Consider the following 71,831-nt stretch of genomic DNA (forward strand, 5'->3'; position numbering starts at 1 on the left):
TAGTTCTATCTAGTTGTTTATACTGTCTTGTTGTACGAGCATTATGTTCTATCTAAATATGATGTTGTAGTTCGGATAACAGAGTACTAAAATAGAGTAGGCATATGTCTCATACATAAGTACATAGTCATTTGTCTCATACATAGAATAGACATAAGTCTCATACATAAGTAGATGGTCATGTCTCTACTGATAGATGGAAGCGTCAGTGACGACGTCTGGCCTGGCGGGGAGGCGGATCTGGAAGCGGTGACCATCCCAACCTGTTAGGTGGCCTAATGTTACGAGGAGGAATTTCAGACTCTCCCTGGTCATGCTGTGTATCCTGTGTGGGGCCTGGTGGAGGAGTCGAATACATGTTCATCCACTGGGTGTGCTGCGACATCTGAGCACGTATGTTCTCCTTGGGATGTTGATCACTCCCCCACGTATCATGTGATGCTGACATAGACGCATGATATCCGTAGGCTCCTGCACGATGGAACGTTTAGTCATGAAGAATGAGGTCGCCTCAATTAATATTGAAAACAATAAAAATGAAGACACTTACCTGCTGGTTGTGAAGGCTGCTCTGGCTCAAACACGAAGCTCGACGAGGGACCATGCTGCTGTGGCTGTGGAGAAAACACGAAGCTCGACGAGGGACCGTGCTGCCGTGGCTGTGGAGAAAACACGAAGCTCGACGTGGGACCATAGTGCTGTGGTTGCTGCCACGTTGAACTGCCAGGTTGGTCAGGACGGGGTGGCCTAGTTGTCGGCTGATGTGCTAGACGTGGACGTGGTTGATGTTGGTGCATGGAGTGACGCGGCTGCTGCTGGTGGTGCTGAACAACGTCGGTTCTCCGGGTGCACGTGATAGCCTCGTACACAGTCCGTATCTTGTTCTGAATTCGTTCCAAGAAGGGCTGTAGCACTGGACGGTGCTGAAAAAGAGGTCCAGAAGACAGTGATCGTCCCAAGGTGGTCACGTCCTGGTAGAGTTCGTGTATCAAGGTAGCCTGCAAATTTCCATGACGATTAATAATGTATGTCTCTTGCACGTCAAAGTATGTGACAACATTACTTAAAGAAAATATATCTTACCGCGTACTGCCTAGAGCCCGAAGTGTCATAGCTCGGGTACATATCCGACGGAGTAGGATCCGGTATCTCCTCTGGGTGGGAGTTCTCAACGATGCGTAATCGTGTTCCGGTCATGTAGCTGTTGGGGAACGTAGCAGAAATTCAAAATTTTCTACGCATCACCAAGATCAATCTATGGAGTAATCTAGCAACGAGGGAAGGAGAGTGCATCTACATACCATTGTAGATCGCTAAGCGGAAGCGTTCAAGTGAACGGGGTTGATGGAGTCGTACTTGTCGTGATCCAAATCACCGATGATCCTAGTGCCGAACGGACGGCACCTCTGTGTTCAACACACGCACAGCCCGGTGACGTCTCCTACGCCTTGATCCAGCAAGGGGAGAAGGAGAGGTTGGGGAAGACTCCATCCAGCAGCAGCACGATGGCGTGGTGGTGGTGGAGGAGCGCGGGACTCCAGCAGGGCTTCGCCAAGCACTACGAGAGACGAGGAGGGAGAGGGGTAGGGCTGTGCCAACAGGGAGATTGAATCGCGTGTTTTGGGCAGCCCCAAACCTCAAGTATATATAGGGGGAGGGGAGGGGCTGCGCCCCCACCTAGGGTTCCCTCCCTAGGGGTGGCAGCAGCCCCCAGATCCCATCTGGGTGGCGGCCACAAGGGGGAGAGGGGGAGGCGCACCTGGGGTGGGCCTTAGGGCCCATCTGCCCTAGGGTTTGCCCCCTTCCCCTCTTGGAGGCGCCTTGGGCCTTGGTGGGAGGCGCCCCAGCCCAACTCGGGGCTGGTCCCTTCCCACTATTGGCCCATGTAGGCCTCCGGGGCTGGTGGCCCCACCTGGTGGACCCCCGGACCCCTTCGGTGGTCCCGGTACACTACTAGTGATGCCCGGAACAATTTCGGTGGCCAAAACCATACTTCCTATATATCAATCTTTACCTCCGGACCATTCCGGAACTCCTCGTGATGTCCGGGATCTCATCCGGGACTCCGAACAACATTCGGTAACCGCATACATACTTCCCTATAACCCTAGCGTCATCGAACCTTAAGTGTGCAGACCCTACGGGTTCGGGAGTCATGCAGACATGACCGAGACAACTCTCCGGTCAATAACCAACAGCGGGATCTGGATACCCATGTTGGCTCCCACATGCTCCACGATGATCTCATCGGATGAACCACGATGTCAAGGACTTAATCAACCCCGTATACAATTCCCTTTGTCTAGCAGTATGATACTTGCCCGAGATTCGATCGTCTGTATCCTGATACCTTGTTCAATCTCGTTACCGTCAAGTATCTTTACTTGTTCCGTAACACATCATCCCGTGATCAACTTCTTGATCACATTGTGCACATTATGATGATGTCCTACCGAGTGGGCCCAGAGATACCTCTCCATTTACACGGAGTGACAAATCCCAGTCTCGATTCGTACCAACCCAACAGACACTTTCGGAGATACCTGTAGTGTACCTTTATAGCCACCCAGTTACGTTGTGACGTTTGGCACACCCAAAGCACTCCTACGGTATCCGGGAGTTGCACAATCTCATGGTCTAAGGAAATGACACTTGACATTAGAAAAGCTTTAGCATACGAACTACACGATCTTTGTGCTAGGCTTAGGATTGGGTCTTGTCCATCACATCATTCTCCTAATGATGTGATCCCGTTATCAACGACATCCAATGTCCATGGTCAGGAAACCGTAACCATCTATTAATCAACGAGCTAGTCAACTAGAGGCTTACTAGGGACATGTTGTTGTCTATGTATCCACACATGTATCTGAGTTTCGTATCAATACAATTCTAGCATGGATAAGAAATGATTATCATGAACAAGGAAATATAATAATAACCAATTTATTATTGCCTCTAGGGCATATTTCCAACAGTCTCCCACTTGCACTAGAGTCAATAATCTAGTTCACATCGCCATGTGATTAACACTCACAGGTCACATCGCCATGTGACCAACATCCAAGAGTCTACTAGACTCAATGATCTAGTTCACATCACTATGTGATAAACACTCAAAGAGTTCTGGGTTTGATCATGTTATGCTTGTGAGAGAGGTTGTAGTCAACGGGTCTTGCCATATTCAGATCCCTATGTATTTCGCAAAACTTTATATCGTAGATGCTGCTACCACGTTCCACTTGGAGCTATTCCAAATTGTTGCTCCATTATACGTATCCGGTATCTCTACTCAGAGCTATCTGGATAGGTGTTAAGCTTGCATCGACGTAACTCTTTACGTCGAACTCTTTATCACCTCCATAGCCGAGAAACATTTCCTTATTCCTCTAAGGATAATTTTGACCGCTATCTGGTGGTCCAGTCCTAGATCACCTTTGTACCCTCTTGCCAGACATGTGGCAAGGCACACATCAGGTGCGGTACTCAGCATGGCATACCGTATAGAGCCTATGACAAGAGCATAGGGGACGACCTTCGTCCTTGCTCTTTCTTCTGCCGTGGTCAATCTTTGAGTCTTACTCAACTTCACACCTTACAACTCAGGTAAGAACCCCTTCTTTGACTGATCTATTTTGAACTCCTTCAAAAACATGTCAAGGTGTGCGTTCTTTGAAAGTATCATCAGGCGTCTTGATCTATCTCTATAGATCTTGATGCCAAATATGTAAGCAGCTTTATCCAGGTCTTCCTTTGAAAATCACTCTTCAAACAAACGTTTATGCTTTCCAGAAATTCTACATTATTTCGGATCAACAATATGTCATCCACATATACTTATCAGAAATGTTGTAGTGCTCCCACTCACTTTCTTGTAAATACAAGTTTCTAACAAACATTGTATAAACCTAAAAGCTTTAATCACTCCATCAAAGCATATATTCCGATTCCGAGATGCTCGCTCTAGTTCATAGAAGGATTGTTGGAGCCAGCATACCTTTTAGCATCCTTAGGATTGACAAAACCTTTTATTATATCACATACAATTTCTCTTACAAAAACTGATAAGAAAACTTGTTTTGACATCCATCTGTAAGATTTCATAATCGAAAAATACAGCTAATGCTAACATGATTCCGACGGACTTAAGCATCGCTACGGGTGAGAAATTCTCATCGTAGTCAACTCCTTGAACTTATGAAAAGATTCGTTCCCATAAGTCGAGCTTCATAGACGGTAACATTACCGCCCATGTCCGTATTCTTCTTAAAGATTCATTTATCTCAATGGTTTGCCGATCATCGGGCAAGTCCACCAAAGTCCATACTTTGTTTTTATACATGGATCCTATCTCGGATTTCATGGCTTCTAACCATCTGTCGGAATACGGGCCCACCATCGCTTCTCCATAGCTCGTAGGTTCATTGTTGTTTAACAACATGATATCTAAGACAGGATTACCGTACCACTAAGGAGTAGTACATATCCTTGTCGACCTCCGAGGTTCGATAGCAACTTCATCCGAAGCTTCATGATCACTATCATTAACTTCCTCTTCAACAGACGTAGGCGCCACAGAAAACATTTTTCTGTGTTGCATCACTCTCTGGTTGAAGTAAAGGTTCGACAACCTCATCAAGTTCTATCTTCCTCCCACTCAATTCTTTCGAGAGAAACTCCTTCTCGAGAAAGGACCCGTTCTTAGCGACAAACAATTTGCCCTCGGATCTAAGATAGAAGGTATACCCTACTTTCACCTTTGGGTATCCTATGAAGATGTGTTTGTCCGCTTTGGGTTCGAGCTTCTCCGGCTGAAGCCTTAAGCATCGCAGCCCCAAACATTAAGAAACGACAACTTTGGTTTCTTACCAAACCAATGTTCATACGACGTTGTCTCAACGGACTTAGATGGTGTCCTATCTAAAGTGAATGCAGCTGTCTCTAACGCATAACCTCAAAATGAAAACGGTAGATTGATAAGAGACATCATAGATCGCACCATATCTCATAGTGTTCGATTACGACGTCTGGACACACCATTACCTTGTGGTGTTCTAGGTGGCTTCAACTGTGAAACAATTCCACAATGTCTTATTGCCAAACTCATAACTCAGAAAATCCCCTTTTGATCAGATCGTAGGAACATGATCTTATTGTTATGATGATTCTTAACTTCACTCTGAAATCGCTTGAACTTTTCAAACATTTCAGACTTGTGCTTCATTAAGTAGATATACCTATATCTACCCAAATCGTCAGTGAAGATGAGAAAATAGTGATATCCACCGCACGCTTCAATTCTCATTGGATCACACGTATCAGCATGCATGATTTCCAACAAGTCACTTGCCCGTTTCATTGTACCTGAAAACGGGGTCTTAGTCATCCTGCCCATGAGGCATGGCTCTCATGTGTCAAGTGATTCAAAATCAAGTGACTCCAAACATCCATCGATATGGAGTTTCTCATGCATCTTACGCCAATATGACCTAAGCGGCAGTGCCACAAGAAAGTGGTACTATCATTATTAACTCTACATCTTTTGGCGTGAACATGTGTATCACCATGACCGAGATTCAATGAACCATTCACATAGGGTGCATGACCATGAAAGTTATCATTCATGTAAACAGAATAACCATTATTCTCTAACTTAAATGAATGACCGTATTGCAATGAACATGATCTAATCATATTCATGCTCAACGTAGACACCTGATAACATTTATCTAGGTTCAATACTAATCCCGAAGGCAGATGGAGCGTGCGATGGTGATCTCATCAACTTTGGAAACACTTCCAACACACTCGTCACCTCGCCCTCGGCCAGTCTCCATTTAGTCCATAGCTTTTGCTTCAAGTCACCAATAATAGCAACTGAACCGGTATCCAATACCCAGGTGCTACCAGGAGTACTAGTGAGGTACACATTAATAACACGTATAAATTTTGTTGAAGTTGTCAGCCTTCTTATCTACCATGTATTTGGGGTAATTCCGCTACCAGTGATCGTTCCCTTTACAATAGAAGCACTTAGTCTCGGGTTTGGGTTCAACATTGGGTTCCTTCACTGGAGCTGCAACTGGTTTGCCATCCATGAAGTTTCCCTTCTAGCCCATGCCCTTCTTGAAACCAGTGGTCTTGTTAAACCATCAACACTTGATGCTCCTTCTTGATTTCTACCTTTTGCGGTCTTAAGCACCGCGAACAGCTCTGGGATTAACTCCATCCCTTGCATGTCATAGTTCATCACGAAGATCTAGTAGCTTAGTGATAGTGTCTAGAGAACTCTACCAATCACTATCTTATCTGGAAGTTTAACTCCCACTTGATTTAAGTGATTGTAGCACCCAGACATTCTGAGGACATGCTCACTAGCTGAGCTATTCTCCTCCATCTTGTTGGCAAAAGAACTTGTCAGAGGTCTCACACCTCTCAACACGGGCATGAGCCTGAAATACCAATTTCAGCTCTTGGAACATATGTTCTATGGTGTTCAAAACATCATTGGAATCCCGATTCTAAGCCATAAAGTATGGTGCACTAAACTATCATGTAGTCATCAGGATGTGTTTGTCAAGTGTTCACAACATCCACAGACGACGTTGTAGGGGTTTGCACATCGAGCGGTGCATCAAAGACGTAAGCCTTCTGTGTAGCAGTGAGGACACTCCTCGGACTACGGACCTAGTCCGCATCATTGCTTACAATATCTTTCAACTTAATCTTTCTCTAGGAACGTATTGAAACAGGGAGCTACAACGTGAGCTATTTATCTACAACATATTTGCAAAGACAATTTAGACTATGTTCATGATAATTGAGTTCATCTAATCAAATTATTTAATGAACTCCCACTCAGATATACATCCCTCTAGTCATCTAAGTGAAACATGATCCGAATCGACTAGGCCATGTCCGATCATCACGTGAGACGGACTAGTCATCATCGGTGAACATCTACATGTTGATCGTATCTTCTATACGACTCATGCTCGACCTTTCGGTATTCCGTGTTCCGAGGCCATGTCTGTACATGCTAGGCTCGTCAAGTCAACCTAAGTGTATTGCGTGTGTAAATCTGGCTTACACCCATTGTATTCGAACGTTAGAATCTATCACACCCGATCATCATGTGGTGCTTCGAAACGATGAACCTTCGCAACGGTGCACAGTTAGGGGGAACACTTTTCTTGAAATTTTAGTGAGGGATCATCTTATTTAAGCTACCGTCGTTCTAAGCAAATAAGATGTAAAACATGATAAACATCACATGCAATCAAATAGTGACATGATATGGCCAATATCATTTTGCTCCTCTTGATCTCCATCTTCGGGGCTCCATGATCATCGTTGTCACCAGCATGACACCATGATCTCCATCATCATGATCTCCATCATCGTGTCTTCTTGAAGTTGTCTCGTCATCTATTACTTCTACTACTATGGCTAACGCTTTAGCAATAAAGTAAAGTAATTACATGACGTTTATGTTGACATGCAGGTCATAAATAAATTAAGACAACTCCTATGGCTCCTGCCGGTTGTCATACTCATCAACATGCAAGTCGTGATTCCTATTACAAGAACATGACCAATCTCATACATCACATATATCATTCATCACATCCTTTTGGCCATATCACATCACAAGGCATATGCTGCAAAAACAAGTTAGACGTCCTCTAATTGTTGTTGCAAGTTTTTACGTGGCTGCTATAGGTTTCTAGCAAGAACGTTTCTTACCTACGCGAAAACCACAACGTGATATGCCAATTTCTATTTACCCTTCATAAGGACCCTTTTCATCGAATCCGATCCGAGTAAAGTGGGAGAGACAGACACCCGCTAGCCACCTTATGCAACTAGTGCATGTCAGTCGGTGGAACCAGTCTCACGTAAGAGTATGTGTAAGGTCGGTCCGGGCCGCTTCATCCCACGATGCCGCCGAATCAAGATAAGACTAGTAACGGAAAGCAAATTAACAAAATCGACGCCCACAACAACTTGTGTTCTACTCGTGCATAGAAACTACGTATAGACCTAGCTCATGATGCCACTGTTGGGGAACGTAGCAGAAATTCAAAATTTTCTACGCATCACCAAGATCAATCTATGGAGTAATCTAGCAACGAGGGAAGGAGAGTGCATCTACATACCCTTGTAGATCGCTAAGCGGAAGCGTTCAAGTGAACGGGGTTGATGGAGTCGTACTCGTCGTGATCCAAATCACCGATGATCCTAGTGCCGAACGGACGGCACCTCCGTGTTCAACACACGTACAGCCCGGTGACGTCTCCTACGCCTTGATCCAGCAAGGGGAGAAGGAGAGGTTGGGGAAGACTCCATCCAGCAGCAGCACGATGGCGTGGTGGTGGTGGAGGAGCGCGGGACTCCGGCAGGGCTTCGCCAAGCACTACGAGAGACGAGGAGGGAGAGGGGTAGGGCTGTGCCAACAGGGAGATTGAATCACGTGTTTTGGGCAGCCCCAAACCTCAAGTATATATAGGGGGAGGGGAGGGGCTGCGCCCCCACCTAGGGTTCCCTCCCTAGGGGTGGCGGCAGCCCCCAGAACCCATCTGGGTGGCGGCCACAAGGGGGAGAGGGGGAGGCGCACCTGGGGTGGGCCTTAGGGCCCATCTGCCCTAGGGTTTGCCCCCTTCCCCTCTTGGAGGCGCCTTGGGCCTTGGTGGGAGGCGCCCCAGCCCACCTCGGGGCTGGTCCCTTCCTACTATTGGCCCATGTAGGCCTCCGGGGCTGGTGGCCCCACCTGGTGGACCCCCGGACCCCTCCGGTGGTCCCGGTACACTACTAGTGATGCCCGGAACAATTTCGGTGGCCAAAACCATACTTTCTATATATCAATCTTTACCTCCGGACCATTCCGGAACTCCTCATGGCGTCCGGGATCTCATCCGGGACTCCGAACAACATTCGGTAACCGCATACATACTTTCCCTATAACCCTAGCGTCATCGAACCTTAAGTGTGCAGACCCTACGGGTTCGGGAGTCATGCAGACATGACCGAGACAACTCTCCGGTCAATAACCAACAGCGGGATCTAGATACCCATGTTGGCTCCCACATGCTCCACGATGATCTCATCGGATGAACCACGATGTCAAGGACTTAATCAATCCCGTATACAATTCCCTTTGTCTAGCGGTACGATACTTGCCCGAGATTCGATCGTCGGTATCCTGATACCTTGTTCAATCTCGTTACCGGCAAGTCTCTTTACTCGTTCCGTAACACATCATCCCGTGATCAACTCCTTGATCACATTGTGCACATTATGATGATGTCCTACCGAGTGGGCCCAGAGATACCTCTCCGTTTACACGGAGTGACAAATCGCAGTGTCGATTCGTGCCAACCCAACAGACACTTTCGGAGATACCTGTAGTGTACCTTTATAGCCACCCAGTTACGTTGTGACGTTTGGCACACCCAAAGCACTCCTATGGTATCCGGGAGTTGCACAATCTCATGGTCTAAGGAAATGGCACTTGACATTAGAAAAGCTTTAGCATACGAACTACACGATCTTTGTGCTAGACTTAGGATTGGGTCTTGTCCATCACATCATTCTCCTAATGATGTGATCCCGTTATCAACGACATCCAATGTCCATGGTCAGGAAACCGTAACCATCTATTGATCAACGAGCTAGTCAACTAGAGGCTTACTAGGGACATGTTGTTGTCTATGTATCCACACATGTATCTGAGTTTCCTATCAATACAATTCTAGAATGGATAATAAATGATTATCATGAACAAGGAAATATAATAATAACCAATTTATTATTGCCTCTAGGGCATATTTCCAACAGTAGCGCCGCAAATAGAGATTGAATTCATTGATATCAAAATTGTGATTCTCATGTCATAGATGTGTGTTTGTTGTCTCCCATTCTATAACATACGACTCTAGTCTAATTAGCCAGTCAGCGGTTGTCCTGGTCATGCCCTTCCTTGTCGTCCTAAAATTGTGGTGTGTGTTCAACAATTACCTAAAGCTTCGAATGGAGTACTATGAAAGATAATGCAACATTGAAAAACTAGTTAATACTTGTGGATGTGTGCTGGCACCAGGTTCTCTATAGGGGGAGGCAGCTCCAACTGCAGAAGACCAAATTGCCTCATAACCCTCTGTTGTGCCATCTCCTCGACGAAGACATCGAAGATGATCTTTGATTTTGTCATCCAGTAATCTCGGTCCCTTGTGCATAGCACAGACAGACCACCAGGGTATCTCGCTTGTATGGCTGCTTCCGTGTAGGGCTGCCAGATGACCCCGGTGTACGCATCGAACTGCTCATTCAATGCTGTGTATGCCCTCTTGGTCTGATCACTAGCAAAGCGTCTCTGCAGAAAACAAAAGTTAGTAGCCGCTAGCATTGAACTATCTCTTGTGCAGAAAAAAGTTGCATTAAACTATAACACGATGCATACCTCGCGACGTGTCCAACACAGACCGAAAGTAGGCATGTCGATGCCGTCAGCATCAAACATGGCGTCTATAGGCTCACGAACACGTACATCTGGTCGCCCTATAGAGAACCTCTCCCACGACCATAGTTGTAGGAATAGAGGGCATCCAAGAAGGGCTGGCTTTCTCGATGTAAGCTGACAACTGTTGCACATACCTCGGTATGTAGCCGCTAAGACCGCCGAACCCCAACTCCTCTGTCTGATCTAATCCGCCGTCTGAGCGCTCGCTATCTCGAGTGCCATAGGGATGTAGAGCGCGTTAATAGTGGTGACATGGTTCTCTGTGAACATCACCTTGCTGAAAAGCCACATTAAGTAGGCCTCCAGGCTCCGAGTGATCTGTTCCGCAGTCAATGACGCCCGGAAGTTTTGGATCTGCATTAAGCAAAGAGAAAGTTTTAGTTAGCCGCAGTTATTTTCTGTAAAACCATATGCACGATAACTTGAAGATAAGAGGTTGGGGAAATTACCCGGAAATTGAGCAACCACTCATACTTAGGTCCGTGATGCTCCCATAGTTTGTATTGGAATCTATAAAATGACTTATATTTAGGAACGGAGGAAGTATTTACTTACCATGATGTTGTCCACTATATTTTCAATTGTGAGTACTCCATAAAACCATGTCTATTGATTTCCTGATGAACATATCGATATTCAAATTTTATTTAAAAAATATTTTAAATAATTCCTGGGGCAGTGCGGAGAGATAATTGCAAGAGTATTTTTAATTATTAAACGTCGAACCACAAGAGTCCTGGAGTCGTATATTGAGCCTGATGCTAGGTAAGCCTGGTTCACGAAGAGAAAGCCAAGGGACCATAGTCAGATTTTTTTTCAAAAGTAGCACGTTTTTTATAGCAATTTCGGAAACTAGCAGTGTCGATACGTTATTTGCAAAACTAGCAGCCCGTCGGTCAACGGTTGGCCGAAGTGGACCTTTTCGGCCTGCGGAAGCCCGAAGTGACGTCTTCGGTTAAGCCAGGCCGAAGTGTGCGCGAACTGGGCCGAAGACGGGCCTCTTCGGCCAGCCAGCGACCGAAGTGGTCTTCGGCTAACCAGTGGCCGAAGAGTTACGGATAAGGCCCGAACGAGTCTTCTTTCTCCTCTCACTGTTCTTGCTCTCTCTCTCGTTCCTCTCTGTACATCGCCCCCCTCGCTGATCTCTTCGTTTCTCCACCTATTTTCGAATCCAAAGCACAGAAACGGTAGATCGTAGCCATCTCCACCGGCCTACGGTCATTTTTTTCCCAATGGGATAGCTATTTGTGTGTACAAGTGAGGTGGAGTCATGATGGGGTGAGGAGGAGGAGAAGCCATGGTGGGCTGAGGAGGAGGAGGAGGCGGTTTGGCTGGTGAGGAGGAGGTGCAGCTTTGTGCCGCCGAGGGGGTGGCGTTGGTGTTGTTTGTTGGTGCAAGTTCTTCGTGAGGTGGCCACACGCATCGAAGGTATAATCACGTGTCACATTTTATTAGTGTTAATTGGTTTGTGTTGGCATTTTAGCGGATAGTTAGTGTAGCCGGTAACAATTTGTTCATTGCGATTAATTAGAAGGTGGCAATGTCTGACAGGTGAAAATGTCTGTATCAGTAAATTTGACTGTTTACTATGGCCCTGGTAATGTTCGATATAATGAGTTGGGAGTTGATCTTAGCAAGTTTTAAAATGGCATCATGACACTTTCAGACCCGGACAGAGTGGACATTAGACAGTTGAAGCACTGGTTGACTACTAGTTTTGGGTTGGATTCTGAAGTATGTTCCGTTAGTATTCATGCATTGTGGACCAAATCCTGTAAAAATGCCAAGTGGGAGTTGACGCCGATAGATAGGAGCCAGCATTGGTTGACCCTGTTAAGTCGTTGCCGAGACCGAAGAATCCACCCATATGTCCTAGTGCAGCCAGTGGCGAAGGAGGAGAATGCCGTACAACTCCATGTGGGGTATGAACCCGGCCAGGGTAGTCGAGTTGCTAACGAGATTCATTTATCCGGGTCACAGCCACCGGATGTGGATCCTAGCCAAACCGAGAAGGAGTCAGACTACATGTTGGACAATGTATGTGGTCATGATACTGGGCAGAATATTCAGTCAATAATATTAGCTGGTTCTGGTGTTGCTGATGGGGATGAGGAAGGCGATGAAATGCAGAGGGTGATGGAGGAAGAGGACGAGGATGGATATGCGGAGGATCTGGATTCTGAAAATTCTGAGGATGAAGTGGAGGTACCGATTCCTTCTGCATGGAATCAGGACATATCCACCGGCCTTACTGTGAACGATGGCCATGAGACTCCATGGCAATATAATCTGAACCAAGTCGAGATAGGGGCTATGTTTGATACAAAGAAAAAATTGAAGTATGCAGTGATAAAGTGGGCTATGTCTACTCAGAGGGTTTTCCGGACAGACAGATCAAACCCAACAAACTATACCGTGAAGTGTGTTGAAACAGGTTGTCCTGCGAAGGTGCACGGGCACGTGCCGAAGTATAACATCCACTGGGTTGTCACGAATGTGGTCCCACATAATTATGTGAGGACAAACTTGTTGGTTCGTCATCCAAACCTGACTTCAACTCTCATTGCGCAACTCATGTATACTGAGATAGTGGAGAAAAAAGATATGGAAGCAAAACACATCCAGACAGCAGTGAAGGTCAGATGGAATTATAACATTTGTTATGGGAAGGCTTGGAGGGCTAAGCAGAAGGCTATGGAGGAAAGGTTTGGGATGTTCTTTGACTCATATGATAATGTTGTCCGTCTCCTGGATGTATTGAAGGAGAGGAATCCCGGCACTTATGTTAACGTACAACATACAAGGTTGCTGAGTATACCAGGTTTCAAGGTGTTGAAACGAGTATTCTTCTCTTTCGCTATGTGCATTGAAGCTTTCCGGCATTGTCCTCCTGTGATGTTTGTGGATGGTACATTCCTGACTGGTTAGTACAAAGGGCAAATCCTGACTGCCATTGGTGTGGATGGAAACAATCAAATCATTCCACTTGCCATGGCATTTGTGGAGGGTGAGAACTTTCTGAGCTGGGTGTGGTTCTTTCGGCAAGTGAAAATTGCCATCGTGAAGGATCGACCAAACGTGTGTGTCATTCATGATAGGCATGCTGGTATATTGAAGGCTGTGAAGACACTAAGGAATCCAACAGTAGACGAACCAACACCTTGGAAGGATTTGCAGAGCCGGTGGTGCATGCGCCATCTTGGGGCTAACTTTTTCTCACAGTTCAAGAACAAGCGGTTGATGAACTTGTTTAAAAAATTGTGCAAGCAGAACCAGGAGCGTAAATACCAATTTATTTGGTCAAAACTTGATGAGTTTACTAAGAAGCAGGTCCGTGCCAGGAAGAAAATGGAAAAGGACCAACAACAATTAGCAACACTCATGGCGGAGCTAGAGGAGCCAGTTGGTCTTTGTGACTTGCCAGCAATTGACCCTCCTAATACTAAGAGAAAGAAGGGAAGGGCAATAAAGGATTTTTCAGAGTGGATAGAGAAAGAGCCTCCCGTGAATTGGTCTTTGTTGCATGACACCCATGGAGCTAGGTATGGCCACATGACAACCAACCTTGCAGAGGTGTATAACTTTGTACTCAGAGGGAATAGAGCATTGCCACTCACAGCTATTGTGGAGGCTGTATTCCATGGCACTTTGAGATATTTCAGAGACCGACACGAGTTAGCAAAGAAGCATATTATAGATAATCAGAACACACCTTACTGTAGCCGTGTCATGGAGTATATGGCAGAGAAGATAGAGAAAGCAAAGAAGCACACTGTGAGACTCGTAGGTAATCAGGAAAGGAGGTATGAGGTTCAGCTACCTACCGATGGTTTTGGTTCTGCGAATGAGGTGAAGACGCATGAGGTAAAAATTGGAACGGAATTTTATCCAACGTGTGAGTGTACATGCAACAAACCAAAGTTGTTGCACCTGCCTTGCTCACATGTGTTGGCTGCCTGTGGCCAGATTGAGTTGGCTGCCATCTCCTTTGTGTCGCCATACTACTTAAAAGAGGCTGTACTGAACACATGGACCGGTGAGATGACAGGGTTTAGAGTCGTTGGCAATTTCAACAAGGTTAACGACGGTGAGAGAGTATACATCCCGGATCCAGAACTTCGGCGAACAAGCAGGGGTCGACGTAAGGCCCGTCGAATCCGAAACGATATGGACCAATCTGAAGCTGGTGGAGCAACCAGACAATGTTTGCTATGCGCGGCTTATGGGCATAGGATGAAATATTGTCCTGACCTGAACAAAGATGGTGCTTCCACATCGACGAGTGCTTCCACATCAACGGCTGCAACAACAGGAGCAAGAGGCAGACGTGGTCGTGGCAGTCGAGGCCGAAGGGGAGGACGAGGAAGGAATAACTCACAATCTATATAATGTGGGGGAGAATGTTTTAATTTGTAATATCGTCTGGACTATGTTTTATTTTGCAATGTCTGAACTATGTATTAATTTGTAATGACGACTGGACTATGTTTTACTTTGTATGTCCGAACTATGTATTAATTTGTAATGTCGACTGGACTATGTTTTACTTTGTATGTCCGAACTATGTATTAATTTGCAATGTCTGGACTATGTTTTGATTGCAGATATGTCTTTGTATCCGTTGCTTAATGGTACGATTGATAGAGGTCATCAGGCTGCACTTATGCAAGGGGGCAAGAAATTAGACGTTTTGGTCACTCGCACCCCGAAGACTAACTGGATGATACACCCTTCATGGGTTGATAGGTATTGATACATATAGTGCCTTACATGTTTGACATAGGTATTGAAACATATAATTACTTACTTTTCATGCTACATTCTCTTTTTTTGTAGGTTAAGTTGGGCTGGACTTCTACCCTTGGCACGACTGGTTGAGGGTACGTTGGAAGAGTGGGTTGACCATCCGAACTTGGATGAGGAAGGTGAACCAATGCAGTTGAAAAAGAGGCAAGTGAAACGATTCTCTTACGACAGGTCACTCCTTACTTGCTTAGTAGATAGATGGAGACCAGAGACACATACCTTTCACTTTCCCTGGGGAGAGATGACGCCTACTTTACAGGATGTCTCCTACTTGTTGGGATTACCTTTGGCCGGTGATGCCATAGGTCCTTTAGAGGCAGAACCTAGCTGGCTTGCAAATATGCAGGCCCGTTTTCTAGCTACGGTGCCAACTGCTACGGGCTTAAACGATGATCCTCACGGGCCACGTTTTAGGTGGTTGAGCCAGTTTCAGGTAACCTTCGTGGCCACATGACTATGTTTTTTTAGTTACCAATAGTACATAGTTCACACAATCGTATGTTTTCTATGTAGATTGTCTCATTAGGATACCCTGCAGTAGATTTGTCAGACGCACAGATTGATCGATCCCTAGAGGCATATATTCTATGGTTGTTCGGCAAGACGATGTTCACGGAGAACCACGTGACCATTGTTGATGCACGACTCATCGGTATTGCACGAGAGATAGCTGACGCACGTTGCCCTGCGGATATTGTCCAGAGGAGTTTTGGTTCTGCCGTGTTAGCAGCTACGTACATAGGCTTGTGCAAAGGTTGCTTGTTGAAGTCTAGAAAGTCAGGTCTGGTTGGATGTCCACTATTGTTGCAGCTCTGGTCATATGAGAGATTCCCTATTGGACGACCCTATGTCTCCATTGACACACCGTTTGGGTTGGAGGACATAGCAGGGGCTTACGTGCCTGCTATCGGCGACTTGCCTACTATGGGATCTGTTTGGGCACGGAGAGAGGTACTTTTAAATTATGTAATTCCTTCAATTATTTTTGCCGTGCAATAGTATTACTAATGTAAATTTGTTGTCATGTACAGAGACATTTTGCACATACCTAGGTGAAGGGCTGCTACCCGTCCTTCACGGTGCAGTTTGATAGTTTGCACGAGGATCAAGTTATCTGGGAGCCCTACTCGTATCAGACTATAACATCCAGGTATCCAGTTGGAATCTCTGCCTTATGCACTAGAGATCGGCACTACTGGATGACCAAGGCCAAGTTGGTGTTCGACGTGACGGTTGAGGAGATGGCTCTTCATAGGGTGATGAGACAGTTTGGTCTATGTCAAGAGCCTGCAATTCCAGATATTCCACGGATACCAGACCATGTTCACAAGTAAGTAATAATATTAAAGTTGTCAGCACTACATTCAGAATATATCTAACCATGCAACGCGCATGTCAATCTCAGGTACAGCCGCGTAGGAGGAAACAAGTCCATGGCTGTTTGGCTTCAGAGCATTAGCCCTTATGTTCAAGAATGGACTACGGCACCGACAAATATCTGGAATGAGGTTCGGCCCTTTGACTGGGACAAGTTTGGGTTGTATTTACAAACTTACCGGCATACAACGAGGATCTACTTGGTTCCATCAGCTGCTCCTGATCAGATTGAAGCCCCTCTCACCAGCGATATGTACCCAACTACCTCTGTTGTGGGAACGAGACACCACGCGGTACGTGTCATGCTTCTCATATGTGTAGTTCTATCATAACCTTATCATATACAATGGGTTAACTCTTCATGTGCAGAGTGACTTGACAGTCCAGGCGCGAGAGGAGGTTTCCGCTTTAATGCGGCAGGTTGAGAGGGGGGATACTATCCCACAGCCAGAGCACCTCTCATGGTTGAGGCGTATGGATGAGAAGTTAAGAGGGATTTACGCATCACTTACATGTAGGTGATCTACGGATGTTGTCGTTCCTCGTCCGGCACATCGTCCCCCACGTCCCTCTGTCCATCGTTCAGAACCACGACACTCTGTGCAGCGTTCAGAACCGCGACACTCCGTGCAGCAACCACGCCTCTCTGTGCATCAGCCATCTCCTTCACAACCAGGGAGCTCTTCCTGGAATCAGCCATCGCCTTCTCAACCAGGGACCTCTTCCTGGTCTCATCAAATGGAACTAGGTAACACTACTTTGTACATTCTTTTCAACATTGTAGGTTCGCAAATTAATTTTACCCGTTTTACTATATTGTGGTAGGCAACCGGTCGCAACAGTTCATGCATTCAGTGCAATCACCGATACTTAGTGGTGCTGGATGTGGATTAGAGGGCTATGGCGATGACGATGACCAAGCTGAAAACACTTATGACTTCTCGCACACGGTGTTTCACACTCCACCACCACCACCGTCGCAGGAGACACAGACAGTGACAGACGAGGTTATCCATGGTCGTGGTTATCGTGAGCATCGTCCACCGCCTCAGCGCTTATCGCCTTCCGGTCCTCGCCCGAGGAAGACCCAGATTCGTCGTCGACCCCCGCAGTGATATGATTATCTATGTATGAGTCATTATCTATGTTAGTTTCAGACTATTCGCATATGTGAGTCAGTATTTATGTATGAGACATGCTTCATGTATGTGTTACTATTGCACTTGCTTCTATCTGATCAGGAAACATATATCGTTTTATGTAGGCGAGAGACATATTACTATTAATTCGCATTGTTATTCCAGTTACATTTCCAAAGAGACTACAACCGATAATTAAGATACAAGCACATCTAAATTAAACGGTGCAGTTGAACTTAATAAATACAGCTTACATACTACAAAATGAAATTAAGGTAGAACATAATGCCCTACTTGTTGAGGTACAACTGGAATACAGCTTACATACTACATGAAGTCATCATCGTCATCCTCCGTTGATGCAGAACTCTTGCCCTTCGACAATGCAGAACTCTTGCCCTTCGTGGATGCAGAACTCTTGCCCTTCGACGATGCAAAACTCTTGCCCTTCGTGGATGCAGAACTCTTGCCCTTCCACGATGCAGAACTCTTGCCCTTCGACGATGCGGAACTCCTCGCTCTCCTCAGTCCATAAAAATGGATGCTTTTCTGCAGTCCTTCTAAAAGTTTCACTCTTCGGCTCCACTACCTTCTTCCACCTTTCATTCAACCTAAGAATTTCTTTACGTACCTCCTCATAGGTCCTTTCAGGCCACCCAGACCTACGTAATTGGTGAGCCAACTCATTCATTATGGTGTCACTACCGGTGAGTTCTTCCCATGGAACTATCCTATTGTCCATCCTAAAATCGGTAGCTAGCCTCAGAAGAGTGTTGCTCATCTCAGGGTGAAAACTACGATCGAAAGGATAATGGGACATCTCGACTACACTGGACTGCTTATTCACCTCCGGGTCAAGGGGGTTTTATAGGTAGAGAGGAGAGAAAATGGCGGGAAAGAACGACTGGGGTATGGAGGGAAAGAGTTGGCGGGAACATATGGCGGGAAAGGGTTGGCGGGAAACGGGTGGCGGGAACATATGGCGGGAAAGGGTTGGCGGGAAACGGGTGGCGTGAACATATGGCGGGAAAGGGTTGGCGGGAACATATGAAGGGGAAAGAGTTGGCGGGAAAATATTTACGGAAAGGGCTGTGCAATTTTTTTTCATTGCAAAATGGTTACACAACATTCGTAAGTCATAATAAAAAAAACCCTTTTCGGCCTACAGTAAGCAGAAGAGCGCGACCATGCAACTTCGGTCAACCGTTCATGCCAAAAGGTGGGGCCCGGGTACTCTTCGGCCTACGGTTGACCAAAGAGTGCTCTTCGGCCTATGGGAGGCTGAAGAGTCCTTTTCGGCCTAGTTGGGGCACACTTCGGCCAACGGGAGGCAGAAGTGCCCTCTTCGGTCAACGGCTTGCCGAAGAGCCACTCTTCGGCCAATGGGAGGCCGACGGGGTGCTAGTTTTGCAAATTACTTGTTAGCACTGCTAATTTCCAAAATTGCTGTAAAAAACATGCTAGTTTTGAAAAAAATTCCTACTATGCACTGATTATGCATTGCCAAATACTAGCATAGTAAGATGTAAAATGCATATGTAGTTATTATACTGCAATCATTCACCATAAGACTACACTAGTAGGCTCAATACAACCACGATGCATGCCTGAGGTACAACTCAACACAAGGTCCTGCTAGCATTGACACACATAAATTTCAAATAAGTCATGTGGGAATACTACAAGATTCCTGTGATGTAAAGCCAGAAATCACTAATTTTGTCCTTACTGCTTGAGCCATGACGTAAATGTGCTCTGCAGCCTCTCTGAGGAACGCACAACCCATAGTTTCAGGAAATCTTTGGCTACCTGCATCCACTGCACTTTCCTCATCTGCTCCTGATGCATCTGACGAAGTGTCTTACTACTCTTGTTCCTACCTTGTCGTGTGGCGGCTCTGCGTGCTCTGTGAATTCTTGCTGTGCTTATCTTCTCCACACATAGGTGTGCACTGTCATGGTTGGACCTCCATATTATCTGATACGTCGCAGTCTCGGTGTTATGGTGAAGATAATCTATCGCCTTGGGCAGCAATATCTCATCAAGTTGGTCCGGATGAACATTTGCATGTGTGAGATGTTGCTTCTCTCCATCAATCACCTCTATCGAGAGCCCTCGCGGATGGACTTGGGGTTCTCCAGAGAATCATGAGGCATGAACAGAATTCCCAGCTTCAGAAGTGGAGTATTCTCCAGAGAAGAAACATCATATCCCGCAGTGGATCTCTGTAGGTTCTTATAATTGAGTAGAGATATTTAACGCTGCAAAAACACTCCACACACTGGTTCTGAAAATTAAAACCATTCAGCTGCGCATCAGGGGCGAGCGCTGGCGATGTCCACGTCGGCAACAGTACGAGACAAAAAAAAAGGATTTATCCCCTTCGCTTTTTATATTCTAAGAAAAAGAGAAGAGGAGAAAATCGCTTCAGCCCCTTCTCTGCCCTCCGCCTCGTCCTCCTCTTCGGCGCCGCCACCCCATCCAGCGGTGTCGCCTCTCCTTCCCGGTATGTGAGCCGCCGCCTCGCCGCCTCGCCGCCGCCCCTCCTCCTCCTCCTTATCTTCCGCCGTCTCGCCGCTGCAGTCGTCCCCGTGAGCAAGCTATCTAGGCTAGGGTTCATCGGAAAGAAAGGAAAAAAAAATCCCCATTCCCTCCGCCGTCTCCTATGCCCTGCTGCCCGCCTACTCTTCCTCTCCACAGCATCGTGTTTATCCTCGACGCAGAAGGACAGTGCGGACTGCAGAGACGCCCTGCCGCCGCTCCTTTTTGTAGGGACGGGGGTGGGGACCGGGGGTCGTCGTGTGAGTCGGATGGGGAATGGGGCCTGGGGGCGGAAGTTCCGTCGGATGGTGGCGGTCGTCGCCTTGGAGGGCGCAGGGGGAGGCGTGCTGCTCGCGTCGCTCACGGAGCTCTACGAAGCGCTCTCATTCTGCACGGAGGACCCCGCGGGGCTACTTTCCCGCCGAGTCCGCCACGCGAGCGCTCGTGCGGCTGGCGACCCGAGATGCTGCTCGCCGTGCGCGCCATCACCTACCTCTACGACGCCATGCCGTGCACCGCTGACACCGTCGTCCGCCACCGCTTGCTCCCCGTGCTCTGCTCCCGGCTCCTCGCGATCGAGTACCTTGATGTGGCCGAGCAGGTAACCGAGCAGCCCTCAAAAACAAACCAGACCATCTCATTGACCTGAACGAAGCGCTTTATGTGGTCAATCACGCTTCTTCTGTTTGTATGAGCAGTGCTTGCAAGCGTTTGAGAAGATATCACTGCGGCAGCCGGCACAGTGCTTGCAGGCAGGCATGATAACTGTTGTGCTGGTATACATGGACTTTGTCTCTGCAAGTATTCAGGTTAGAATTGCAGAAATTCGATCTTTTGGTGCCAAGAATCTACTGCATTCGCTAATTGGGTGAGTGCTTGGATGGTTCAGAGGGTTGTTGTCTCAGCTGTTGCAAATGCCTGCAAGAAGGTCCCCGCAGATTGCTCCCAATTTGTGATGGACTCGGTCCCAATGCTGTGTAATCTACTGCAGTCTGAGGAGAAGATGGTATTGTTACCCACTAATTTAACCGAGCTTGCTTGTATTAGGCATGTACATAGTGCTCTGCTAAAGGCAAAGGAGAGGTTGACAATGCAGACAAGGAGAAGTAGTGTCATGGATCTGCATGGAAGTGTCATCGAGGGATGTCTGGTGTCAAGGTGAGCTTCTGTCGGTCCTTCTCCCCCCTTCACTTCTAATCTGCATCACTCTCTCTCCCTTTATTCCCATATCTGCAAAGATCGCACTGTTTCATAGTGTGTGCATATTTGATATCATTCCCACTATTGTTACCATGTTGATCTTTTTTAATTAATTAAGAGGACTGTATGCACTATGTAAGCGTATAAATGGTTTTTCTCCTATCGTTTTTGTTTATATGATAATAGGTTCTGCAATTTTGGAGTTAACAAATGTGCTTAGGTATCTGTATATTGGTCACTCCCCGGTCATTGCTGATTGTTTTCTGTCATTAGTAACCATAGTTGTACACACTGAGAATTAGTTCTGTAGTGCATATTTGTGTTGATATGCTGTACATATTGAGTTCATCGTCCAAGCACCTGTTGTGGAAAGAGAGAAAAAGGCAGGAACTCCCAAGGATGCATGTACAGTAGTATTCTTTTGGTTGACAAGTTCATGCATGGTTAATTATTAATTCATTCATAATTTGTTAACTTGATGTATAGGTTTTCACCAATTACAGCTGGGTCTGACTGCTAATTGCATCGTCACGATACTTCACCACAGAGCACCAGGTCGAGGACTCCTTGGAAAAATACCTTTACCTCACGCTACCCAAGGACAGCTACCCGAATGCTAAGAAGGTAACACCTCTCTCCGGCATTGAATTTATTCAGAAGTGTTCGGCTGCAATAATTACCACGGTTTGCTTGCTAAACAAATATGATAATGCTCCTTTATTAGTACAAATTTTCATGCATCCATACATGCATTAGATGCAGATAGTAGTATACTAAAGTAAATTTTCATACTAACTACGAGCTTCACTGTGATAAGAGATCAAGTATTCAGGCTCTGTCTTTTTATTTGCTAGATGCAGACTCTTAACTATGCCACTTGATCCACTCTGGAACCACACCAAACGGTAATACTTGATGAATATATAGGTTCCTAGGTTTAATATGCCATCTGTTGCTTGACACCGCACCTATACTAATTGGCATCACATAATCCTTCAAGTTCTTATGTGATCTACAACATCCTTGTTTATACAAAACTCTGATTCACAATATAAAAGTGTAACTCTTAATTTAGGAATTACTCACCTCACCATCAGTGTTGATGAATTGACAAGATGACTAGCTCTCTAGATTACTTTCCTTTATATTACAGATTCAAAGTTGTTGGTCCCAATGTCTTGTTGATTAGAAGGGACAATACAAATTACTGATACACCTCACTGGTGACATTACTTTGTGTTCAGAACTGATACATACAGTAGAATGCACAGAGCTACTCTGTTGCTTTCCATTTTGTGTGTGATAATGTAGCATGTTAATTTGGATCTCCAAGACACCCATGCTCTCTTTTCTTCTCTCTAATATCTAATTTCAAGTGTCTTTCCTTTCCTCTTCCATTGCCTAATTGGAGTGATGTTGTAGCATGTTATTGCAATGCCACTGAAGAGAGTAAAATTGCAGGGTGATACATGAGAGCATGTATATAATTGGTAAGATCAAGCTTTTTACAGCTTAAACTGAATTAAACTTGTTGATATGGCGATAGGGTGTCCAGTATACATGATTGTTGATTAATTTTTTATATAAACTTCTTCCAATTTGTTCCACTATGGATATGGATCTCTTCTCTATGAAGTCCTTTTTGTAGCTTGGTCTTTTTTGTTTGTGATGCAACTTAAGACCATCCTGACATATTGGCTTATATTGCCATTTTTTCTGAAAGACACGTGATCAGGTCTTAGGGTATAGTGTTATCATAATTTCAGATTACCAATCCCAGTCTTGGAATTTGTAGATTGGGTGGTTCATGTGCAGGTACATCAACAAGAAGTTCAGCAATAAGTACAGCGCGACGATCGTAGGTGCAAATCGATGACCGGCTCTTCACGTTACAAGTTCTTCATTCTTTCGATTTTCACTAGCTCAATTTGTAAGTAGATTCGAATTTTGTCTCGAAGAATAAAGAATAATCTTTTTTGATTGGGGATCCTGTTGTGGGAGAAATGACTATGTTTTGCACATCATTTTATCGGTTATGAAGTATTTCTCGTGCTGTATTTACGTTGTCATTTATGGATAATGCAAGGAGCAGTTAATCTACATCAGGTAAAGAACATCTGAAGTCATTGCTTTCTAAAAAAAATTGGTGACTAATAAAAAATGGAGCTTCCAAAATCATTGAGGCGGTGTTTTAGCAATCTATTCTAGGAAACTAACCTAGATTTCTATTGAGGCGGTGAATAATGACTGATTCAGTATACATGGTTGTTTTTGCAGGCTGAATTCACTCTTGACGAGCTCATGTAAGGCGACCATGAAATCAGAAGGTGAGCTAAAAAATCCTCTTCTCTGTTATTGTTCCAAATTGCCCAGTATGCGTAAATGTAGCATCTATAGCAAAGCAAGTATACCATAATAATAATGTCCTACTCATGTGCTCATTGTATATGGATGAAACGATAAACCACTTTCCAGTTTGCTCATAGATCTCTCACCCACAGCAGGCCATGGAGCTTTGGAAGAGCCAAAACAGATATGTGATGATGCTAGAAGGGTGGGAATTTGAAGATGCTACCCTCTGGAACATGAATTCTACAGAGGCAGAAATAGTAAGGTCTGGTCATGGTGATGGCTCAATCATCTCCAGTGAGCCCTGCAGGGCCATGTCAAGGACAACACAAGTAGGTAAGTGTTTGAAGCCTTTTTCTGCTACAGGTGAGATTCAGTTTGCTGTTGGCTGCAATTGCTTATAGATTGGTGTATTTTGTTGTGGGTTAAATAGTGGTAGTAAGATCATAATATACTAATGGGCTCCTATAATCCCAAAGTGCATTGGCCAACAGATAGATATTTTACATGATCTTCTAGATGTGCTTCATTTTTGCCATCGGAAATGATTGCTGGCAAAGTGCAAATATGATAATTTTGCTGCTGGAACGATTTTAGAGACCTGACTATGCGGTTCAGAGCAGTAACAATGTCGTGTTATCCACTCTTTTCATGGAACGGTTTTCAGAACTTTTTGAAGCCGTGAGCGATCAACCTTCATGATATTGTTGGGTGCATGAAATATATTTCTTTCTATTTGTCGAATTGAGAATTTCTTGCCAATTATCTGCGATGGTGTGCGTGGTGCTGCAACCATTTTAATAGACTGAAACTATTGCCTTTTCTTTTATTCTACCTTTTCCCTTAAAGATCTCTGATGTAGCCGCATTTGTGCATTACTGAATTAGAGGTCTGTCGGAACATGTTATCAAGCCTTTTATTTACTGAATTACCAGTGATATGCGAAGGCACCAGACAAATGTGGATCCAAACTGATACGGCATATAGATGGAAACTCTTATTGAAATATAAGAACAGAAAGAGATGAACTGAAAATGAAGTTCAGGTTTTCTTATTTCTTGCTTCTCATCCACCCTCGCACTAGCCTCCATAATCTTCTTAGTGGCAGGTTTATTTATCACTTTGAGTAGCGGAGTTCAAATGGCAGGTAAGTTCTTGTAGATAAGATATAGGAGAAATGGTAGGTGCAGCCTGCCTAGGTATAATTGCAATAAAGGAAAAAAATAGCGCCCTACAGAAAATAGCATCGCCCTTGAAAATACGCTATTAGCGTACTATGGTGCGCTATATCATGCTATTAGCGAGGCATTGTACATTGATTTATTTAGCGAGACAATTCTCTACACGCTATAGCGTGCTATTAGCGGCGCTATAGCGCGCTATTTCTTTCGGTGCAATTGTATGATGTTAACCAGTCAATCTGTAAGCAAATTACTTACTTGAAGAACTATATTTGGTATTGTCCTTGTGCCAAATCTTGGGGTAACTATTGAAAGACTAGGTTGCAAGATTATTACTAGAAGTTGCAACAAAACAATCGTGTGTAACCTAGAAATACATTTGTACTGAAGTATTCTAACACACTGCATGATATAGGGGATGTAGTAGCCTCGTGTGGGCCATAGCAAACTCTTGAAGGTGATAGATATGCACAAAGCGATGAGCTGCTTCATAGCATAATACACTATTAGAACAATATTTGGTACGGACAAATATAGAACTATGTTGGTGAGCGTATAAACAGCCGCCTCTTCTTGTCTCTTCTGTTTAGGTCAGATCATTGTGAGTTCGTATGTTTAATTAAATGCTGCCACATGCCAAATGATATGACTTTATAATCATATCACTATAAATAAAAATGGGTGGTATAAAATCTGGAGTTATATTAATGTCTATGTGCATGGGTCAGAGAAAGTATATTAATCATGCTAAGATAGTTGACTCTTTTATTAAAATTCAGTAAAACTGATGAGTGATCTGGACTCCTTAGAGCCTGCTTGAGATGTTTTGGTTCTATAAAACAATTATAAAACATCAAACTAAATTATTGTATTGTTAAGATTTTTACTTGTGTACTGTTACAGCAAAATCTGGTCTTTCCTGATTGAAGTATGGGAAAAAGGAAGCGCTCAAATATGACGTTTATCAAATACCGAGGTCAGTCAGTTCCTGCTTTTTGTTGCCCTCTGTGTTTTAGTTATGATTTTGCATCCTGACGTGTTTGACAATATAGTTAGATTAATTATGCTCTCGGTCATGGTATATCTGACTGTAGGTGCTTTATGGTTTATGGATTAATGGCTCTAGAGATAACAAACTTGTTGATTGAATTTGGATCCGTAAATGTGAGTGATGAACAAAGACTACAAAGAAAGTAGTTTGACATTTGTAGTCTTATCGATCCATGAATGTATGTTATGAACATATAATTTTTCAGAGCTATTTTGTCGAATAAATAAAATTATATTTGGACTTTCATCATGTGTTTCTGATTTTTATTTGTTCAAGCCAAAATATTGGATGAACTCTGAGATTGTTACATGAATGATTTTATCGTATTTCTCTTTTGATCCGATATCATGAATCAACATCACCCTCTTGCTCAATAATGTTTAGATAATGGGAGTGTTTAATTGCATGCAGCAGTCGTATGCATAGTTCTGTAGCAAAATCACGGATATATTTATAGCACAACCCTTGCACACACACACCCCTCAGAATATATGAGAAATGGAGATCCTCATCTTTCATGCTTTGGTTGATGGAAAACAACAGAGATGGGGAAAATTATAGCACAACCCTTGCACACACACCCCTCCAGAATATATGAGAAATGGTATGTTCTTACCCTCATACAAGTATTCGATTTTTTCTCCTCCCAATATCATCTAAGCTATCATTTAGGGAATACACTTTAATGTTTTCTTTACTTGCTTTGTGGCAGCTGTTTCTTGTTTTGATTCCTTAGTCAGGAAACATGGTACAAATAATAAAGATGTTAATCTGTGAAAACAGAGTACTGACTTTCACACTAATGGAATGCTACCACAAATTGAGACCGGAACTGGGACAATCCAGACCAGTGGTTTATATTGTTGAATTACTAAATCCTTTCATAAGCAGCTGGTATGAGTTGTCAGTGGTTGTCAACAACTATGAAGTTCCTGTTAAGGCTACTACAAACGTGTGGAGGTGACTAGACCTCACTTCAGATAATATAGTCTCACATAGCTAATATAATATGGTACCTTTCTAAAGGAAAGATAGATTATTTTAAATCTGTTATTCTGTTGTACTCATTGGTTTGAGTATGGCTTTCTGGTACAATTTACAAAGCCAGTGTTCGTATCAACCTTGTGTCAAACCATTTACATCTTCTCAGCTTTATCACTTACAAGGAGTGATCACAGATTTTTATGATCTGTTATTATTTTGTACTTCCACCTAACTGCTTGTGAAGATTGATCGTTTCCTTAGTTACTTACCTTCATGTGTTTCATCTAGGATAGCTTTCGACCTTAGCTCAACTTTTCTCCAACTTAAAGCTTTATCTCCAAAGAATAAATGATATTTAGGCCTATTCCATATGCAACTTCATTTCGTTCTCACCTAAATCGAGTGCAATGCAGGAACACCTGTTGGGATCCAGTACTTTGGACAGCTTGAGGAGCATGGTTACTGGGGCAATGAGGTTAAACTGTACGAGCATCATGTCGATGCCCTGTTTGCCATGTTTTGGCGCAACAAGCCACACATCAGGTACTATGTATGCACCAACAACAAGACATTTCCCAGGCAAGGTCCGAGGATGGTAACTCCAAAAATGCATCCTTTCTTGCATATGCTCCCTCCGCTTCAAGGTCACCGCAAATCGCTGCCTTGCTCTCACCGTGTATCGCCTCTAGACGCACCATCAACAACAACAGAAGCCTCTCCTTTTGGACGCTGCAATGCCCTGCTTTTGAACAGCTAGCATATGTCTCCTTGGCGGATGTTTGCATAGTCGCAAAACTTTGACCAGTTGATGGTGATGGTGGGTCTCTTGTCCATTCCTAACATGATGTGACAATCGCCATGCACCACCTTGCTGTTGCATGCTTGATCTTCAACGCATCATCATAGGAGTGAATGTAGTCCTCGAGGTTTTCTTTGGTGTAGAGGACCTGAAAATAATACATGAGAAAGGAAGGAATTGAGAGGGATGCACCGTGTTATGCATATATGCTGTTGCCATGCCTCTAAGATTATCACCTATCAGCTTCAACTGCACATGTTTATATCTATACTAAGACTCTTATCTATCTTTGTCTTTTATGCTCTGCTCTGTTTCAAATATCAGTTGTTTAAAAACAATCATATAAGTTAGTAGATTCAGGAAGGAGGAAGGGGCGCGCCCCCAACCTGACACCGCCTAGCTCCCGCTCAAGAGGCGCCACCCGGTGGCGCCCCAACCCCTAGTATGCTTGAAAGTCTCACTTTGTTCCCGCAGTTACCGACATGAGAAGGCACGACCTCCTGTTTGTATCCTTGGCAACATAATGGATCTGGACGGAACCATCCAGTAGAAGTTTTGTGGATCTGGTTCCTGTGTTGCATGTTTGTGCTCTCAGCCTCTGGTGGTAAACATGAAAAATCTTGGGTAGGGAGTTGGATGATACCTTTGATCACAGCGTCGGCCGTGGACTTGAAGTGAGGTGTCACCAGTCGCAAGCACTTGACTGTAGTTCCGATAATGTCTGTACTCTCTGAAAGACGCAGCATGAACCCAAGGCGAAAACTGTTCTTGGGCACCTTGAAATCTTCATATATGAAGGATAGCATGGCCTCCAGTCCACGCTCCTCAAAGGCCATAGGACGTATGCCGAAGTACTGATACTGGCCTCCCGTATGCATCACCATATACCGCAGCGTTTTGCCTGTGAAGATATGCCTGATGAGAGGGTCGAAGAACAGGGGCTGTCGAGGTGTTCCACCGAGCTGCACACATCGAATGAACTCTGTAGCACCATCAGCAAACCTCTCGAATCTTCGAACGGCGGCGGTGATGCTGCCTGAGCAATGATCACCTTCGCAGCCAATGAAAGAGGTGACAAATGCCTTGGTCGCATGAGCGATCCGTGTAGCAAACGAAGATTTTCTTAGCACCTGCTCTGCCTCATCTTCTTCCAGAGAGAGCTCCCAGCATCTGCGAGCTGCGTCGTTGCAATCCTGGGCAGCACTCTTCAGCTTCTTACGCCAATGAAGTAGTGACACATCGGTGATCTGCCACTTGTCAGACATCTCGAGTGCAGCCTCCATTTTGATGTGTGCCATCTCCAGTCTCTCTAGGCCACCTCCTCCGCTGGCTTCATCTGATTTATCATCGTCTTTCCCGTTGGTTATGCCAGAAAAAATCTGGCTAACTGTCTCCCCAATGATGGCAGACCTGATGATCTCGGCCATTGATTAAAAGAGATCGCCCTGGTGCTGCTCACGAAATGGAGCAACATTAGATTTTGTACCCCACTATATGATCTATTGTGGCAACTAGAAAAAAAATGGAGAGTAACTAATTTCTAAAGGGAGCTACCCTGCCCACACTGCTATAAAGAAAAGGCTTTGGTGTCGCTTAGGGTGCTGATGCAGAGGCTCTGGTTCTTGAGTATGCATGGATGAATGAACACAGAGAAGGACGATTGTATATGGTGAGTCATGGAATTGATCTTATTAAGGCTATGTTCTGTTAAATTTCCCTTGGAGAGGATTGGAGAGGTTTGGAGGGGATTGAGATGAATTTTGACTTATAGGAGATTTAATCCTCCCCAATCCTCTTCAAAACTATTGCAACCGAACAAGCCCTAAGATATTATACTTCCACGTCAAAAAATAGAGATGGTACTTGACTGTAATGAAGGTTTAACAAGTCTTACTCATCTCGAATATCACAGAACACTAGAATAGAAAGCCTTTAACGGGCCAAAAGCTCTCCTGATGAACACATTTCTGAAATTATCTTATAGTATCCCAGTGATAATCATCAATTAAGCTGATTATCTCGACAGAGATTTCCTAATTCTCGCTTAAGGTATTTGTTTAGCATGAACTCCTTATTTTCAGTGTTCTAGTATGCAAAACAGAACATGTTTTTGCTAACTAGTTGCTTTAAACATACACGAGCAAAACATGAATTCTGTCTACGTACTAAATCTTTTTTTTCTTCTTTTTTAGAAACTGGGCCGTACTAAATCTTAAAAGGAGGTTTATGCATCTATAGTTTTGTACATACTAGGACTGCAGAATGCAGACTTACAACAGAACCATTTTCTAAGAGCTTCATAAGTCTTCTTTTTGAAAAAAAAAGAGCTCCATAAATCTGTACTCACTAGTACGATGCTACGCAAAATCTGTATTTTTCATCTCCAAGGCGCAAAATCTGAGAGTAAAACTTGCACATAATAGTGGTGAAACGAAAATATGCGTAGATGAATATTGAATGGTTACCTGATGATGCTTCAATGGTGATCTTGTTGCTCGCTGTGATGATGGATGGAATTCTGGCTCTACTTTTTCTTGCACATATCTTCTTGTGTCCTGCCGTCGGTACCTAGTTTTGTTGTTTTTTCTGAATGTTCGTCTACTGTTGTTGCTCTCCCCTGGCTCTCGTTTCTGTCGCTCCTTGGGTATGGTAAGTCAGGGGAGGTGCTGAGATATTCTGAATGTTTGTCTACTGTTGTTGCTCTCCCCTGTCTCTCGTTTCTGTCGTTCCTTGGGTATGGTAAGTCAGGCGAGGTGCTGAGATATTTAAGGTAGCTGGTGTTTGGCTTCCTTGACCAGGATGTCCTTCCCTGAAAAACTTGGACAGTTACATTTTTTGTTTGAATTTACTTGGACTTTGGCTCTTTTTTTCAATTTACTTGGACTTTGACTTTTTGTTTGAATTGACTCGGACATTGACCTTTTTTGTTTGAGTTTACTTGGACTCTGACTGTTTTGTTTGAATTTACTTGGACTGACTTTTTTTGTTTGAATTTACTTGGATAGTGAACTTGGAGCTCGTCCTTTCGGTGTACCGGCGACCTTGACCGCTGTCATTTCCTATGGGTGTGGTGCGGTTGCGTTCCCTCTTTCTTTCTTTTCTGTTTCTGCTAGTTTTTTTTCCTTTATTTCTCTTTCTTCCCCAGGTTCCTGGTGGATTTTTGCATTTCTTTATGTTTCTTCCGAATGATATGCTTGACAATCTTTGTCTTTATTGGAGTGATTCAGCGCCTGATTTTTTTTATGTTGTTGATCGCCGGCAAGAGATATGGTATCATAGCCTGGCTGTAGTTTGGGTCAAAATTTAGAGGTAGATGGCCCTGATTATAATCTTCTCTTTGTGATGGGTCGTTTCTGTATGTCTGTGAATTTAGTTATCCCATTTTCAGTCGTGCCGACATTTATTGTTGTATCTAGTATGAAAATATTTCATTTAATTTAATTTAAAAGCAGCCAAACTGCCAAAAAGGTGGGCGGAACCGACCTCAGTGGGTGGGGCCACAAGTCATGATTTACTTCATCCGTTTCTTTTTAGTCTGCATATAAGATCTAGTCAAAGTCAAACTTTATAAAGTTTGACCAACTTTCTAGAAGAAAATATCAACATCTACAATACTAAAATTATATGGTATGAAAATTAATTTCATGATGCATCTAGCAATATCGATTTCATATTATGAATCTTAATATTCTTTTTCTATAAACTTAGTCAAAGTTAACAAAGTTTGACTTTGACCAAATCTTATATACAGATTAAAAAGAAATGGAGGGAGTACTAGTAGAAGTATAAATTCACATGTAGGTTGGGGACGTGTGGTTCGGAGACTTCAAGTCAAGTCGCGGAACCTAGTCCAGATTCTCTCTCAATCAATAGAGCAAAAGAAATCTAGTGGATCGGGATTGGATTGTGAACCTAGCGCTTTCATGTAGTACAGTGCTTTTGCAGCCAGGGTTAAAATATTGAGATCCGATGCCGTTTCTCTCCGTAAGCGCAAGTGTGGAACTTTCAAAGTCGTCTCTCTCCTTCCACACGGAAGCTAGGATTACTCTCATTTCAATAATGTACCGATCACTGTCATCAGTAATATTGTCCATGAACTGGTCAGCGAAATATCACGCATTCCTACGAACAGAGAATGTAATATAAAACTAAACCGCCAAGGAGTAGTCTTGGTAGTTCTTTTCTTTTCTCCCAATGGGGAGCACCGAACTCCTTGAGCGCACGAGGGACGTGCGTGCTTGTTGGGCTCCACCAGTCTAGTTCCTTCCGATTATTTGTTTTAGAGGTAACATCACTAGAGGTAATAGAACTTGCGCTAGATGTTCAATAATGTATCAATCACTGTCATCAATATTATTGTCCATGAACTAGTCCGCAAAATATTGACGCTTTCCTACAGACAAAGAATGTATAATCGATTGTGTTATACTAGGGAGGGCGGCTAGGCGACAGTCGCCTGGAAACCAAAAAAGGGTCAGTCGATTCTCCTCCTCCCATTTCAACCGTTCGATCAAGATCCAACGGACAACACTTCGTCTTCAACCGCCGAGCCGTCAAGCTACCACTGTCCTAACCGTCTATTGCCGCTGCCCGCGGCCGGCAGCGCTCCCGCGTCAACCTTGCCACCCCCTCTTCCCAACCGCCGTACTGCTCCCCTCCCGCCATCCCTCTAACCCCGACCATGTTCCATTTTTTTAGGTGAACATGCACCCCCCCCCCCCCCCCCCCCCACCCCCCAACACCCCTAAGATAGATCATGGGGCACCCTGCCACCCTAAAATAGAGCATGGGGTAGCTTCTCTGGCGAACGGCTGCTGCTTCTTCCTTACCTCCGGCGGTTGCCTCATACGAAAATCGACTGATCCAAATTCTATTTTCAGGCGACTTACATTTAGCAATTGTGATTGAGCTATCAGAGCTATCAGCCCATGACCACTAGCTGGCTCAAAGTTTGGCAAGCCATACAAATTCTGTTTTAAGAGAATTAGTTAGCTTCAGGTGCGTTGCTGACGAACTTTGTTTTGTTGGCCTCCTACCGGTGTGAGGCGCCGTCATGGCTAGAGCTCGCACCGTGTACCGAGTGATCCTATTTCCCGCAAATGAGAATTGATCAGCTTTCCGGTGACTAGCGGAGCATGTGTGTTTCTTCTATAAAACTAAACCACCAAGGACTAGTCCTGGTAGGTCTCATTTTTTTATTTCTTTCAATGCGGAACACCGAACTCCCTGAGCGCACGAGGGGGGTGCGTGCTTGCTCGGCTCCACCAGTCTAGTTCCTTTTGATTATTTATTTTATCATTTTATTTCCTTGTTTCTCTTTCATGTTTTCATTCCACGGGGTTAATGCCGGCTATACCACTTATCTCTAATAAATACTCCCTCCGTTCCTAAATATATAACCTTTTTGTAGTTCATTTGGTAGTTCAAATTGAACTACCAAAAGGTCATATATTTAGAAACGGAGGCAATAAATTGCATTATGAGAAAACCTCGTCATATTTTGGTTGTTAATTGATAATCTAGGGATACATGTGACCTTCTATAACAGCACAAAGGGATTATGAAACTAGGCCACTTATCACTATCTTTGTCCTAAACCATTAAGCCAGGTGGTAAACCAGCTCAATAAAATCTCAGAGGGACACACAGCCCATAGTTTTTCGAGAGCTCCAACCACCTGCTTCCGTAATCGCACCTTTTGATCCAGGTGCGCGTGCCGAAGCCCCTTGGTACTCTTATTGTTCCTGCCATGTCATGTGGCCGGGCTCCGGGCATTCTTTCCACCCTTTTCTTCTCCAAGCACAGGTGCACACTGCCATGGTTAGTCCTCCAACATACTTCGTACAACATAGCCTTGGCATTATGATGAAGATAATCGAGCACCTTGTGTAGCAGCGCCTCATCGAGTCGGTCCGAGCGAACACTTACATGTGTGAGGTGTGTTGACTCTCTCTATGGGCCACTTCTATCGCAGAACCGATACTGAGATGGGACACTGCAAAAAACAACTATGGAGACTGGCTCAGAAAATATGCTTGAAAATCTCAACTTGTTTGCGCTTCCATTGTCACTGCCACCAAAACTACCAATCTGGTGAACACAAGCCCTCCGTCCCGCGATTAGGGTTTTCCCTTCTCCCCTCCCGCCGCCATCGGCCGCCGGCCTAGCTCCTCGCCTCCGCCCCCTTCCGCCACCCTCCTTCCCCTGTCCAGATCCGCCCTCGCGCCGCCTCCCCGGGAGGTGGCCGGGGCGGAGCTCGAGCTCCTCTCCCGCGGGCTCCCTCCTCCCCCGTCTCCACCCGCCGCCGCCAGCGGACGGCCCCGACGCTGGCCCGGGTGGTGCCGGCGGTGGTGGGCCTTCTTGTCCCCCCGCGCGCGTGCTCCCTCCCCGGGCAGGGAGGCGGCGGCGGTGCAGCCCGGCTTGGCTGCGGTCCGGCGGCCCTGCGGCGCCGGCCGGCGGCAGGCGTGGTGTCGGCGCCGCTCCTTGGTGGCGGGGCGGTGTGGTGGAGCAGGGTGGCCGGCGTCGCGCCCCCGGCCCAGATCTGGGCCCGGCGAGCCCCATATGGGTCCTAGCGGGCCGCCCCCCGGTGTGGCCTCCTTGTCTGTGGCGCGGTGAGGAGGAGGTGCGGCTGGGATGTGGGGTGGCGGCGCCGCGGCATGCCGGCAGCAGCGCGAAGGCGGGAGGTTTAAAGGCCTAGAGGGCTCGGCCAGGCCTGGTGTGCTCCTGCTATTGCGTCCGGATGGCTACCGCCGCTGACGGTGGAGGTGGGGCCCTCCCGCGTGCCAACGGTTCTGTTGCCCTTGTCCCGGCTCCGATTCTTCGCTGTGCTGTCCTCACTTCACGGTGCCGTGGTGAGACGGCGTGGGGGCCTCAAGACCGCGTTGGCGCTGGGTGGTGGTTGGTTTGGTGGCAGGCTCCCGAGCGCCCGAGGTGCGGGTTGGGATCGGGGGAAACACCTGCCGGCATGGCCGACACCGGCGCGGTGGCGCCTGTGGGTGCCACCTGACCTTCGGGGGCTACCCTTCCTCTCGCCTCGTCGTGTACTGGGGAAACCCTTGCAGCAGCGTCGTCGTCATCGTGATCCTTCTTGAAGGTGTTGATAGGTGCCGGCGCTTCGGAGTCTTGGAGCCTAGTGAAAGATCCTGATGGGCGCAGCGATCGCGAGGCTTCTTCGTTTTTGTTGATCCGCCGTTGTTGACATTTGTTTCTTTTGCTCTTTCTCTGTCGTTTTTTTTGGGCGTGACTGTGCTGCTTCCGCCCCAGCACCTTCCTGTATGGTTCGGTTGGTTGCTTTGTAATACAAAGCGGGGAGAAACCCTTTTTCGGACTGCCACCAAAACTGTGAAGACTGGCTCAGAAAATATGCTTGAAAATCTCAACTTGTTTGCGCTTCCATTGTCACTGCCACCGTGACAAGAAGGCACGATTGGGTGCATGCATCCTTGACAACATAATGGTTCTAGACGAAACCATCTTGTCAAAGTTCCATGAACGTGGGTCCAGGGATCATTGTGTGCAACATAGGAGAAATCTCTTTGGTAACAACATCGACTGTAGACTTGAACTGAGGTGTCATAACTTCCAAACACTTGACTCTAGTTCTAATTATGTCTGTACTCTCAGAAAGACGCAGCGTGACCCCAAGCAAAAAGCTGTTCTTGGGCACCTTGTAGTCTTAAACTCTTCTTACACGAAGGATAGAATGGCCTCAAGCCCACCATCCTCGAAACCGATTGGCCGTATGATGATGTAGGGATACCAGACTCCCAGATGCAACACATGATACATTAGTGTTCCGTCCGCGAATATGTTCCTGATGAGAGGGATGAAGAAGAGGTGTTGTCATAGTGTCCCGCCGAGCTGCACAAATCTTATAAATTCACCAGCATCATCGGCAAATCTCTCAAATCTTTTGGTGGCTGAGGATCTAGTTATTGAGCAGAGATAGCTGTCGCAGCCGACGAAAGAGGAGATGAGCACCTTGGTTGCTTGAGCCATCCGTCTAGGAAACGATGATTGCTTTGTCACCTGCGCCGCCGCCTCTTATTCCCGTGCAATTTGCCTGCATCTGCGCGCTACGTCGTAAGTCATAACAGTCATGCGTTTTGATTTTCGGTTTGCCATTTTTTTCGGCCCTGAACGAAATGGCCGAATTTCGGTCATTTCAAAAATTACGGCAAAATTTCGGACGAAATTATAAAATCAAATTTTGAATTTTCAAACAAAATTTGGCCGAAATTTGGCCGAAATTCGGCCGAAATTTGACCAAACATTCACAGAAATTTGAAATCAAGCTAAGCAAAAGCATAGCAGCCCAACAACCATCAGGAGTAATCATATAATGTTTAGCAAATTAGCTCTAGGGATTAAAATAAGAGCGTCAGTCCAATATGACCCTCACGCACATTAGTTCTAAACTTACAGTCCACAACCATCACATCATAGTTCAAAGTTTAAATACTTCAGTACAACCAACTCTAGGAATTTAAAGGATTTCACATAGAAACAGCTCCAAAAGACAACCATCAAAGCATCACAACGAACAACAACTCCAAAAGAAATCCATGAAAGCATGGACGGGGAGGTCTTGTTCCATTGAAAAAGCTCCAGCTTCCATGCTCCAAGCCTCCAACTAGCATCATGCTCCAAGCTCCAGCTAGGTACCATTTAAAAGACAAATACAAGTGATAAGTAGCATTTAGAACAACACTACTACATCATAAGTAGCAACTAGAATAGCACTACTAAGAGATAAGTAGCAATTAGAACAGCACTAGTATGTGAGTGGTAGCAATTGGAACAGCACTAGTAGGTGATAAGTAGCAATTACAACAGCCATACAAGAAGATAAGTAGAAATTACAACAGTACTACGCGATAATTGACAAGTAGCAATTAGAACATCAGTATTGATCATTACACAATGAGCATACACATTAGAGCACCAGAATAAGAAAGCAATGTACATCAAGCTATTTAAAGATCAACCGCTTCAAACATATGCATCAAGCTAAGTAATCATCATGAAGAAGAAACACCGAAAAGAAGAGACTTACCAAATCTACGAGTAGAGGCTGTTGACTTCCTTGGTCTTCTTCCTAACAAGTCGTCCAGATCTACGAGTCTCCAAATTGCCAATGGTTGCTTGTGTCTCCTTTTCAACTTGTACTTGTGTCTCTTCTTCCACTTGCATTTGTGTTTCTTGCTGATCTTGTTGATCATCCTCATCATCCTCACTCACCCCATCATCATCCTCACTCTCATTATCAACATATTCATTCTCGTTGTCGTCATCCTCACTATCAGTTTCGACATACTCATTCTCCTCATCATGATTCCTCTTTCTTTTCTTCTTATTAGCCTTTGTACCAACATAAGAATCCTTCCTGCTTGAGTTGAGGCACCTTATTTTCTCAAAAACAGCACTGGCCGCATCGGCTCCATCCAAAATTGGATCCTCTTCATCCTCATTCAGCCACTCCATTATTGGATTTGTCTCATCGAACATTGTTGTATCTATCAGCAGTGCACTTGGATCAACCTCTTTATCTATATCTCTCTCTTTCTCTTGATCTTCTTCAGCTCGTATCTTCAAGGTTTGGATAGTAAACCAAGTAAATTATATGACATGCAAGGACAATACAAGGTACAAAGTAAATTTGAGTTGGTTTATACCTTTAGGTTGTAGCGGACAGAAACTAGCTTGTGGAGCTTGTCATATAAAAGGCGATTTCTTGGCTTTGTGTGCACCAAAGCAAAGGCGCTCCAGTTCCTCTCACACCCACTAGATGAGACACATTGTGAGCAAATTCTCATTGCGCACTTCTGCAATGCAGGAACATCCCCTCCAAATTGAAACCACCACTGGGCTGCAAGATATCACCAATGAAATTTTTAGAATTACACAAAACAAAAGGAAATGGAAATTCTAAAACCAAAATACCACGACTTACTTGGCTCCATTCTCGCCGCAGCTTCTTGTGCTAATCTGGTCCCAAACCTTCCTTGGCACTCCCTAAACTTACTAACTTCATCAATGGCTGAAAGAGCACTCTTTGGATCTAATATCTTCGCTATCGCATCTGTTAGTGCAGTAGCATAATTTGTATGGTTGCAAAGGTTGAGGCTATAATGTGTATATGGATCAAGGACGGCAGCTGCAACCATAAACGTATCTTCTTCCATTGCATCTATCCTCTTGCACACCTTGCGCATGAAACTAAGGTACAACCTTGATGTAGGGCCTAGATGTGCTTCCATCCGTTGTATAGCGAGCATCATACTTTTTTTGAAGCCAGAAAGAGTGCATTGTTTCTGCGTATCAGCATACCTCATGGCCTTATAAAGTGGCCTTAACGAACCTAGTACCCACTCTAGTGCATTCCACCAAACATTACTAGACAAACATTCTTCAGAAAACACGTATCCAGGCTCATAGCTCCACTGACACTCCTTCCAATCCTGAGAAACCATCCACTCCCTAAATTTATCTTTCTTCAAATGGTAACTCTCAAGGAACATGAAGACAGTCCCAAACCGGGTGGCATTTGGTCTAATTAGTTCACCACCTATGTTCTTCTTCATGTTATCATGTAGATTATTGTGCTTATGCAAGAACCTACAGATTGTCTTGGCACTCTTGACTATCACATCAACCTCATGAAACTTGGCTATATCTTTTAACATAAGATTGACGGTGTGAGCAGCACACGGTTGCCAAACAATATGAGAGTACTTTGGTTCTTCTATAAGGGTTTTGCAAGCTTTTGTATAATTGGACCCATTATCGGTTACGATTTGAACTATATGTTCATGGCCTATCTCTTCTACAACCTTCTCAATCTCTCTATAGATAAAGTCTGCAAAATTATGTAAGATGCATATACCTAGTTAGAAAAAATCAAGTATTTTAAGAACATAAAACAATTCTAGGACAGATCCAAGTATTCAAGAAGCATGTATTGTAAGAACATATGTAAAATGCATATATACCTACTTAGAACAAAGCATTAGGAACATAAAACAATTCTAGGACAGATCCAAGTATTCAAGAAAAGTATTGTAAGAACATATGTATATACCTAACTAGAACAAAGCAAATATTTTCATGAACATAAGACAATTCTAGGACAAATCCAAGTAGTCAAGAAGAAAGTAAAACGCGAAGAAGAGGAGGAAGTAACCTGAATTCTGAGTCTGACCGGATGCATCAATAGTATTAAGGAAGAACATTCGTGTATTGCAATACACCATGAAGTTTATGAGACACATTCCTGTTGGACCAGTCCAAGAGTCACACATAAGAGTCACACCAAAGTTTTTCCAATCTTGTTTGAATTTCTGAAGAAACGAAGTTGCTTCATCATAGTTTGCATCCAAATATTTTCCATCAATCTCCTTCGCGGTTGGTATAGGAGTAGGTCCTAATTGTTGAGTGATCTTCAAAGCAGCTCGGAAGTATGGACAGTCAGCTTTACGTCCAGCAATATCATTGGCATGAAAAAACTTGGACCAAGCTAGGCCAAGTGCATCTCTCGAATTAGGATCCAAAGCACTACTGATCTTGGGCTGCATAGATACTTTGTTGCTGCATAATTGCTTGTCAAAATATGCGGTGATACTCTTTTTGCCAACATCAACTCGCACATCACCCACACTCCCCTTGCCAATCCTCCTATCAACTCTGCGGGAGACATTCGGGTCACGCAATGCCTCTCGAATATTCATCTGAATTTCTTCTTCATCATCATCTATTATGTTAATCACCCTTCCTTGTTGATACAGCCCTTCCATAATATTTCTTTCAATTCTCAGCCTGCTATTTTGTTTCTCTCTTTTCTTCCTCTTCGATTCATCCCGGCACTCTCTCATTGCATCTCTCACATTTCTTGGCACATTTGGGCAGCTCCTCACGTTACCTACAATCCAACCAAGGTGCTCCTTGGCACGGGTTGCACCTCCACCTTTGTGCTTTAGGCCACAGTACATACAATGAAAACCCCCAGAATACGGCCATGTATGGTTCCAAGGATCATATAAGTTATTATCTTTAATTCCTGCATTGCAAAGTTACAAACAACATCACTTTAATTGAACCTAACAATATTCCATTTGCATCGTGTGAACAAGCAAAGCATAGTAATCTGGCAACATACCAAGCAAATACTCTAGAAATGTGCACCAATAAGATCAAGATATATGCCTTACTATATAGAAATATGAAAGAGAGATCCAAATACTCTAAACTGTGATCATCCTCATCTCACTACATGGACAACGCAGTGTACTGTTATGTACAATTTACAAACAAATACCAAATAGTTTCATGGAAGTACTGAATTAAGTGAGATCTCTATGCCATCTTTTTTTATTTGAACCAAGTTAGAGCTCTATAAGAAGCACATGCAATCTCATAGCTCATATCAAGTTAGTATATTACCTTTCCAAGAGCTTTGAGAACCACTTGCACTTGCATCATGGTTGCCGCTGCCATTCCTATTTGCAGTTCCATTACCTGAAAATCAAGTGACAAAAGGACACCGGTCAGTTATCAAGAGTAGGTAACTAAGGAAGCAACCCTTGCTTACTAGGGTGTCCTCATATTAATGATAAAGAAAAAACAGTACAACCCAATGCTCTAGTTCACATACTAAGGAATAAGTAATTTATATACAACTCGATGCTCTAGTTTGCCAAACAGACAAGTCATATACTGTACCCAATGATGCTTAGTTCTAGAACCACCACTTAATGGTACCACTGACCATTGAAATTAATCATCGGTCAACATCTACTTTTCTGTGCAAATAACTCAAGTGTGAAGTCTGATAGAAATTAGCACAAGAGGCAGCCTTTACAGGAAATCGACGGCATGGCGCAGCTCAAAAACATTAGAGCACAGAAGGCCTACCGTGCAAATAAGAAGTTCCAACAACATCATTAACATAATAATCCGATCAATAATATCATTAACATAACAATCCGATCGACAACACATTATTACGTACAATTGCATATTCTCAACAACACAGTTTACGGGGGAGTCACTCGCAACATCCATCATACATAACAACTCAAGTTCAGCAGCAATTCATGGGCAAGCGCAGCTGAACCCAAGGCCTGTTCGGGTAACACGCGCGGAAGGAAACATAACAGCAGCTAGTGCGGTGTGCTTCTGCCTCGGCCAGCAGCAATTTTGTCCAAGTCGGTGGCTTCAAGGAGCAGTCCCCTTGTCCATGGAACAATTATATATTTTAGGATGTTCATAACAAAGTTTGTAACCCACTTTCTGTTGGACCAAAAGAAATATTACCAGATCTAGAGCATCCTTGGTGACTACAAGATGCATGTATAATTCAGATTAATAATGCCACTACTGTGTTCAACTCATCAAGACTCGATTTTTCTTACCCCGGTATGATATATGCATTTGCCAAGCCATTTACCAGGGACCTATCCTAAATCTAAAGCAGCACAAGTAGACACAGATTATAACCAAGAAACAAATCCACATCGATCTGAAATTGCTGAAGAACTGAAACAGCATACACGTACTTGGACGAGACAAATTGCTGAAGACTGAAACTGCATACACGTACTGAAACTGCATCAAGAACATATGTACCTTCCCAGTCAAGCGGACGCCCTCCATGCTGCTGCCGCTGCTCCGTGCTACTGCCTCCGTTGAACTGGTCGGCTTGCGCTCCATCAGCTCCGTTGCCGGCGCCGCAGCCGCCAAGCACCATGCTGCAGTCTTGGAGAAGCAAAGGACAGGAAGTGGATGGGGTGGAGGCGAGGAGATGTGGAGGACGGCCAGAGAAGCGAGCGCCTTGGCCGGAGATGTGGAGGAGGGCGAGGAGATGTGGCCTGTGCGCGGCGGCGGCGCCGCACACAGGAAGAGGGACAGGGAACGAGTGATTCTAGGGTTAGGCCGTTTGGGTTTCGTGGTTTTGTCTCAGCGGAAGCTAACTAGAAGGCTCTCGAAGCTGGGCCGGGCAAAAAAAATTCAAACTGGGCCGAATTATTCGGCCGATAGGCCCATATATCGGGCCCTAGCGAGACGGCCGAAATTCGGCCGAAAATCATTTTTTTCGGCCGAAAATCAAAACGCAGTAACAGTCTCGGGCAGCGTGCTTCAGCTTCTTTCGCCAATGGGGCAGCAATGTGTCGGTGATTTGCTACCTGTCGGATGTCCGGAACGCGGCCTCCAATTTGACGTGTCCCATCTACAGTCTCTCTAGCCAGCCACCTCATGCTTCTTCATCTGATCTGTCTGGGTTAATCTTTGTAGTATGCAGTCATTTCCCACGGATGGAGACTGGCTACTGAACCAAGGAGGGGAATACCATGAATTTTGATTGAATCTGTAAGCAATATCTCTCAAATCTTTCGAACTAAGTTGGTTTAAAAAAGAGAATTTTATGGCCATCGTTGCACGAGAATGGTCAAAGCCAGTTGCTGGCCGAACAAGCATAGAGATATGGCAGAACAAGATCCGACATCTAAGACAATTTCTTAGGGGTTGGGCAAGGAATGAGAGTGGCATTTACAAGAAAGAAAGGCTCATCCAATTAATTGATTCCCTGGACATTAAAGCAGAGGGGACACTGCTAGACGTAAATGAACATGCCATGAAATCTGAAGTGGAGCAAAGCCTACGAGCTCTTATGAGAGAAGAGGAACTCAAATGGGCATTGCGGGCTAAGGGCTCAAGGTTGTTCATGGAGACGATAATACACAATTCTTTCATATGATTGCGAATGGCAAACATAGAAAGAAGAAAATCATCCAGCTCGAGCAGGATGAAGGAACCATAGTGGGACATGAGAACCTTAAATCATATATTTCCAATTACTATAAACAATTATTCGGGCTACCGGCAGAGAACACGGTGTCCATGAATGAGTTTTGACACTGGAGATATTCCTCAGCTCATGTCAGAAGAGAATGAAATCCTAACTGCGCCTTTCACTGAAAAGGAAGTGCTAGATGCCATATCACAAATGAAACCGAATAAAGCACCGGGACCAGACGGGTTTCCTGCGGAGTTTTATAAGAAATGTTGGCATATCATTAAGGATGACCTGATGCCTATGTTCCACGATTTCTTTAATGGGCATCTAGAACTCTTCCATATAAACTTTGGTACGATTACTCTACTGCCAAAGGAAGAAGGGGCGATTCGTATCGAGGAGTTTAGGCCGATATGTCTCTTAAACGTGAGTTTCAAGATATTCACGAAGGTGGGGACAAATTGGATGACGTGGATCGCCCATTTGGTGGTTCAGGCGAGTCAGACGGCCTTCATGCCTGGTATAGACACATCCTAGAAGGGGTATTTGTTCTACATGAAATGATCCATGAAATCCATTCGAAGAAACTAGATGGGGTTATCTTTAAAGTGGATTTCGAAAAGTCTTATGGTAAAGTGAAATGGACGTTTCTTCAGCAAGCTATGCGTATGAAAGGTTTTTCTGAAGCTTGGAGGAGCCAAGTGGATTCTCTTGTCCAAAAAGGTAGTGTCGGTATTAAGGTTAACGATGATATAGGCCACTATTTCCAGACACACAAAGGATTGAGGCAAGGGGATTCGATGTCTCCGCTCCTTTTTAATATAGTGGCAGATATGTTGACCGTGCTTGGCAGGGCTAAGGAGAATGGCCTAGTAGATGGTTTAGTTCCCCATCTGGTGGATGGTGGAGTATCCATTTTACAATACGTAGACGACACTATTATTTTTATGGAGCACGATGCTGCAAAAGCTCGGAATATGAAATTGGTTTTATGTCTCTTCGAGCAATTATCGGGACTAAAAATAAACTTCAACAAAAGTGAGTTATTTTGCTTTGGTAGGGCCAAAGATGAGCAAGATACTTACAGACATTTGTTCGGTTGTGAATTAGGGTCAATGCCTTTTAGCTATTTGGGCATACCTATCCACCATCGGAAATTATCCATTAAGGAGTGGAAGTGCATCGAGGATCGAATTGAAAAGAAGCTTAGTTGTTGGAAGGGCTAGTTAATGTCCGACAGTGGTCGACTAGTACTCATTAACTCAGTCCTGACGAGTATGCACATGTTTCAGTTATCCCTTTTTGAGGTACCTAAAGGGGTACGGAGGAGACTAGACTTCTTTCGATCTCGATTCTTCTGGCAGTCTGATGAGGCCAAGAAGAAATACCGCTTAGCTCCCTAGGATATTTTATGTCGACCTAAGGATCAAGGGGGTCTCGGTATTGATAACCTGGAGATCAAGAATAAATGCCTTATGAGCAAATGGCTTTTTAGGCTTTCAGTAGAGAACGACGGGATGTGGGCACAAATTTTACGAAACAAATATCTACAGTCCAAAACTCTAGCACAAGTCAACGCGAGGCCGTCCGATTTGCCTTTCTGGAAGGGGCTAATGAGAATTGAAGACTTATTCTTTCGTACAACCAAATTCATTGTTGGCAATGGGATGTCAACACGATTTTGGGAGGGTACATGGCTAGGGGAGGCGCCATTAGCCATTCAATATCCAAGTCTATATAATATTGTCCAATGTAACTCTACTAGGGAAAACCCTAGCAGTAGCGCGTGTTTAAAGCCTATCAGTAGCATGGGGTGTAGCGCTACTAGTAAGGTGCTACAGCTAAAGGTTAGCAGTAGCGTGGGTTGGACCACGCTACTGCTATATCGACTTAGTAGCAGCTCTTTGTAATATGAGCGCTACTGGTAATTAGTAGTAGCGCTTCTCCTAGCACGCCCTACTACTATTATTCCATATTTCCTTTTTATTTCATATTGTATTCATACACCTTTATAAAGTTTTCATACCGCGGCAATTTAGAGAATGATTTTACATCATAATGAGTTATTACATCACTGGGAGAAAGAACCGTGGACATCCACTTGAAACTAATCCACAGTTCTTTCACCCAATGATATAATATATCATAATCATCATCATCATACCATTAACAACTTATCATCATAATACATCATTGTCATATAACACCTCCTCGTGGTCATTGTTTTCATCAATGAGACATCACATACAAGTTGGTCACTAGACATAATCACAACTACTCATCATCATCAACTCTCATAAACATATTGTACCTCACAGGACCTACTACATTCTCTTAGGACCTACTATATTATCTTAGGTAAAATAGCATAAAACAAGATAGCCCCTGACTCTCCATTATGGAAAATGGAGATTATCCTGTCTCCAATTCTTGCCTTTCGCACAATGTTGCTTCCAAGAACCTCCTTACGACTGTCCATACATTTTTTCCATTCTTTGATTATCATGTGTTCACCAGTTTTAGAAATCCGGTATGGACAGGTGAGATTCGTAGGACGACCTAGCTGTATGTTCAAAACATCAAGGCGACCATTCTGATACATCAAATGAGGCACACAATCCATCGGGATTTTCTGTTGAAAAACATAGTAATTACTTCGTAGTTAGCAATGTAGTTCAGTTTTTGAAGTATGCAAAAGATACACGGATGTCATAATAGTAAAAAAAATCTTACCAGGATATGGAAGTTATCGTGGTTCAACACGTGCACTAGTGGCACGTATTGACCATAATTTGGAGGAGTTCGATAAAAGGCATTATAATTCTTAAGATCAGTACAATATGCGACCAGATGACTTTTCTTCTGATAAGTTAACTCAGAGCCATCGGTGTAGTTGGTTCTATCTACCATCTTCCGCTTGAAAGTAAGCTATCAATGGAAATAAGTTGTCAACTAATTTGAAATAAACAACATAAATTACTTAATAACTATGTTTGAGGAACTCACATAGCGGTAGAATTGGAAGCGTATCAACAAGGACCCAAATGTCCAAATTGTCTTGGTCGATGTCAGGATCACCAAGATCCATGGTGACAAACATTCCCTCTTGAAAATCATACATCTTGCAAAGTGCTTCCCAACTCGGGCAACCAAAATGGGATACGCTCTCAGAATTGTATAGACTTACCTCAAAATTCATACCATGATGGGTCCTGAAGGAAATATGCCCTAGAGGCAATAATAAAGTTATTATTTATTTCCTTATAATCATGATAAATGTTTATTATTCATGCTAGAATTGTATTAACCGGAAACATAATACATGTGTGAATACATAGACAAACAAAGTGTCACTAGTATGCCTCTACTTGACTAGCTCGTTAATCAAAGATGGTCATGTTTCCTGACCATGAACAAAGAGTTGTTATTTGATTAACGAGGTCACATCATTAGTTGAATGATCTTATTGACATGACCCATTCCATTAGCTTAGCACCCGATCGTTTAGTATGTTGCTATTGCTTTCTTCATGACTTATACATGTTCCTATGACTATGAGATTATGCAACTCCCGTTTACCGGAGGAACACTTTGGGTGCTACCAAACGTCAGAACGTAACTGGGTGATTATAAAGGAGCATTACAGGTGTCTCCAAAGGTAGATGTTGGGTTGGCGTATTTCGAGATTAGGATTTGTCACTCCGATTGTCGGAGAGGTATCTCTGGGCCCTCTCGGTAATACACATCACATAAGCCTTGCAAGCATTACAACTAATATGTTAGTTGTGAGATGATGTATTACGAAACGAGTAAAGAGACTTGCCGGTAACGAGATTGAACTAGGTATTGGATACCGACAATCGAATCTCGGGCAAGTAACATACCGATGACAAAGGGAACAACGTATGTTGTTATGCGGTCTGACCGATAAAGATCTCCGTAGAATATGTAGGAGCCAATATGGGCATCCAGGTCCCGCTATTGGTTATTGACCGGAGACGTGTCTCGGTCATGTCTACATTGTTCTCGAACCCGTAGGGTCCGCACGCTTAAGGTTACGATGACAGTTACATTATGAGTTTATGCATTTTGATGTACCGAAGGTTGTTCGGAGTCCCGGATGTGATCACGGACATGACGAGGAGTCTCGAAATGGTCGAGACGTAAAGATTGATATATTGGAAGCCTATGTTTGGACATCGGAAGTGTTCCGGGTGAAATCGGGATTTTACCGGGTTACCGGGAGGTTACCGGAACCCCCCGGGAGCCATATGGGCCTTCATGGGCCTTAGTGGAAAGATGAAAGGGCTGCCCACAAGGGCTGCGCGCCTCCCCCCTTCCCCTAGTCCTATTAGGACTAGGAGAGGTGGCCGGCCACCCCTCTCCCTCTTTCCCCCTTGGGGAATCCTAGTTGGAATAGGATTGGGGGGGGGGAGTCCTACTCCCGGAAGGAGTAGGACTCCTCCTGCGCCTCTCTCCCTGGCCGGTGCCCCCCTCCTCCTAGTTGATACTGGTTCTGTTGCTAATATTTGCAACTCGAAACAGGGACTACAGAATAAGCGGGCACTGGCAAAGGACGAGGTGACGATGCGCGTGGGAAACGGTTCCAAAGTCGATGTGATCGCGGTCGGCACGCTACCTCTACATCTACCTTCGGGATTAATATTAGACCTAAATAATTGTTATTTGGTGCCAGCGTTGAGCATGAACATTATATCTGGATCTTGTTTAATGCGAGACGGTTATTCATTTAAATCAGAGAATAATGGTTGTTCTATTTATATGAGTAATATCTTTTATGGTCATGCACCATTGAAGAGTGGTCTATTCTTATTGAATCTCGATAGTAGTAATACACATATTCATAATGTTGAAGCCAAAAGATGCAGAGTTGATAATGAAAGTGCAACTTATTTGTGGCACTGTCGTTTAGGTCATATCGGTATAAAGCGCATGAAGAAACTCCATACTGATGGACTTTTGGAACCACTTGATTATGAATCACTTGGTACTTGCGAACCGTGCCTCATGGGCAAGATGACTAAAACACCGTTCTCCGGTACTATGGAGAGAGCAACAGATTTGTTGGAAATCATACATACCGATGTATGTGGTCCGATGAATATTGAGGCTCGTGGCGGATATCGTTATTTTCTCACCTTCACAGATGATTTAAGCAGATATGGGTATATCTACTTAATGAAACATAAGTCTGAAACATTTGAAAAGTTCAAAGAATTTCAGAGTGAAGTTGAAAATCATCGTAACAAGAAAATAAAGTTTCTACGATCTGATCGTGGAGGAGAATATTTGAGTTACGAGTTTGGTGTACATTTGAAAAACTGTGGAATAGTTTTGCAACTCACGCCACCCGGAACACCACAGCGTAATGGTGTGTCCGAACGTCGTAATCGTACTTTACTAGATATGGTGCGATCTATGATGTCTCTTACTGATTTACCGCTATCGTTTTGGGGTTATGCTTTAGAGACGGCCGCATTCACGTTAAATAGGGCACCATCAAAATCCGTTGAGACGACGCCTTATGAACTGTGGTTTGGCAAGAAACCAAAGTTGTCGTTTCTTAAAGTTTGGGGCTGCGATGCTTATGTGAAAAAGGTTCAACCTGATAAGCTCGAACCCAAATCGGAGAAATGTGTCTTCATAGGATACCCAAAGGAGACTGTTGGGTACACCTTCTATCACAGATCCGAAGGCAAAACATTCGTTGCCAAGAATGGATCCTTTCTAGAGAAGAAGTTTCTCGCGAAAGAAGTGAGTGGGAGGAAAGTAGAACTTGATGAGGTAACTGTACCTGCTCCCTTACTGGAAAGTAGTACATCACAGAAAACTGTTTCAGTGACACCTACACCAGTTAGTGAGGAAGCCAATGATAATGATCATGAAACTTCAGATCAAGATACTACTGAACCTCGTAGATCAACCAGAGTAAGATCCGCACCAGAGTGGTACGGTAATCCTGTTCTGCAAGTCATGCTACTAGATCATGATGAACCTACGAACTATGAAGAAGCGATGGTGAGCCCAGATTCCGCAAAGTGGCTTGAAGCCATGAAATCTGAGATGGGATCCATGTATGAGAACAAAGTATGGACTTTGGTTGACTTGCCTGATGATCGGCAAGCAATTGAAAATAAATGGATCTTTAAGAAGAAGACTGACGCTGATGGTAATGTTACTGTCTACAAAGCTCGACTTGTCGCAAAAGGTTTTCGGCAAGTTCAAGGGATTGACTACGATGAGACCTTCTCACCCGTAGCGATGCTTAAGTCCGTCCGAATCATGTTAGCGATTGCCGCATTTTATGATTATGAAATTTGGCAGATGGATGTCAAAACTGCATTCCTGAATGGATTTCTGGAAGAAGAGTTGTATATGATGCAACCGGAAGGTTTTGTCGATCCAAAGGGAGCTAACAAAGTGTGCAAGCTCCAGCGATCCATTTATGGACTGGTGCAAGCCTCTCGGAGTTGGAATAAACGTTTTGATAGTGTGATCAAAGCATTTGGTTTTATACAGACTTTCGGAGAAGCCTGTATTTACAAGAAAGTGAGTGGGAGCTCTGTAGCATTTCTGATATTATATGTGGATGACATATTGCCGATTGGAAATGATATAGAATTTCTGGATAGCATAAAGGGATACTTGAATAAAAGTTTTTCAATGAAAGACCTCGGTGAAGCTGCTTACATATTAGGCATTAAGATCTATAGAGATAGATCAAGACGCTTAATTGGACTTTCACAAAGCACATACCTTGACAAGATTTTGAAGAAATTCAAAATGGATCAAGCAAAGAAAGGATTCTTGCCTGTGTTACAAGGTGTGAAGTTGAGTAAGACTCAATGCCCGACCACTGCAGAAGATAGAGAGAATATGAAAGATGTTCCCTATGCTTCAGCCATAGGCTCTATCATGTATGCAATGCTGTGTACCAGACCTGATGTGTGCCTTGCTATAAGTCTAGCAGGGAGGTACCAAAGTGATCCAGGAGTGGATCACTGGACAGCGGTCAAGAACATCCTGAAATACCTGAAAAGGAATAAGGATATGTTTCTCATATATGGAGGTGACAAAGAGCTCATCGTAAAAGGTTACATTGATGCAAGCTTTGACACTGATCCGGACGATTCTAAATCGCAAACCGGATACGTGTTTACATTAAACGGTGGAGCTGTCAGTTGGTGTAGTTCTAAACAAAGCGTTGTGGCGGGATCTACATGTGAAGCGGAGTACATAGCTGCTTCAGAAGCAGCAAATGAAGGAGTCTGGATGAAGGAGTTCATATCCGATCTAGGTGTCATACCTAGTGCATCGGGTCCAATGAAAATCTTTTGTGACAATACTGGTGCAATTGCCTTGGCAAAGGAATCCAGATTTCACAAGAGGACCAAGCACATCAAGAGACGCTTCAATTCCATCCGGGATCTAGTCCAGGTGGGAGACATAGAGATTTGCAAGATACATACGGATCTGAATGTTGGAGACCCGTTGACTAAGCCTCTTCCACGAGCAAAACATGATCAGCACCAAGGCTCCATGGGTGTTAGAATCATTACTGTGTAATCTAGATTATTGACTCTAGTGCAAGTGGGAGACTGAAGAAATATGCCCTAGAGGCAATAATAAAGTTATTATTTATTTCCTTATATCATGATAAATGTTTATTATTCATGCTAGAATTGTATTAACCGGAAACATAATACATGTGTGAATACATAGACAAACAAAGTGTCACTAGTATGCCTCTACTTGACTAGCTCGTTAATCAAAGATGGTCATGTTTCCTGACCATGAACAAAGAGTTGTTATTTGATTAACGAGGTCACATCATTAGTTGAATGATCTGATTGACATGACCCATTCCATTAGCTTAGCACCCGATCGTTTAGTATGTTGCTATTGCTTTCTTCATGACTTATACATGTTCCTATGACTATGAGATTATGCAACTCCCGTTTACCGGAGGAACACTTTGGGTGCTACCAAACGTCAGAACGTAACTGGGTGATTATAAAGGAGCATTACAGGTGTCTCCAAAGGTAGATGTTGGGTTGGCGTATTTCGAGATTAGGATTTGTCACTCCGATTGTCGGAGAGGTATCTCTGGGCCCTCTCGGTAATACACATCACATAAGCCTTGCAAGCATTACAACTAATATGTTAGTTGTGAGATGATGTATTACGAAACGAGTAAAGAGACTTGCCGGTAACAAGATTGAACTAGGTATTGGATACCGACGATCGAATCTCGGGCAAGTAACATACCGATGACAAAGGGAACAACGTATGTTGTTATGCGGTCTGACCGATAAAGATCTCCGTAGAATATGTAGGAGCCAATATGGGCATCCAGGTCCCGCTATTGGTTATTGACCGGAGACGTGTCTCGGTCATGTCTACATTGTTCTCGAACCCGTAGGGTCCGCACGCTTAAGGTTACGATGATAGTTACATTATGAGTTTATGCATTTTGATGTACCGAAGGTTGTTCGGAGTCCCGGATGTGATCACGGACATGACGAGGAGTCTCAAAATGGTCGAGACGTAAAGATTGATATATTGGAAGCCTATGTTTGGACATCGGAAGTGTTCCGGGTGAAATCGGGATTTTACCGGGTTACCGGGAGGTTACCGGAACCCCCCGGGAGCCATATGGGCCTTCATGGGCCTTAGTGGAAAGATGAAAGGGCTGCCCACAAGGGCTGCGCGCCTCCCCCCTTCCCCTAGTCCTATTAGGACTAGGAGAGGTGGCCGGCCACCCCTCTCCCTCTTTCCCCCTTGGGGAATCCTAGTTGGAATAGGATTGGGGGGGAGTCCTACTCCCGGAAGGAGTAGGACTCCTCCTGCGCCTCTCTCCCTGGCCGGCGCCCCCCTCCCCCCTTGGCTCCTTTATATACTGAGGTAGAGGCACCCTAGAACACACAAGTTGATCCACGTGATCTATTCCTTAGCCGTGTGCGGTGCCCCCTGCCACCATATTCCTCGATAATACTGTAGCGGAGTTTAGGCGAAGCCCTGCTGCTGTAGTTCATCAAGATCGTCACCACGCCGTCGTGCTGACGGAACTCTTCCCCGACACTTTGCTGGATCGGAGTCCGGGGATCGTCATCGAGCTGAACGTGTGCTCGAACTCGGAGGTGCCGTAGTTTCGGTGCTTGATCGGTTGGATCGTGAAGACGTACGACTACTTCCTCTACGTCGTGTCATCGCTTCCGCAGTCGGTCTGCATTGGGTACGTAGACAACACTCTCCCCCTCGTTGCTATGCATCACATGATCTTGCGTGTGCGTAGGAAATTTTTTGAAATTACTACGAAACCCAACAGGTCCTTAGGTTAATTTTCTTTGTTTCATTCCTCTCATGATCTTCAAAACCCATCCTCTCCAAGACATAGCGTCTTGCATGGCATGGGATAAGCTAGTCGAATTGTAAAAGACGAAAATTACACATTGAAGTAGTAGAAGTCGAGCTTAATTATTGAAAAAAAACACTTTGCGTCGTAGCTTACCGTATCACAATCGAAGGCCTCCTCAAGCTTAATGCTGAAGCGCCAACCTTCGTCCAGGTGAGGCCTGTCGCAGAAACCCCGGTTGTCGCCGCACCAGGAGCACTCCCTGGGACCTTCTTCGTCCGACAACATTTCCTATGTTCATAATTCAAACATTAAACTTGTACAATTAAAACTCCTAGCTTGTTCATTATTCATCACGGGTTGACTATCGGTCTCTCGAGTCTTTTCTTGAAAACTCTCAGCTCAGGTGGTGCATATATTCGACCTTCGGTGATGGTAGCTCCTCTTTTCGTTCCCGAGTGCATTACACCAAATTGTCTAGCACATGGAAACGAAGAAGAAGCTACCCCCACGACAACAGTCGGGATTCTTCGTCCTCTCATATATGGTGGAGACTCTCCCTCACTGATTCCTCTCTGACATTTGCGACCGTCGGTGATGGTCGTTACTCCTCCTTCCCCTAATGCATAACAAAGGTCTAGCACCCGAAGAAGAAGGAGAAACGACCCCCACGACAACAGTCGGGATTCTTCGGCCTCGACAGACTTAAAGTCAACCCGAAATACCGTTTAATTATCTTTCTAGAAAATCCAGGCCACTCGATATTTCCTACATATTCTAGCACAAATCATGCCAAAATTCACGGAAAATTCCAGCATGACCTTTGCTAAAACAGGACATATCGAGCACCTGAAATTTGCTGGAACGGAAATTAATCAACACTCCGGTAAAACATAGGCTACTCGGAGGTGTAACCTGAACATGACCGGCCACTTGGGCAACCACATATCCTATTTGAGCAACACAAGATATACATGTTTTTATCTACATCATATCTTATAGGACTCATATTGACATGGAGATTTGTCTGGTCTCACCTCGAGGTCGGAGGGGGTCGGTGACGGGGACGACGGCGGGGATGATGGAGGGGCTCCTTGATTTCTGCAAAAACAAAAACCCTATAAGTTATCACTAATACATCTCGAATAGTATCATACATATAACATTACTAATACAACTAAAACCCTAGCGAACGACGGGTATCGACGACGAGGATGCGGGATAGGCATCGTCGATGTTGATGCGGGAATAAATGCTTAAACTAAAAAAATAACAACAAATGTGACAAGTTCAACTAATTATATTAATTCAACTAGTTCTTACTAAATATAGACTTACTATAAATAGAAATAAACTAGTTCTTTCTAAAAATAAACTAGTTCAACTAGTTGTATTAATTTTCTTACTAAAAATACATTAGTTCTATTAATTCAACTAGTTATTACTAAAACTAAGCTAGCTCAACTAATTTATGAATTTACTTACTAATTATTTTAAACACTTACTAAAACCAGTAAAAAACTACATTATACAATAGTAAAAAACTACAGTGAAAAATAGAAAAAAAAGAGATGGAGGGAGGAGGGGAAGGGAGGAGGAAGGAGAGAGGAGGAGGGGGAGGAGGCCGGTGGGATTGAAGGAGGGAGGGGGCGGGGGGAGGAGGGGGAGGGGGCGTCCGGAGGAGGAGGAGGGGGCGTCCGGAGGAGGAGGAGGGAGAGGGGCGGTGGGAGGAGGGCGGCCAGAGGAGGAGGGGGGAGGAGGAAGAAGGGAGTACCTCGGTGAGAAGCAGCGCGGCGGCGGCGGCGGACGACGTACGGGTTCGGCAGGGGCGAGAGCGAGTGAGAGGGAGTGAGTGTGAGAGGGTGAACCGCTCTAGGATAAGGTAAGTAAGTAGTAGCGCGTCTGAAACGCGCTAGTGCTACGGGCCGTAGCAGTAGCGCTGGTCAGTGGTACGCGCTACTGCTAAGTGGGGCTAGCCATCTGCGCCCAGTACAAATATGGCAGCAGCGCAGCTTCGCAGAACGCGCTACTACTAAAGTAGTAGTAGTCGTAGTAGCGCGGTCTATTTAAAAACGCTACTAGTAAGTAGCAGTAGCGCCCTGTTTTGTCCAGCGCTACTGCTAAGATGTTGTGTATGAGATTTTCCCTAGTAGTGTAAGGAAGATTATGATGGCACGATATTACAATCGGTCCCTTTAAATAGTCAGTTTAGGCGATCTTTGGTTGGGGAGAGATGGAATTCATGGATACATCTGGTACGGAGATTGATGGATGTTCAATTGACCGACCAACCGGATTCATTACATTGGAGATTGACCAAGAATGATTTGTTCACGGTCAAATCATTTTATTTGGACCTAATTAACTCTGGCCCAATCCCGAGATCCATTCATATCTGGAAAGTTAAGGTCCCATTGCGTACCAAAATCTCCATGTGGTTCGTACACAAACAAGTGGTTCCCACCAAAGACAATCTGTTAAAACGACATTGGGTAGGCAGCTCACGATGTTGTTTTTGTGATAATACTGAAACAATACAACACCTTTTCATAGATTGTCCTTTGGCTAAATTATTGTGGCGAACAATTCATATAACTTTCAACATTGCCCCTCCAATTAACATTGAATCATTGTTTGGGACGTGGTTAGATGGGGTGGACCGTACTACTGCGGCTCATATTTGAGTTGGAATATGTGCATTATTGTGGGCTATATGGAACTGCAGGAACGACATGATCATTAACAGGCAACAATTTTTAAACTTCTTGCAGGTCATTTTCAGAGCTACCGCATGGATGCGTACATGGTCCTTACTCACTCCTATGGAATTCAAGAAGCCGCTGGTTACTTGGTGCAACCAATGGGAGATAGTAGCACGGATTATATTGAACCGCTTTGGATGGCGGTCGCTTAACAGGATAGAAGTCTAGGTCACTAGTCCTGTTACTATCACCGGTTGTAATCTTGAGGTTCTTTATTTTTTTGACGTCTTACTCCTTTTACCAGCTGTAATACTTTGAGTACTGTTTTGTTTTTGAAATTTTTAATAATATGGCTGCATGCATCATTCAGATGCAGAGGCTGGGGGCACGCCTCCTTTTCAAAAAAAAGCTTGATGATTGAATCAAGGCCAGCTGGAGTCCCTCTGCGGGAATACCTTTGTTTATTTGAACAGAAGCAAGACTCATGGCCTCAGATTGCGGTGCTCAATTTGCAATGAATCAAATCTAACAGGAGTCTTCTTAGAGAAACTCTAGCAGACCCCGCAAAACGCCCTGGCCCGCAAAATAACCGCCAAATTGTGGGTCGGGGCCGAAAAATCTGCACGAGCAGACCCCGCAAAACGCCCCGGCCCGCAAAAAAATTTGCGGGGCGCGGCAAATCTTCTCCCCCAACCTCTATCTTCACGGGCTGGGAGGCCGACCCGAGCTCAACCCTCATCCGGCGCGAGATTTGGCGGGAGGGACATTTTCGCGCCCCCTTTCCCGCTTCCCACACCCTCCGCCACCATTGCCCCCCCCCTCCGCAAGCTCCGACTGCTCCTCCCCGGCCGTCCCTCGCCGCCATGGACGACCCCATGCCGCCCCCCTGTCACCGTCGAGGTCGCGCACGCCCCTTCCCCTCGGACGGATCTCGTCTCCGGCCATGTAGGCCCCGCCTGCGTCGCCCAAGCCCATGCCACGCCTGCCCACAAGCGGCAGGGCAACGTGCTTGTGCAAGGCGGGAAACAGGCTGCCCCCGCCGCGATGGTCCGCGCTCCGGGCGGCAATGCCGCTGTGTGATCCCGGCCGGCGGTGGAGAAGGCCGGCAAGGCCGCGGACGCAAAGCGGAGGAAGGTTCCGACTTCAAGGAACAAATCTTCTTCAACCTCTCACTCCATCCCCCGCAAGGAGGTGCTCCGGCGACGCCGTTCAACGGGGCCGCTCCCCCCGCGAGCGAGGTGTTTGATGAAATGCCCGGAAGGTATATCTCTTCGGACTTTGGTGATTCTCTTTCATTTTTGCCATTGCTTTTTGGTAGCTCGTGACTTGTTATCGTTCGGTATAGCGGTGGTTCAGACAATGCAACAACCGAGTTCGTGAACTTGTTGGACACGAACGCAGTTGACATTGATCAAGCCCCCATCGAACCTTTCGACTACAATGAAACAGAGTGTGGCGTGGACGACCATGGTTGTGCGGACGACTTGGCTGAGATCGAAGCGGAAGCGTTTGAGAATTCACAAGTAAAAACTTGGAAAAGCTGAACAAGCGACGGAGGTGGCTACGGTGGTTACGGTGGCGCCGATGAACTTCAAGATGGACTCCATGGCGCCGAGTGAAGATCGACCCCCAAGATGATGCCGGACATGGGCGCATACCTTTGCATGCCCTCTTTTGCGTAATGAACTTCGCTTTTATTCGCGCGCAGACTGTTTATGTCATTTGAATTTGAATTTGTCTGTGAAGCTCTATGACAAATTTCAGATTTACAGTTTTCCTTTTTGTGGGTCGTTGCGCTGTTGCCCGAGCAAAGCACGCATAGCCGACCCGTAAAAAAGCATATTCCGCGAATATACTTTTTTACTGGTCCGTTTGGGGGGTCTGCATCTGTGCTAGCCCTCGCCGGCCCGTAAAAGCGATTTTGCGTGAACTGCAAATGCGTTTTACGGGCCAGCGTTTTGCGGGGTCTGTTAGAGTTGCTCTTAGAGGCGCACCGTAGCTAATCTTCACTCTGAGCGCTCATAGACTCAAGGAGGCCAACAGGAGTTTGTGGGCTTTAGTCTTCTACTAGCAGAGCCCGCGCGGCGGCACGCCTCGCCTGTCAATACGGTTTGTCCATATGAATTGTGTTAACCACCTATAATAAGTGTTATTAGTTTAAAATGCCTAAATCATGTACGTAAAAAATGTGGACGTCGGAAGATATGTTGGAAAGAAGTATACTTATTTCCATCACGCAGGCTGCATTTTTCACACGTTGATAGTACATTTTTGATAAGGATCGTTTATTCTCGTCATACGTGGCACATTCTACAGAATAAACGGCACGCGATGATGCTGTTGTAATAAGATGAAAGAAACATAGAAGCTCATGTCAGACAAGATCATCCTAGTGTAGACTGTTCTTGAATTAGTGCTTGTGATGAAGTGGCATAGAGTCTTTGCTCCGGCCCATAGGTAACTTGGCGCATGTTTATCACATGTGAAATTATTCTACATTTTCTTTTTGTAAATATATTGGTTTTGATAAGTTCCTTGGTATGAGAATTAAGTCAATAGAATAATTGAATGATTCTAGCAGAGTGGTATTTATGGATCTTTATTTATTTTATAATCTAGCTTGACTATATTACAATAGGAAGACATCAACATTAGATATAAATTAATATAATAGAATAGATGTTGTGTAGACAGACTTAAGGCAAAAATTGAACAGTGCTCCATGCGTAAAAATTAAATATATCCATATTGTAGGCCATAGCAGTGATTTTATGTTCCACAAAGTAGTCTTTATCATCAAATGAAGCCATAGTGATGTCATCTTGTGCTTTCATATTTGCAAGAACGCTGCTTACTTCATATAGTCTGCTTTCCGTATAGTCTCCCTCGATTTGCTCTATATATATTCTTTTGTTTGCTTTTCTTAAATGAAACTCTCACTTCATAATTGAAATAAGCACATCTTAATCTCACATGAATCACACGACGATGTAGCAGATCTACCCGTCGGTGAGGTGAACTGAAAGTGCAACGACCAGTAGATGTTTTTTTTTGCGGGATACGACTAGTGGATGTTGCATCATGCGAATTTTGTACAAGGAATCATCCTGTGCATAGTATTTTCGACCTTTGAAAACAATTAAAACCAATTAGCACCAAACGTCACCGAACGGTGGTCATGCTTTTTTCAGCTCATCGACACTGGGATCGTGCGACCACATGTAACTATGACGAACAGTTCAATTTGGCAGCTATACCTAGTATTGTAAGAAAGACCACTGGACCGAATAGTTGATATATATTATAACTGATTTGTACAGTTGGGCATTAACCTGTACTAATCCAAGGAAGCTTAATTAAGACTATCCAGTACTAACCCAACTCGGGATGAAAGCCAATTCGCTAAGCTTAAAATCATTAGCTATACATCTTATTAAAATAATGAATGAGTTAAGACAACTTGTAGTACTGAATCCACTGTTGCAGACGTTCTGCTTTTGTCGGTGGAGAAATCAAGGAGAAATTTCATGTTTGGATAATGCCTGATCATCATGAACAACAGCAGCAACGAAAAACATGGATGTCAATTGTGCCAGTCAACAGCAGCAATGAAAGACATGGATGTCAATTGTGCCAGTCAGGGTTTTATGCATTTCTCCAGAGATTTCTCATTGTAGCCAACCGTTTTGCATTCAGAGCAAAAGAACAATTTCCTTCCATGATCAGAACTTCAGAAGCACATTGCTTGGAAGCAAACAATGCACTTGGTGCAACAGCAAGGGTGTTCCTCGACAATTGTGATGCAAACTGGTTAGGATTGCTTTCGTATGCATCTCCGATGTTTCATTCATCTTTGCAACTGCTAGTCTAGTTAGTTCTGGTTTGCATCAGACTACACTAAACTCTCTCCTAACAGATACACCACCTATGAAATTCTTTCAGGTTAGATCAACAATAACTGAAAACTGCTTGACCAACCTGAAACTGAAAAGCTACAATATTTGCACGTATACGGATCGACAGCTTCTTGGTTAGCTGATCCTTTTGTCTATCTTTCAGCAAGCATCACATTCCTTTCAGTCACACACTTAGACATAGAAATGTGAAAAAAACAAAATGGATGGGCTTATGAATAAATCTACAAAAAAAAAGGATTAGATTGACCCAGCTCATGTATATAGACACGCAGACCACCCATACGCATCGCCCAGCAGGTGAGGAAGTTATCTTCCACCATCTGTTCAATATTTCTGTTTCCACCTGTTTCTTATCCCAACAATTGGCTTCCCTCCTAAAAACTACTCCCCATAGGAAATAACATCAAACGGCAGCAAGTAGCCAAGTTCTAAAGTCTGAAATTTAGAGAAAACACATGCTAGTCAATTTCGTTAGGAGGACAAACAAAAGTAGTCTACCTAGGTTGCACATGCATTCAAGATCTGTATGCATGTACGTGCGGCCGTCTTCATATAGAAGCATGCAGCTCAAGCGCCCGCTGCATCCACAGCCCCCGTCACCACGCCTCCACAGCTCGTCCTCGGTCGCCCCAGCCATGGCGGCTCCTCCGTCCTCGACATTGGCATCTGGACTGCCTTCCACCCTGGATGGAGATTCGATGGGCATCACGGGCGGCCTATAAGCAGCGGCAGCTAGTGCAGCCCAGCAATCGATGTTGAGCGCCGAGAAGAGAGACACGTTGCACCAGCGAGGATGAGACTATGACGATGACGTCGAGCTGACGGTCGAGTCGGAGACAGCGGCAACCGCCCTGGTGGCGACCAGCATCTCTGGCCCCCTCCCGGCGAGCTCGGCGGACTTAAGAACGTGGACACGTTGGCCATCTACACGACGCTGCTCTCCGGCCTGATCGTGCTGAAGCTCGGCGAGTCCTTGAGTTGCAGCAGGCCGTAGCTGCCCTAAACGACGACGCAGCCGCCTACCACCGGTTCATTACGGCTAGATGAAGAAGAAACCATCGAGCAACAATGAAACCACACGCCATGACACAAGGAGAGGGACAGCCTATTTATAGCCCTGCAGCTCACAGGAAGCCTCCCGAAAACACAAGAAATTCGGCACCGATGGAAAACAGCGGCAAGCTCTGGAACGAACGACACGCAGGCAAGGAAATCTCGAGAGGACACGGGAAAAGCGCCACCGATTGGAAGAAACATGCAAACCCAACAGTGGCCAAACTGACAGCGACCGAGACGGCGCCGCCGTGGACTGAACGCAAGCACAGGAAGAAACGCTAAACATATGCTAAATCTACCTAAATAAGTCGTATGGCAGTTCAAAAAAAATTTGAAACAGCAAACCAAAGTCACAGCGCATTCGTACCCAACCAGGTACCAAACAAATACATGTGCCATCAAATGAGTTACTGCCAGGCCGCTTTCAACCAAGTGGGTAAGTCTCATTGCGAAAACACTGCCGGATATAGAGGCTTGGGTATTTTTACTGGGTCGCTCCCAACTGGTTTGGGGAGCACGTGCCACCACATGGTTTTACCTGACCTTGGTTTAGCAACACTTGCACGTGTTCATCCATCACAAATTTCCTTAATCTTTCTCAACTTTGTCATGTCTTTTTCTGCCTTTGAACTGGAAACCTACTTTTATTTAAGAAGCTCTCCAATCATATACCTCAGGTTTTCTTCTCCTCCTTCGCTTATATATCCCTGTCTTTTTAAAATTTCATCCCCATCACTTTGTGGAAATTTATAGTTGCCCCATCAAGAATCTCTTCTTCTGCTCAAATTCTGCCATCACCTGAATCAAATGCTGTTTAGTTTGGGCCTTCAGAAATAATTTCAGTTTTTCCTGCAGCACTTTCTGAAGTTCAGCATTCACTTTACCGATCTCAGCATGTAGCTTACTTTCTCTAGTAATCTTGAAATTTGTTTCAGCATTCACAAGATTATCCCCAATTCTACCCCCTTTCTCCTCTTCAAAATCTTGGACAGTTCTTTCTTCAGTAATTATGCCAACTCCAAATCAACCCATCCCATAGTTTAGTTGTCAAATCGATGAACTAGGAATAAATGTGATTCTGCCAACTCCAAATCAACCCATCCCATAGTTAAGTTGTCAAATCGATGAGCTAGGAATAAATGTGAATCTCTATACCGAAAAGGAGGGCTTATGAAACTTGACCAATTATCAGTACTTTTGTCCTAAATGATTGAGACAGGTAGTAAAGAAGCTATGCAACCTCTGATGGATCGCACAAGCACAACCTATAGTTTTAGAAATGTTCCAGCTATCTGCTTCATCATTTGTATCCGCTGATCCTGCTGCACCAGACGAAGCCCCTTAGTACTCATAGTACCTTGTCGTCTGGCACTCTACCTCTGCGTGCTCTGAGCTTTCTTTGCACGCATGTCTTCTGCACGCATAGGCGTGCACTGCCATGGTTAGACCTCCAGCATACCTGCTGTGACATAGCCTCGGCATTATGGCAAAGATAATCTATCGCCTTAGGCATCATCATCATCTGGTCATGTTTAGTCTGATCGAAGTGGTTGTCACATTAAGTTTATTTTCCACAATTTTACCATGTTACGAAGATTGTAAGGCCACAATATCTCAATTTATAAAGGCCAACCAAATAAAGGGTCGGTATTTTCTTATTTACGAGATATTTTCTTGCCAATATTTCTGTTTCTCCTCCATATTTTGCTTATATATTTTTTCTGAATGTATTTTGCTTTTATACAGTACTAGATTAGATAGAAAATACACAGGAGCTCCTAGGTGCTCCACACCCCTATATGAATATTAATCATGGGTTCTCAATGTACTCCTGTGTGAAATTTCGTGAAAAGATACCAGAAAACGTATCCGTGGCGAAGGAAATACTGTCCGAACAAAAATCCATCCAAACAGTTTTTTCTATACATAGGATTTTTTTGTCTTTTTTGCCATGGATACATTTCCTGGTATTTTTTCATGAAATTTCACGCGGAAGTAGATCGAGCCCCGGGTTTGATATCCCAAAATCTTAGGTTTTTTTTCCAAATTTCTCGGTATATTTTTGAATTTAATGTCGTATAGGGGTGTGGATCACCCGGGTGCTACAAATCCACTTCCTAGATTAGACTAGATAGATAGATAGATAGAAAGACAGATAGATAGATAGATAGAAGACTCCATTCTTATGGACCACTACCACTAGAGTGTCCACTTCCATGTTTAAGATTTTCGCAACAAAACAATTTCAGGCCTCACCAAAATATCCAAAATTCACTTACTATTAACAAGTTTCTTTAGTGTATATGAATTTGGCTTTAAATTATTTTTTCCCAAATTTTGAGTTTGCCAAAATTTCGGAAACTTCATCAAAAATTTGTTGAAACCTTGAACCCTAGATTCATCTTCAAACGTCTAGTGAGGCACGCCACCATATAATTTGAACGTATCGTGTATTCTGTCCATCAAATCTTGTCATCCATCTTATCTTCTCCACCAAAGACAGCTTATGTTGTTCGTCTCTCTCAGAAAAGAAAATGGCAGTGTTTTTTCCTGGGCCATGTATTAATGATTTAATTTCATAGAGGCAAATTTAAATATGAGTTTCACTGACTAGGCACAATGACTGCACACACAGGACGCTTTGTACAATAAAACCATGATACTAGCATGAGGTACAACTCAACATTCAACCTTAATTATCATGCCGCTCATGAATTTGAAAGGAAAACCTGTGTGGAAAACGACGAGATTTCACCACACAAAAAAATCATGTCAAATTTAGGCAACTAATTAACCACTGGTCCACTGCATTACTCGCCTCAATGCTAGTCGATCCAATGCCGAAAACAAGCTCCGCAGCCTCTCCGAAGAACGCACGATCCATAGTTTGAGGAGATATGTAGCTACCAGCTTCAACTGCACTTTCCCTATTCGTCTATCGTGCTGCTCCTGATGAAGCATCTTACAAACAACTCGTCGTGTGGTTGTGACGTCCATGCATGCCCCGAGCATCCTTGTCTTCTCCACGTATAGGTGTGCACTGCCATGGTTAGATGTCCAACATATCTGGTAATTTGTAGCCTCGGTGTTATGATAAATATAATCTATCGCCTTCGGGAGAAGCATCTCATCGAGTTGGTGCGGGTGAACATTTACATGGGTGAGGTGTTGCTTCTCTCCATCGATCGCCTCTATCGCAGAGTCCTCGCTTGTAGACTCAGGATTCTCCAATGGGTGATGAGGCATTAATAAAATATAAAATCACTAGCTTCAAAGGTGCGAAATTCTCCGGAGAAGTAGATGTGTCGCCGCCACATCGATTACCAGTTGCTGCGGTTGATCTCTGCGATTGACTATTGTACTCGGATACTGAAATTTGACGCTGCAAAAACACTTGGCAGACTGGTTCTGGAAAGATGCTTGAAATTCTCAATTTGTTTCCGCTACTGCCGCCGCCACAAGAAGGCATATCGTCATGCGGCTCGTATCCTTGACAACATAACGGATCTGGACGGAACCATCGAATCAAAGTTGTGTGGATGTGATTCCAATGTTCCAGGTGTGAATCCGCAATCTCTTGTGGCACACAGAAGAAATCTTGTGTGGGGAGGTTCCTGCTCTCGTTGATGACAATTTCAGCTATGGATTTGAAGTGAGGCGCCAACGGTCGCAAGCACTTGATTGTAGTTCCGATTATGTCTGTACTCTCGGAAACATGCAACATGAACCCGAGGCGGAAACTGTTCTTGGGCACCTTGCAATCTTGATACACGAAGGATAGGATGACCTCCAACCCTCGCTCCTCGAACCCCATTGGTCGTATGCCGAATACGTGAAACTGGCCTCCCGGATGCAACACATGATAGAGCAAAGATTTTCCTACAAAGATATGCCCAGTGAGAGGGTCGAAGAACAGGTGTGGTCGTCGACTCGTCGTGGTGTCCTGCCGAGCTGCACATATCTGATAAATTCATCAGCACCGTCTGCAAGCCTCTCGAATCTTCGAACAGCAGCGGCAGTGGCACTCCCCGCAGAGCGATGATCATTGTTGCGGCCAACGAAAGAGGAGATGAACACCTTGTTCGCATGAGCCATCCGTCTAGGAAATGAGGATTTCCTTACCACTTGCTCCGCCTCGTCTTCTTCCCGAGAAAGTTGGCTGCATCTGCGCGCTACGTCGTCGCAGTCCTGGGCAGTGCGCTTGAGCTTCTTTCGCCAACGGAGGAGGAATGTGTCAGTGATCTGCCACTTGTTGGACGTTTGGAGTGCGGCCTCCATTTTGATGCGCGCCATCTCCAGCCTCTCTAGGCCACCACCTCCTGATGCTTCTTCATCTGCTTTGTGCTCGTCTTTGCTGGTGGGGGCAATACCCGAAATAATTCGGCTAACTGCTTCCCCAACCATGGCAGACTTGACCATCTCAGCCATGGACTGTGATCTGTGAGTAGTGTGCTAATTATTAAGAGCGACAAGGCTGCGCTACTCAAGAAATGGACTAGCTAACCTTGCTGCCCTACTGCCCTCTCACTTCTGTTGCTTTTATTAGTACAGTTTGCTTCGTCGGCTCTGCTGAATCAAGTGAGCATCTGAGATAACTAAGCTTGCTGGTTCTTTTCACTTGAAAGGAGACAAGTGTTTTTAATCTTTGTAAATTCACACAGTTCATTTGCTACTGGGGGCAGCAGAACGGGTGCAACAGCATATTTAGAGAGAATTGGGTAATTGTGACCAAGTCCCAACCATTCCAAAACAATCGATCAAACCAGAGTGTTCCAAGTGTAGAAAACGATAAACTTGGCCAGCCCTTCACTAATTAGTGGCAATTTTCTGTCCACACCCACTTCTGGATAAACAACCGGCCACACGAAGATCCAAATCGTGGAGAGCAAGGGGCCACAATTTGCCGGCTGGTGCTTGACTTACTCGACACTTCTCTCTATGTATTACCGAAGTATTTGGCACACCCACATATCGGTAAAGAGAAAATTGGCTGTGCCAACTGAGTTAGTCGCAACTTTAGTTCTTTACTGGTTGGAAGTTAGCCACTCGGAAGCTTCACAAAACACAAAAAATGAGGAGCATCAACGATATAGTAGGCTAGGTAATAAATTTCCTATTTTGTAAGCATTTTGAGTGCTACAAATACACGATACTACTACGATGGATCTCAATAAGCTACAAAATAATTCATGCAAAGCACGTATTTATTACTAGATAATATCATATTTATAACAGCCCCGTAGCTGAATACAACGCTATGACCACTGGTAGAAAAAGGGCCTATAGTCCCGGTTCGTAAGGGCCTTTAGTCCCGGTTCCTGAACCGGGACTAAAGTGTCGGTACTAATGCCCCGACCCTTTAGTCCCGGTTCAATCCAGAACCGGGACTGATGGGCCTCCACGTGGGCAGTGCGCAGAGCCCAAGCAGGAGACCCTTTGGTTCCGGTTGGTGGCACCAACCGGGACCAATAGGCATCCACGCGTCAGCATTTCTGTGGCTGGAGTTTTTGTTTTTTTTTGAAGAGGTGGGGGGGGGGGGGGGTTTGGGGGGTTTTGGGGGGTTAATTTAGGTGTTTCATATATTGTGTTAGCTAGCTATAATTAATAGAGAGAAGTGTCCTCTCTTACGTCCGTGCTTGGTCGACGCTATATACTATACATACGTATAGAGAGGACTAGACACGCTAGTTAGCTAGTAAGCAAACGAAGGAAACAGAAGATCGTCATGAACATATATGCATACAGAGAGAAGTGATATCGACCACCTCTCCTTCTCCGAGAGATTGGTCGAACAACAAGTTCTCGTATATCTATCCGACACTACCGGCTACATATATACAATAATGATCTCTTACAAATATAATCATACGGACTCATGGTCCACATAGTATTCTCCGTCTTCAGCGATCACTTGGTCAAGAAAGAATGCCGCCAATTCCTCTTGAATTGCTCGCATGCGAGCTGGTGCTAGGAGTTCATCCCGCTTCCGAAACATCTAATTTGAAAAAGGGGGTCAATACATATATATATATATGAATGAATGAAACTCAATACAAATGATGGTAATAAAATAAAATTGTGAATGTTGTTATTTACGTACTTCATATTGTTTGTCAGAGTACCCGCCGCGCTCACAGGTCGTGTGGCGGATGGACTCGCAGACGTATTATCCACAGAAATCATTCCCTTGTTCCTGCCACAACCACTTTATAAGAAATAGAGGTCAATCAAATTGATAAGCAAGAATGCTAAATGGTATTGATGAAACTAGCGCTTGAATCATTAGGAGATGCGCGGAACATGCTACTATAGTACTTACTTTCGGGTGTCTAAATTCCAGCTCCTTCGGCAGTCCCGGAACTTTTCTGGTGAATTTTCTCCAAACCCTATCGGGCAAAGAAAACAATTACTTGATATCAGGAAATGAACAAAGTTGCTGATATGGTGGATAATGATCGATTTAACTTACTTCTTGAGGATTTCAGTCATGTCCGCATACTCCTGGAGATCTTTTCGTTTAGAGTCCAAGACGGTTACTACTCCCTGCTCAAGCCTAATCTCTAGGAGAATATAGTGGAAACTGCACACGCATGCATAACTCATCAATTACATTACTATAACCTGGACTAGCTAATATATAAGGGAAACCGAATATGCGCAAGACAGTAACACTCACTTGAAGTTGTAAGGAAAGAGTATTATATCTTTGTTTTCATTTTTTTTGAATGATCGTAGCAAGTTGGCCTCGGTATCTCCGGGACGATGTTCAGCCTCAGTTGCATCTATGAGATATGTGTTAACGAACCCAATATCATCGATTTGTCTTTTCTTCAATTCGTCGATCTTCATTCTGCATAATATAGTGAGGATAATTATAAATACATGCAATGAAAGAGATGAGCTATATAGAGAGACTTAATGACAGAAGTAGTAGTACTTACAGACAGTAGCAGGTGATCGTTGTTTTATCGAGGGCCAATTGATTGAAAAACTGATAGAACTCCTTAAATGGAATAGGCAACAGTTCAATTCCAACGAGGTCATGCTCCGGTTTAACTCTCACATACAAAGTACTCCTCCCCCCAGACTCTCTGCAGATTTTCAAGTACCAATCATGTAATCTTCGCATCATCGTTGTTAAAGATTTTTCATCTTTGACGAGAGGCTTCCCGTACTCGTATCTGTGTATCTGCACCTCCATGGGATCATAATGTACATTGTCGGGCAGGTAATCGTCAACATTGCCATAACCAGGCACCATCCTCGGATCGACGATGTCGCTAGGCACCTTGAGGGAGGGGCACGATTGCTTCGCTTGTTCGCCGAGCCGGGCAATTTGTTTCCCAGCTGCTCGTCATTCTTTCAGCCTTTGCTCACTGACTGTACTTCCCGACCGCTCCGCTTTGGCCCATGTCTTTGCAATAATGCGCTCATAGTTGCCTTTCGGCAGAGACTTGGGTGGTTTTGCCAGGGCAGCCAGAGTGCACTTCACTTTCACCGGATCTACCTTCTCCTCCGGAGGTGGATGTCTCTTTGCTTTCAACCCTTGAAACCAGTCATCCACTTCGGTTCGCGCGATCTTCGCGTTCTCCTCCGGGGTCCTCTCGTATGGTAACTTCTCTGGAGTCTTCAGAGAAGGACCGAATCTGTATGTCCTCCCGCCTATGGTTGTACTGCTAGACGCCGACCGAGCAGACGGAGCGGTTGTCTTCTTTACTTGCTTACGAGGCGGAGGAGAAGGACTACGATGCGCCGGAGCAGCTGGAGCGGCGGCAGGTCTCTTCCGCCCTTGCTGATGAGGCGGAGAAGGAGGAGGCTGGCTGCTCGGGCGCGTCGGCGCAGGCGGAGAAGGAGGCGGAGTGCCGCCACGCGCCGGAGAAGGAGCCGGTCGAGGGCCCTGATTGTCACTCGCCGGAGGAGGAGGCGGTGGAGGAGGCGGAGTGCCCTGACTCGCCGGAGGAGGAGGAGGAGGCGGAGGCGTCCAGTTCGGAAGGTTGATGAGCTCCTTCCGCCATAGGCATGGAGTCTTCAGAGCAGACCCCAGCCGAGTCTCCCCTTCACCGGTAGGGTGGTCAAGCTGGAGGTCCTCAAATCCCTCCGTTATTTCATCCACCATCACCCTAGCATATCCTTCTGGAATCGGCCGACAGTGAAAAGTTGCGCCGGGTTCAGTAGGATAAACAGAGCCAACAGCCGCCTTGACCTTCAAATTCATCCATTGCGTCATAAGGTGGCAATTTTGAGACTCTGTGATAGCATCCACGGGATAGCTGGCAGGAGCCGTCAAGGCATGCTCCGGCTGAAGCAGCTCGGTGGAAGCCACGCTGCTTCTGCGCTGAGATGGCGGGGTAGCTTCGGGGGAGGCTTCGGCAGTACGTTTGCTGTGATTTGCTTCTCGTTCCTCTATCGCGTCTACCCTTGCTTGCAGCGCCTGCATTTGGGTCTGCTGCACTTTTTTCCTCCTCTCATGGGATTTGTAACCGCCTGCGTCTGGAAACCCAACCTTCCACGGAATGGAGCCTGGCGTGCCTCGTCTCCGTCCAGGGTGCTCAGGATTCCCGAGGGCCATTGTGAGCTCGTCGTTCTCTCTGTCTGGAAAGAACGTCCCTTCCTACGCTGCTTCGATATACTGCTTAAGCTTCCTGACTGGTATGTCCATTTGATCGTTCGTCCAAAAGCACTTCCCTGTTATAGGGTCCAAGGTTCTGCCAGCCCCGAAGAACCAAGTCCGGTAACGGTCTGGCCAGTTAATTGTCTCTGGTTCGATCCCTTTATCAACCAGATCATTCTCAGTCTTGGACCACTTAGGCTGGGCTAGGAGGTAGCCACCTGACCCCGTGCGATGGTGAAGCTTCTTGTTCGCAGCATTTTGCTTGTTTGTCGCCGACATCTTCTTACTCTTTTCCGATGTCTTGTGGGCCACAAATGCGGGCCAGTGATCTCTGATCTTCTCATATCTACCCTTGAATTCTGGTGTCTCATTATTTTCGACAAACTTATTCAGCTCTTTCTTCCACCTCCTGAATAGTTCTGCCATCCTTTTAGGAGCAAAAGACTTGATTAATTTCTCTTTAACTGGGTTCTCTGGATTATCCTCTGGCGGTAGGGTGAAATTTGACTTCAGCTCAGTCCAAAGATCATTTTTCTGCATATCATTGACATAAGACACCTCAGGGTCTTCTGTAGCCGGCTTAAACCATTGCTGGATGCTTATCGGGATCTTGTCCCTAACCAGAACCCCGCACTGAGCAACAAATGCGCTCTTTGTCCGGAGGGGTTCAATCGGTTGGCTGTCGGGCGCGATTGCTATGATCTCAAACTTTTCATCCGAGCTCAACTTTTTCTTCGGGCCTTGTCTCTTTACCGAAGTTGTGCTCGATCCGGAGGGCTAGAAAAAAGAACAAAGACTTAATTAATATGTGTACATACCAAAACAATGAATGCATCAATCAGCTAGTCATCACAGGCTTAACTAATATATATACCTGGCCGGACTCGGTTCGGTCACCGGAGCCGTCATCACGGTCTCCTTCTTGCACCGGCATTGGGTCACTGGAGCCGTCCTCATGTTCTTCTTCTTGCACCGGCATTAGGTCACCGTAGCCAGCTTGTTCACCCTCTCCTTCCAGACCATCGGTTTTGTTGAGAAACAACGAGATGGCATCACTTCCTTCTGCGATTATGTCCCTCAACAATGCTTCTTTTGCTTCGTCTAGGGCGGTGTCCATAGTTTCTACAAATATTTACAACATGGCAGTTATTATTCAAACATGACAGATGGATATTGAAGGAAATATGCCCTAGAGGCAATAATAAAGTTATTATTTATTTCCTTACATCATGATAAATGTTTATTATTCATGCTAGAATTGTATTAACTGGAAACATAATACATGTGTGAATACATAGACAAACTTAGTGTCACTAGTATGCCTCTACTTGACTAGCTCGTTAATCAAAGATGGTTATGTTTCCTAACCATGAACAGAGAGTTGTTATTTGATTAACGGGATCACATCATTAGGTGAATGATCTGATTGACATGACCCATTCCATTAGCTTAGCACCCGATCTTTTAGTATGTTGCTATTGCTTTCTTCATGACTTATACATGTTCCTATGACTATGAGATTATGCAACTCCCGTTTGCCAGAGGAACACTTTGTGTGCTACCAAACGTCACAACGTAAATGGGTGATTATAAAGGAGCTCTACATGTGTCTCCAAAGGTAGATGTTGGGTTGGCGTATTTCGAGATTAGGATTTGTCACTCCGATTGTCGGAGAGGTATCTCTGGGCCCTCTCGGTAACGCACATCACATAAGCCTTGCAAGCATTGTAACTAATGACTTAGTTGCGAGATGATGTATTACAGAACGAGTAAAGAGACTTGCCGGTAACGAGATTGAACTAGGTATTGGATACCGACGATCGAATCTCGGGCAAGTAACATACCGATGACAAAGGGAGCAACGTATGTTGTTATGCGGTCTGACCGATAAAAGATCTTCGTAGAATATGTAGGAGCCAATATGGGCATCCAGGTCCCGCTATTGGTTATTGACCGGAGATATGTCTCAGTCATGTCTACATTGTTCTCGAACCGTAGGGTCCGCACGATTAACGTTACGATGACAGTTATTATGAGTTTATACATTTTGATGTATCGAAGTTAGTTCGGAGTCCCGGATATGATCACGGACATGACGAGGAGTCTCGAAATGGTCGAGACATAAAGATTGATATATTGGACGACTATATTCGAACACCGGAAGGGTTTCGGAGAAGTTTCGGATAAAACCGGAGCACCGGGGGGGTTACCGGAACCCCCCGGGGGGTTAATGGGCCTTATGGGCCTAATGTGGAGAAGAGGAAGGGGCTGCCAGGGCAGGCCGCGCGCCCCCTCTCCCCCTAGTCCGAATTGGACAAGTAGGGAGGGGCGGCGCCCCCCCTTTCCTATTCTCCCTCCACCTCTCCTAGTTGGACAAGGAACGGGAGGGGAGTCCTACTCCCGGTAGGAGTAGGACTCCTCCTGCGCGCCTCCATAGGGCCGGCCGCACCCCCCCTTGGATCCTTTATATACGGGGGTAGGGGGGCACTTCTAGACACACAAGTTGATCCACGTGATCATTCCTTAGCCGTGTGCGGTGCCCCCTGCCACCATATTCCACCTCGGTCATATCGTTGTAGTGCTTAGGCGAAGCCCTGCGTCAGTAGAACATCATCATCGTCACCACGCCGTTGTGCTGACAGAACTCATCCCCGAAGCTTTGCTGGATCGGAGCCCGGGGAGCGTCATCGAGCTGTACGTGTGCTAAGAACTCGGAGGTGCTGGAGTAACGGTGCTTGGATCAGTCGGATCGGGAAGACGTACGACTACTTCCTCTACATTGCGTCAACGCTTCCGCTATTGATCTACAAGGGTACGTAGATCACACTCTCCCCTCTCATTGCTATGCATCACCATGATCTTGCGTGTGCGTAGGAATTTTTTTGAAATTACTATGAAACCCAACAGATATATTAGTGCCAAACGTAGAACTAGCTACCTAATCATAGTAAGCTATCGGGAGGGGGTATATATCGACAACGACGACACTACATCTATGTCCCTCGATGACCCTCATTCCCGATTAAAAAAAGAGGAAGAAGAAGAAGAAAAAGAGGAGAAGAAAGAATAGAGGAGAAGAACTCCTCTATTATTTCTTCTCCTCTTTTTTTTTCTTCCTCTTCTTTTTTTATCCTCTTCTTCCTCTCATGTTCGAGAGGATCGCCGAGGGGTCGGGAGGTTGCCTAGTGTCAAAGGATTCAACAAAACCATGTCTTCATCATTAGGCGAAAGTAACATGTGCATGATGGTACGAAGCTCTTCAAAGTTGTTCTGGAACGGAGTCCTAGATAGGATAATTCACTTTTTGGTACAAAGTTCAGCAAGAGCCTTCCGAATATCGCTATTTGGAAGGCCTTTGCTGAATTCGTACCAAAAGGCGGATTATTCTATCCGGGACTCCATTCCAGAACAACTTTGCAGAACTTCGTACCA

The 71,831-nt window shown here is 44.8% G+C and overlaps 3 protein-coding genes and 3 pseudogenes across 18 annotated transcripts; 1 reads left to right on the forward strand and 5 right to left on the reverse strand.

The window, feature by feature from the left end:
- Window positions 1-10,069: 10,069 nt before the first annotated feature.
- On the reverse strand, window positions 10,070-10,666 carry LOC147981705 (serine/threonine-protein phosphatase 7 long form homolog). The gene is made up of 2 exons (XM_087516061.1): window positions 10,460-10,666; window positions 10,070-10,372 (listed from the first exon to the last, which is right to left on the reverse strand). The coding sequence occupies exons 1-2, from the start codon at window positions 10,649-10,651 to the stop codon at window positions 10,070-10,072; spliced, it is 495 nt and encodes a 164-aa protein (XP_087372187.1). The 5' UTR covers window positions 10,652-10,666.
- Window positions 10,667-19,566: 8,900 nt separating this feature from the next.
- LOC125546025 (uncharacterized) lies at window positions 19,567-30,694 on the reverse strand (annotated as a pseudogene). The gene is made up of 3 exons (XR_015599017.1): window positions 30,412-30,694; window positions 28,368-29,397; window positions 19,567-20,128 (listed from the first exon to the last, which is right to left on the reverse strand). The product of XR_015599017.1 is annotated as an uncharacterized LOC125546025 (transcript).
- LOC125546026 (uncharacterized) lies at window positions 20,263-28,214 on the forward strand. Of its 15 annotated transcripts, none has more exons than XM_087514053.1 (9): window positions 20,263-20,983; window positions 21,081-21,191; window positions 21,272-21,540; window positions 22,069-23,512; window positions 23,860-23,909; window positions 24,087-24,267; window positions 26,016-26,088; window positions 26,707-26,767; window positions 27,561-28,214. In XM_087514053.1, exons 1-4 carry the CDS (start codon window positions 20,507-20,509, stop codon window positions 22,100-22,102), a joined length of 891 nt encoding a protein of 296 aa, XP_087370179.1. In that variant the 5' UTR covers window positions 20,263-20,506; the 3' UTR covers window positions 22,103-23,512; window positions 23,860-23,909; window positions 24,087-24,267; window positions 26,016-26,088; window positions 26,707-26,767; window positions 27,561-28,214. The 15 variants fall into 15 exon arrangements, with proteins under 15 accessions (XP_087370179.1, XP_087370181.1, XP_087370175.1 ...); XM_087514055.1 differs by lacking the exon at window positions 27,561-28,214 and having other exon boundaries at window positions 22,069-22,206; window positions 23,005-23,072; window positions 23,398-23,512; window positions 26,016-27,554; XM_087514049.1 differs by having other exon boundaries at window positions 26,016-27,123.
- A 4,729-nt stretch (window positions 30,695-35,423) lies between the features above and the next one.
- LOC147981706 (uncharacterized) lies at window positions 35,424-36,046 on the reverse strand (annotated as a pseudogene).
- A 5-nt stretch (window positions 36,047-36,051) lies between these two features.
- LOC125529001 (uncharacterized) lies at window positions 36,052-42,007 on the reverse strand. The gene is made up of 7 exons (XM_087514059.1): window positions 41,570-42,007; window positions 40,385-40,459; window positions 39,129-40,001; window positions 37,899-38,804; window positions 37,621-37,814; window positions 37,002-37,534; window positions 36,052-36,602 (listed from the first exon to the last, which is right to left on the reverse strand). The coding sequence occupies exons 1-6, from the start codon at window positions 41,688-41,690 to the stop codon at window positions 37,007-37,009; spliced, it is 2,697 nt and encodes an 898-aa protein (XP_087370185.1). The 5' UTR covers window positions 41,691-42,007; the 3' UTR covers window positions 36,052-36,602; window positions 37,002-37,006.
- A 20,571-nt stretch (window positions 42,008-62,578) lies between these two features.
- LOC147981707 (uncharacterized) lies at window positions 62,579-64,216 on the reverse strand (annotated as a pseudogene).
- Window positions 64,217-71,831: the final 7,615 nt, after the last annotated feature.

This window comes from Triticum urartu, chromosome 3A (genome assembly GCF_056163025.1).
Source record: "Triticum urartu cultivar PI428250 chromosome 3A, HENAU_Tu73, whole genome shotgun sequence".
Taxonomy (NCBI): Eukaryota; Viridiplantae; Streptophyta; class Magnoliopsida; order Poales; family Poaceae; genus Triticum; species Triticum urartu.

Coding starts and splice junctions, on each gene's coding strand:
- LOC147981705 (XM_087516061.1), bottom strand. CDS start 10,651: ATGTGCAACAGTTGTCAGCTTACATCGAGAAAGCCAGCCCTTCTTGGA. Junction 10,373..10,459: donor TGTGTTGGACACGTCGCGAG/GTATGCATCGTG, acceptor TGTTTTCTGCAG/AGACGCTTTGCTAGTGATCA.
- LOC125546026 (XM_087514049.1), top strand. CDS start 20,507: ATGCCCTGCTGCCCGCCTACTCTTCCTCTCCACAGCATCGTGTTTATC. Junction 20,984..21,080: donor ACCTTGATGTGGCCGAGCAG/GTAACCGAGCAG, acceptor TTGTATGAGCAG/TGCTTGCAAGCGTTTGAGAA. Junction 21,541..22,068: donor GAGGGATGTCTGGTGTCAAG/GTGAGCTTCTGT, acceptor CTTGATGTATAG/GTTTTCACCAATTACAGCTG.
- LOC125529001 (XM_087514059.1), bottom strand. CDS start 41,690: ATGGTGCTTGGCGGCTGCGGCGCCGGCAACGGAGCTGATGGAGCGCAA. Junction 40,002..40,384: donor TTCTCAAAGCTCTTGGAAAG/GTAATATACTAA, acceptor TTTGCAATGCAG/GAATTAAAGATAATAACTTA. Junction 38,805..39,128: donor CGGTCAGACTCAGAATTCAG/GTTACTTCCTCC, acceptor ATAATTTTGCAG/ACTTTATCTATAGAGAGATT.